We start from the raw sequence: 72,089 nt of genomic DNA, 5'->3' as shown, positions 1-72,089 counted from the left end.
AGGAAACGGCCATGTATGAAATCTGTGACTGATGAATTAATAAATATTTTTGAATTTGTCAAAATATGTTAATATATGAACTTTATTTATATATTTGAAAATGTATTATATACATAATTAATGTGAATGCTTTATGTCTTAGCATGTGTGTGTGTGATAACTACAAACTTACCTTAGTGTCTATGTGTCAATAAATGGAGTAACAATAACAAAGAAATCTGATTATCTAATGTAAATGAGAGGTAACTTAGAGTACCAAAAAGGAAGTTATTCATTTATTATCATATATTTATATAGAGCCACCATATTATGCAGGAATATAGAATTACTCTCATCAATTCCCCCATTACAGCTTACAGTCTAAATTCCCTACCACATACTTACACACTACAGTACATTGTTGTAAACAACCAATTAACCTACTTGTCCATGTATGAATTTTTCCCACCCGGAGATCCCTGAGGAGAGGGCAATTGCAGGCGTGGAGGATGGCGGGTGCTGCGAACCACGTCATTTTGGCCCCACAACATTTTGACGCAATGACACGATTCTCTGCGAAACGCGTCTTTGTGCTGGATGCAGGAGAAGGACCCGCTCTACCAGGAGTTCAGGAGACCTACCTGGAACTTGGGAGTCTCCCGGACACTCCGGAAGAGAAGGCAAGTATGGAGGAAACCAGGGCACGTGGGAGAAACCCATGCAAACATGTGGAGAACATACAAACAGAGGAGACAGTCTGTTGAGATTACAAGTGGAAAAATAGACCTTCTGCAGGTCTGCCTAAGCTGCATTCGCATAAACGCTATTACTGTACCCTGCCAATGTAAAAAAAAATGCCCATTCCCTTCCCAGTCCCACCTGTCCAGGCAGAGTTGGGTGTAAGGGCTAGACTCGTGCAAGTCTCCATAAGTGTATATGTGTGCGCCCACTTACTGGGCATGGGCAGCAGGGGCGCAGGAAAGGGAGGTTCTGGTTCTCCAGAAACCTCTCCCCTCCACGAATGAACGGGCGCTAAACATTGCCCCTACATAGCAGCACTGTACTGTACAGCAGCCGCAGTATTGTACTACAATACAGCACTGCCGTGGACGCTTCTTTGACAGCGCTGCGGCTGCTGTACAATTCAGCATCGCCGAAATGGAGCTGCTGCGCATGTGCGCCCGCATGCGCAGCAGCTCTATATATATATATTTAATTTTTTATGGGGGGGGCCCTTAAAAATCCTGCGTTTGCCCCTGGGCAGAGCGAGTTCACGCAGGATTCACTATGCCAACTGCCGTACATCGCACTCTGCATCAGGCCCTAGAACTTCCGTAAGCATATTATGATGGGAAATTGTAGCGCACCAGAGTCCATTTGGACAGTATTGTCCGTCAGGTATTTAAAACCGCTTACTCTCAAGCTGAGAATCCTTGAAAATGATTTTAAAATGTTGGTATCTATGTCATAATAACTGCTGAGATTATACTAACATTGCTGAGAGCTTAGCAACCTGTTTATGAAATCATAGGGTTCCTTCTTTTGATTCTACTTAATCTAGTCTGTCATTTCACATATTTAAATTTCATTTTAAATTTAAGTGTGGAAAGTCTTTAAGAATAATCCATTGAAATCATTAAAATCCTCAAAATATGCTCTTATTAACAGACACTTTATATTTTCCTATCGGTGAAAAGTTTGTTTTCTGTGGTGTAAACAGAAAAAAAAAAAAATATATAGGTAGGACTGGTCAACATTTTTTGCAAAATAGAAATAAAAGAAATTGGCCTAAGAAATAATAATGTTATTACCACATATAAAAGAAAAAACAAAATTACACTGGAACAAAATAAAAACAATAATCCACCTGAATTAAAGTTCTTTCCTATTCTACATTGTCGATACCTCTTTTGACTTTAATGACACGCTTTTCGCCATGGACGTCAGTGGTACAGTTTTCCCCAACGAACGTGATGGATATCACTTAGTCTAAGCAGGCAATTATTTCCTGGAAGAAAGAGGTAGAAATAGTAACAGCTAGCATCATATGGATGCTTTTTAAATAGTCCAAAAACAGTACAGGTAAGGAAGTGAGGCTCAGTGGTTAGCACGTCACAGCACTGGGGTCATGGGTTCAATTCCCAATCATGATCTTATCTGTGTGGAGTTTGCATGTTCTCCACGTGTTTGCGTGGGTTTCCTCCGGGTGCTCCGGTTTCCTCCCACACTCCAAAAACATACTGGTAAGTTAATTGGCTGCTATTAAATTGACCATAGTCTTTCTCAGTGGGGTATATTTACTAAACTGCGGGTTTGAAAAAGTGGAGATGTTGTCTGTAGCAACCAATCAGATTCTAGCTGTCATTTTGTAGAATGTACTAAACAAATAACTAGAATCTGATTGGTTGCTATAGGCAACATCTCCACTTTTTCAAACCCGCAGTTTAGTAAATATACCCCAGTGTGTATGTTAGAGAATTTAGACTGTAAGCTCCAATGGGGCAGGGACTGATGTGGGAAATCCAATACGATCGAACGTAGATGGACAAATTGATAAAGTGATCAGATTAGGAGTAACCGGTATATCCATAAGGAGCAGACTGAACTTAATTGAAATGTGTATATTATAATCATATTATTAAGATGTAACAATCCCCTAACTGCCCGACATTGTGTATGCACAGAGAAAGTTTCTGCTCTCTCACCTTTACCTTCATTACCTTTGTCACTTAACTGCAATAATATGTAAGAGATACTATCTGATTGTAAATTTACTTGAAGAATTTATTTGTTGTGAGTTTTCAATAAAAACCTGTTTAACGAAAAACAAACGTGAACCCTACTTCTAGCAGAAACAAAACATATGAAATCATGCATGCAAACTCTGCACCTACAGATATAAAGCAGCAAAAAAGTTGCTCAGTGCATAATCGAAGCAAAACTGAAATGTCTGCAACTCAAAATCTGCCCACGACACCTGAAATTGCAGCTTGTGATTGTATTTGCTTCCTTTTGGTTTGAGCAATAGTTCCTGTTAGGGTTTGCCTGTCTAATATGATGCAATGTAATTCTTGTTTTTCCTAAGAACAATTTTTGGACTGTTGCATTGTTAGTTCCTATCAGCACATCTCTTTCTGTGGCCGTTCACCCTAAATTTTACTTTCCCGCATTTCCTCCGGACTTATTTCCTTCATTCCATTCTCCAATTACACCGTAAACCCATTCCCCCTCTAGGAGAGACCTTTACATGCACTCCTCCTAATCCTGTTTTCCTCCTTCTACTCTTTCTATCCACAGTCTCCTCCTCTTTCCTACTTCTGCCTCTCAGATGAATTTTGTCTCTGTTACAGGATCTGCATCCTGCCCCTAACTCCTGACCCGTTGGACAGAGGCAAAAATAAAACAGAGGCAACTGAGAGGGTAAAAAGGACAGGTGAGAAGCCCAACATATGGCAGACATAAGCAGTAGCTGACTTAAACTTCATATAACTGTTCATTTTAAATGCTAGACCTTCACTATAGCCACTTACTAATCCTTTCATACTCCACATATCTGTCTTCTTATTCTGACTATTGTACAGAACCGTCTTATGAAGATCAAAACTGTTAACCGTTGCAGTGTGTAATGTGAGTAGCCATTTCTGCTGACTGATGCACATGGGTGTAACGTGCTTAACCCATTAAAGACCAGGGGGTAAATGTATCAAGCTGAGAGTTTTCCGGCATGTTTGAAAAACCAATCAGATTCTATCTGTCATTTATTTAGTACATTCTACAAAATGACAGCTAGAATCTGATTGGTTGCTATAGGCAACATCTCCACTTTTCGAACCCGCCGGAAAACTCTCAGCTTGATACATTTACCCCCAGGGGGGTAGATTTACTAAAACTTCCTAAAAGTAAAAGTGGAGGTGTTGCTCATAGCAACCAGTCCGATTCTAGCTATCATTTTCTAGAAAGTACTAGATAAATAATAGCTAGAATTTGATTGGTTGCTATAGGCAGCATCTCCACTTTTCATTTTAGGAAGCTTTAGTAAATCTACTCCTCAGGTGTTATTTTTACACTTTCATAATGATTAATAACCACATCAGACCATGTGTTTGTTTTCTTGGGGGAGGGCAGGGAGTCTATGGGGTATATTTACTAAACTGCGGGTTTGCAAAAGTGGAGATGTTGCCTATAGCAACCAATCAGATTCTAGTTATCATTTATTTAGTACATTCTACAAAATGACGGCTAGAATCTGATCGGTTGCTATAGGCAACATCTCCACTTTTTGAAACCCGCAGTTTAGTAAATATACCCCTAGGGCTCTCTTTTATTATTATATTGAAACTAATATATTTGTGTTTCATAAGCATTTCAAAAGGAAAATGGTCAGAAATAAGTTTAAAAAAAATTGTTTTTCCTCAAGATTCTGCACTTATTGCAAAATGTAATCACTTGTCCTCCCAAATTTAGAGATTATGGGCCAGATTCATTAAGGCATGCAAAACAAATACATTTGTTGAAACATAAAGTCCAAGCAGAATGCATAGAAAATATAGTAATCAACTATTGTCAACTGTTAATAATATAATCAAGAGAAATACATTGAAGAAAAAAAACTTTTTTTTTTAGTTTTTTTTCACTAAATACATTTATCAAAAAGTTCTCAATGATTACTGTATATAAAATGACTGTTTACAGTTGCACCTAATTGCAAACACATGTTGTGGCATGCACACAAGTCCATCATCACTATCAGTCGGCACTTACACCTGTCCTGTGACTGATGCAAATGATACCACTGAAAAACACGTACCTTTGAGATGCCCAAAGCTTGAATCAACCTTGGCACGACCTTACTGTCCATTGATTACTTTTTATCCTTCAAATAAAAGATCATCATCTTTAACAATTATTTATATAGCGCCAGCAGATTCCGTAGCGCTTTACAATTGGGATAAATGGCTGATACCTATATTCTTTGTGTGCTGTCATCTGGACCCAATCCGATGGGCCCATGGGTTCACTCATTTTGGCTTACCACTGAACGGCAAGGTCTATACAATTTGGCAAGCCATGTGTTTGACCAAACTGCACACAAATTAATTCATTCAGCTTCCAGACAAAAGCTTCTGAGATTTTCAGAGACATCATGCAGAGCTGACAACCCATCACTTGTTTATAAAAACAACAACAAGCCCTCTAAAAGTCAGGTTTGATAGGTAATTATTTACGATGAGATCTGGTTTCATGTCATATCAGACATTCACTCCTAGTCAGCAGCACATGATGATTGACTGCTGACAGTTAACGCATTGCCTCAGTTGGACGGCTCCTGCATCTGACCTGTCAGTGCTAATCTCTGAAATGTCAAAAGTGCTGAAGTTCAAACTTCTGCTGCCAGTCAAGGCTGGAGAATCAGCTGTTACAGAAGCACTTGCAGAGTGGGTCATGTGAGTTTCTCCTGAGACTCTAACATCAGACTACTTCCATTCTGCTTGTTGAATGATTGAAGTTTAAGATTAAGGACCTTGTTCAAGTCTGGACATATGTGTGGTTGTGTAGTGTATCTTGAATGATCACTCTCCACATGTCCAGAAACCAAACTTACGAACAGAACTCATACACTGATCAGCCACAACATTAATTTGACACCAGCCTAATATTGAGTAGGTTTCCCTCGTGTCGCCAGAACAGCTCTGACCCGCCGAGGCATGGACTCCACAAGACCTCTGAAGGTGTCCTGTGGTATCTGGCACCAAGAAGTTAGCAGCAGATCCTTCAAGTCCTGTAAGTTGCGAGGTGGGGCCTCCATGGCTTGGACTTGTTTTTCCAGCACATCCCACAGATGCTCGATCAGACTGAGATCTGTGGAATTTGGAGGCAACATCTTGGTCTCTGTCATGTTCCTCAATCCATTCCTAAACAATTTTTACAGTGAGTGCTGGCCACCAGTTGGCCAGGGTCGGCCCCGATGACTAACCTCTGGGCGGCTGCTTGCGGTGCCCCTAATCCGCCTCTGCATGTAGTAAACATAATGCAAATGGTAATAAAAAATATTTCAGTCTATATGTGTGTCTATGCTTCCGAAAAGTAAAAGTATTTCCACCCCTATTCTAATTGTAACATATCTTAAGAACAAGATGTGATTTACAGGCAGAACTACGCAAGAGTTCCGTTCTCCTTTTAAACATGAAAAATTATGCCCAATTTGCATTGTAACTTGAATCAGTCCCGAAAGGTGTAATTTTAGTGGAACTTGACTTTTGTCATCACTAGATTTTAGTGAAGATATCATGGGTATAAGATAAAAGGAAAATTAATGAAGCAGCAGAGCCAGGGGAAGGTGTCAGGTCTAAATCTGTTACATGTATAATAATGTTGAAAATCTCTCTCCATTGCTGGTTCAAATGTGGACACTTCCAAAAATATGAATAATATCTTGTTGCAGTTACACCTACAATATTTAGACTGCCACATTTTATAGAGTCCAGTTGGTGTTAAAAATAATGTATTTATTAATTTAATAAACATATGGAAAATGTCATGCAAGTTCACCAAAATATGTTTGCACTCTTCTTGCGTAAATATAGTTTGTGAATCGATTTCCCACTGGTACTCAGCCAGGTACAGATTGTATGTATGTCCTCAGGCTCCTCAGGAGAGTACCTTGACTCTTGGTTCCTGTCTTGAACCCCCCCTGTTAATCAGGCTACACTATACTGGTTTGAAAAAATAATGATTCATTTGGCTCAAGTTGTCCCAGAGATCTTCAGCATGCGCAATTAAGCCCAAAGTCCTGAAGTACTTATCTTACAACATACTGGAGCTGAAAACTAGGATTCTGTGGATCTTATGGAACTGGTTCTTGAGTTCTGTGGATCTTATGGAACTGGTTCTTGAGTTCTGTGGATTTTATGGAACTTGCTCTTGAGTTCTGTGGATTTTATGGAACTTGCTCTTGAGTTCTGTGGATTTTATGGAACTTGCTCTTGAGTTCTGTGGATTTTATGGAACTGGCTCTTGAGTTCTGTGGATTTTATGGAACTGGCTCTTGAAATCTGTGAATTTTATGGAACTGACTCTTAATATTTTCATATAATAACAGGTTCATATAATCATGATGGTGTGTACCTGTCAGGGCTGGATTAACCATAGGGCTAACTGGGCTACAGCCCAGGGGCCTATGGCATCCAGGGGGCCCTTGAAAGTGCTCAACAGCAGTATTGATCGGTCGGGGGTGGGGGCGCCCCCAGCCCGATCAGTGCTGCTGAGCACTTTCACTGTGGTCCTTCCCCAACGCGCTGTATTCTCCTTACTGAGGAGATCTCGTGAGTCTCACTCTCACGAGATCTCCTCAGTAAAGAGTGTACAGCGGGCCAGAGAAGGAGGTAAGTGCCGGGGGGGGTTTGCGGGCAGCTCGGTTCACGAAGGGGGGGCGGGGGGCGGGCAGCTCGGATCACGGGGGAGGGGTCCCTCACGGGGGAATGGAGGCCCCCTTAGCCCAGGGGCCTCCATTCCCTTAATCCGGCACTGGTACCTGTCTGATATGGGCATTGATATATGTAATTCATACCTGCAGGCTCTGTTTGTGTTGAGGGACGAGGCCAGTTTAAGGTGTGTAATGACCTCAGTTGGCGGTTTCGAGTAGGAGGGTTTGTGGGTTTTGATGAGGCACACATGATAGAAAATGCTCACAATGTGTACTGAGCAGAAGTGAATATTGGGACCTCCAGGATCTGACTTTAAGCAGACCTGATGGACTCTCCCCCATGTGGGGGCATCCCACCCCATTTTTGTTGGTCACTTGAATGTAACATCAGGTGATAGGGGACTTGAGCACAGCATCAATAACTTGGGTAGCTATCCATTGCTTGTCACCCCCTTCCCTATATCGGTTTAGTCAATAAAGGATCTGACCATTTCTCTCTACATTCTGTGTTGTCTATTTATTGGGGTGTTAGTCCTCATAGTTATTTGAGTCAAGAGGGTGGGGTGCATACATGGTCTACAACCATAAAACATGTTGCTTCTCATATGTTGGAAAAGGTAATAATAGCCCTTCATTTCCCCATTAAATGAGCGCTCATGGTTCTAAAATTCATGCCTAGGTGACAAGTCTAAGAAGGATGTATGCTGTACAGTGGAGAACATTCACTCACAGATGGAACAATGGATGGATTTGCTAATTGTTCTGTAAGTGCTGTTTCCTTCTGTACTGTGTGAGTGAGTGAGTGACTGAGTGAGTGACTGAGTGAGTGACTGAGTGAGTGTGTGTGTATATCATATTTTTGTATACTGACATTTCACTCGGTGCTGTGTGTTTATGTTTACACATTCAGTAGTCTTTACATATAGCTAGGTCCAGAAATATTTGGACAGTGACACAATTTTCAGAAGTTTTGCTCTGTGCACCTCCACCATGAATTTTAAATGAAACAATGGAGATGCAAATAAACTGCAGACTTTCAGCTTTAATTCAAGGGGTTGAACAAAAATATTGTATGAAATGTTTAGGAATTGCAACCACTTTTATACACAGTGCCCTATTTTCAGGGGCTCAAAAGTAATTGGACAAATCAACATAATCATAAATAAAATGTTCATTTTTAATTATTTGTCACAAACCCTTTGCAGGCACTGACTGCCTGAAGTCTGGAACCCATGAACAGAACATCAACAAATGCTGAGTTTCCTCCTTTGTTATGCTTTGCCAGGCCTTTACTGCACATGCCTTCAGATGTTGTTTGTTCGTTAGTCTTTCTGCCTTTAGTTTTGTCTTCAGCAAGTGAAATGCATGCTCGATCAGGTTGAGATCAGGTGATTAAATCGGCCATTGTAGAATATTACACTTCTTTGCCTTAAAACACTCCTGTGTTGCTATCGCAGTATGTTTTGGGTCATTGTCCATCTGCACTGTGAAGCGCCATCCAATCAACTTTGCTGGATTTGGCAGAATCTGAGTATATCCTTGATCATGTGACAGTATATCTGTCACATGATCAATGAAGACTAGTGACCTAGTGCCATTGGAAGCCATACATGCCCATGCCATGACACTACCTCACCATGGTTTACAGATGGTGTGGTATGTTTTGGATCATGAGCTATTCCAAGCCTTCTGTATACTTTTTTCTTCCCATCATTCTGGTACAGGTTGAGCTTAGTTTCATCTGTCCACAGAATGCTGTTCCAGAACTAGGCTTGCTTTTTTAGATGTTTTTTTGGCATGCATCTAATCTGGCCTTTCTATTCTTGAGGCTTATGAATGGTTTGCACCTTGTGGTGAACCCTCTGTATTTGCTCTTGTGAAGTCTTCTCTTTATGGTAGACTTGGATAATGATCAGCCTACTGGCTGGAGAGTGTTCTTCACTTGGCTTGATGTTGTGAAGGGGTCTTTCTTTACCATGGAAAGGACCATGCGATCATCTACCACTGTTGTCCATGGACGTCCAGGCCTTTTTGTATTGCCGAGGTCACCTGTGCGTTCTTCGTTTCTCAGAATGTACCAAACAGTTGATTTGGTCACTCCTAAGATTCCTGCTATATAACTGATGGATTTGTTTTTGTTTTTGAAGCCTAAGGATAGCCTGTTTCACTTGCATTCAGAGCTCATTTGACTACATGTTGTGGGCACTTAACAACAGCTTCCAAATGCCAATGACACACTTGGGGGTGGGTATTCAATTAGCCGTGATGTATCGTCGAACACCGTGGCTGCGCACATTTTCAGGTATGGTACCTCAAGATCGCGATGCGGGGAGCAATCCACAATGTTACATCGCAGCGGAGTGCCTTCGAGACCACTCCAGAAGCACACCGTGGCTAATTGAATATTCCCCTTCCAACTCCAGACCAGGCACCGAAACAGTTAAGAAAATCTATTACAAAGAGTACAGGGCAGACCTAATGACTTTTTTATGCAAGTCTGAGGAGATTATTATGTTTGTGTGCACACATTGCAGAGAACGCTGCTTCTAGTGCGTAGTAAATTACAGCTTCTTTGCCCTCTAGATTAAAGTATGTGAGGGGTGATGCCCACAACACTCCACCCTATACCACATACAGTATAACTCATTGTACGCCCTAGCACAGATGCTGTGTCACGGTTACCTGATGCCAGGTGTCAGTGGGATTTAGGTGAAAGGGGAGGGAATGTCAGACTGAACAGTGAAGGTGTGTCCTGGTAAGGGAGTAGCATAAATTACACAGGTAGCAGAGAAGAGGAAGGTCACTGCCAAACTACAGGTGACCTGGGGATGACGATGACAGCAGTACTGAAAGAAGTAATAGCTTTAGCGAGAGTGTGTTTGGGTGTGTTGGACTGCAGAAGTGATATCTGTACTTCCTTAAATTGATAGTGTGTGTGTCCGGTTGCTTAGAGGAAGTGTGCATTCTTGATGGGGTCTAGTCTGTATTATTTCTCTGTATTAGTGTGAATGAGCAGTATATGATGGGAGACTTGTACTGCCTGTGAAACTTATCAGAATGTCAGATCAGCGTTTTCCTTATGCAAGTTCCCTTGTTTTTGTATGTCTACTTATCTATGTGAAGCATTTGTTTGCGTGCAAGGGAGATGGGGGGGGGGTGAATGAGTGTACGTCTGCACAGGAATGACGCTGTTTGATGAAGAAAGCGTTGGTGTGAAAGTTCTATTTGGGATTTTAGCATCACACAATAATACAATTTAGGAGTCCTGAGTTCCAGTTTGTTCTCTGTTGGATGTGAGGACTTTTGTCACTAGGTTTGGAATATTCTCTAAGGGGTGAGTGCTGCTCTTGAACCTTTGTTGTTTGTTCAAAAATCTGTCTACATGAGGGACCAGGAAAACAGAACTGCTTGTAATGGGGGTGATAAGGGCGTTAATAAGGTGGTCTAGAGTTTAAGTTCTGGATGACTGGAGAAGGTTCTCTGTATGTTTGTTTTATATGTATAACTGGGCACCAGTGGAAAAATATAAATAAATATATATATATATATATATTTCTGTTTGTTATTAGATATGGGTGTAATAATGTATGCCTGCATATGTGTGCCATGCGAAATATGTTGTCTGTGCATAAAAGGTCAATTGTATATGATGGTGTTGTCAGCTAGTTGATCAAGATTTGTGTCATTTGAGAGTGGTTGAGTATTTGTGATAATGTGTTTTTCTAAAATGTAAGTAAGAGGTATAAACATAAAAGCCAGCAGCAACGGTGATACTCTTGAGAATTTATATATATATATATGGACATCTTTGATAATATCCCAGAATTACCTCTATTGTTGTGGTCTCTGAATACAGTTCCTGTCCTTTTCATTCATTCTGTATGTCAGGATAAGCATTAAAAATACATAACTGTATTATGGTCACGTCCAGTGGTCATTTCATGTTTATCAGCTACAAGGGGGTGGGGGGGTTATACAGTACCTGAGGTCTGATCTCCTTTTAGGGTCCGTAAAGTGTCAGATTATGGTGGGAACTTCCTATTGGTCAGCTAGGTCACAGCCCTTTTAGGCTGTTTTTACTTTTTTACTTTGCTTTTACAGCCCTGGTTAGCTACTATGTCTGATATTTGTACATACTGTTCCATATACAACACATGCAGGTTTGCCATATTGCACAACAAAAGTCCAGGACTTGCACTGAGCATATACAGCCAATCAGGGTAAAGCATTCATGCATTATGTGTTTATGGATCATCCATACCATAAGTTCTCCTCATCTATAGCAATATAACCCACAAACCAAGCTGCTATTCATGTTATAGTTGGTCCTAGTATTTCACCATTTATAAATGGGGTTTATTTTTGCTATGTTTAGACACTCTACAGAGCTGCACCTATTCTAAGAAGATTTACCTTCTTTATAGTGCAGCACCCTGTAATTATCATGTAGCAACAGATTGCTCCATGGTGATGTCATCTATAATCAGTTATGAAATTTATGTTATTAAATGTATGTTTTCACAGGTACACACTACACAAATAACCCGACTTTCTGTGCAGGTTACGTCATAATAAGCTTCCTGTGTGAAAAGACAGAATGGAAACCCCTGACGGACCATGGTCATGGGGCGTACTTGCTGCTGTTATGATCATCCAAGGATTGTCTTTAGGATTTCCATCTTCCTTAGGAGTGTTTTATACAGACCTCCAGATCTCTTTCCAGGCATCCAACACAGAGATCTCCTGGTTTCCATCCATTATCATGGCTGTACTGCATGCTGGCGGTTAGTATACTTTCTCTCTGTTGTCAAAAATAGCCATAATATTTTATTTACCTGTCAAAATCAGCCCTCCATGTGCTGTAGCCTCACATCTGCGGAAGAACCTCAATACAGAAATAATTTCAAGAATTCATGTTTCAACACCACATAACTTCTTTTTTTTTTACCAATTCTGAACAATTAAGGAACATGGTGAAGGTAATTTATGAAATGCTCCATAAAACGCGTTGGTTTTGCATTGGTGCACCTCTATAATTTCCCCAGATCATTTCAAGGTGCACGCCTATTTCCAGCGCCTTTATCTCATTACACTACAATTTTGCTTTACCAGCTGAAATCTTGCTTCTGCCACTGCTCTGCATTCAGACTACTCTCTACGTTGCTAGGACCGACTTCAAAACTGCCATCTCCTCCCCTTTGCCTGTGCAAATGCGTTGCATCTTGCGCCGTAAATAGTGTGCACTATGAAATCTAGGTGCACTTGAGCAAACAATGGTGTGCGCTGGGTCCAAAAGTCCTTTTGCGCTTCATAAATAATTAGCACTGTAAGCACAGTTCGATAAATCTCACACTAAATGTATTACCTTCCCCCTGGATAAGACAAGGGGCTAGATTCACTAAACTGCGGGTTTGAAAAAGTAGATGTTGCCTATAGCAACCAATCAGATTCTAGTTGTGATTTATTTAGTGCATTCTACAAAATGACAGCTAGAATCTGATTGGTTGCCATAGGCAATATCGCCACTTTGTCAAACCCGCAGTTTAGTAAATATACCCCAAGGTCTTAAAAACATACTATTTCCCATTTGCATGCCATAGCCACACAATATGAGGCTGAGTTGGAGGCATATAAAAATTGCTCAAATCAAACGCATGTAAAAATTGCATGTTTGCGCCCATGAGTTGCATGCGTAATATGATGAGGTGTCCAGTTCTGTGCTACTAACATAGAGGCCGGTTTATGTCAGGTGTACATCAGATATACTTATACCCCTTATATAAGCACAAGAAAAGATTTTCTAACATTGGTTTGTGAAAAACGCATTCACTGTTAGGTTTGAATTAAATGAAAACCCCTCTATAATGCAGCAGGTATCATTCTCCATCTCGTGTCCAAATGAAAAGTAGCAAAAAAATGAATTCTAAATTACAGCCACAAAATCATATAATATAGGTTGATCAAGGAAGAAAGCACCTATCAGCTCAGAGGTGAATCCGCAATCAGCCAATCAGAAGCGTCTAGCTAGTGCTGGCAACCGTTCTCATTATCGGTGTGTGGTCTCAGGCATCTGACGCTCAGACTCCCAGCCTCTTAAAGGGCCTCTTATCCAAACATAGCACTGCTACCGGTAACAGTCATTTGTTTCAGGAGCGTACCAGGAAAAAAGTTATTTAAGATACATCTGCAAAATAATGTTCCTATAAATGCCAGACCCGCCTTTAAGCTAGGTAAAGGGCAAACACTAGTATGAAGCAGACGTGTCACCTACCTTCCACACAGGACAATGGACATTTAAGGAGTGTGCATCCTTCTAGGACCCAAAATATTTCCACTAACACTGTTTATAACTTTATTTACCCTTCAGATAATCTATATTAGATATGTTACTATATGCTCAGATTAGTTTTGAATGTTTTCAACGTTACCACTTACCGTTCACTGTTTAATATTATATGGACTGCTTTTTATTGTCATTTACATATCTTTGTGTATCATCATCATCAACATTTATTTATATAGCGCCAGCAAATTCCATAGCGCTTTACAATTGTGTGTGGCCGCCTGCCTTATGTTATGTTTAAATGTGAGCAGCAAGCTGTGTTTAATAATTTGATTTAAAGTCAGCCAATTTACGTGTCTATGAACACATGAAAAAAAATTATATGTTTAATTAACATATCTGGGTGGCCAACTTTGGCCAATTACACTGTTGAGAGATATGTACCCATACAGGGGCAGGCTGGGCTGGGGAGCAGGGAGGGCATCTGCCCACTATGGGCTGGTCCCATAGTGGGCTACCTTGGCTGGGTCACCGATCACCCGCATTATTTTCCTTTAAAATCTTGGTTGTGTCTTGCACCCTGGGCTAAAATTTACCAGCCCTTCCCTGTACCCATATCTTCAGGGATCCCTCAGATAGATTCAAGGGGTATATCAGCCTGTAGAATTCTTTTTTAAGGGTCATTTATTGAAGTTTTGTGCAGTTACCATCTGTCTCAGGGACAGTAGGTTGGAAAAATAGAGAAACTAAGGTTCTTGCATTACGAAATAATACAATGAATGACACAATCTTCACCCAGCCTTCTTGAAACATTGGCTTAGACTGGCTTTATTGCAAGGGTGGCGTTATAAAAGGGTGTCATATACACTCATGCATTTTAATACATTTGAAGAGAACATTCTGGTGGCATAGTGGTCCAGAGAGGAAGGAGAAGATGTATTAAATTAAGATAAGGATTTGCAGAGATAAGATGGGTACATGATAAGCATTTACTGTCATAAGGGGGTACTTAAGAAAATCTTGCAAAAAACCTGTGCAGATGTGTCCGCTTACCTATATTTATTTATTATGTAACTCGGTGGTTCCCAAACTGTGCACCCAGGCTCCCTGGGGTGCCTCGGCGATCTCACAGGGGTGCCTCAGCCAGGGCCAGTGGTAAGCAAGGCGGGGAAATACTTGGTAATTATTTTGGCTTAGGGGTGTCTTGAAAAAATTATGGTGACCCTAAGGGTGCCTTGAGCTGAAAAAGTTTTGGATCTACTGATGTAACTTAATTAATATTTTATTGATATTTGCCTTCCACACAGGTCCATTATGCAGCATTATGGTAGAGAGGTTCGGCTGCAGAGTAACGGCAATGGTTGGTGGTCTCCTCTGTGGAATCGGTTTGGTAACCAGCTCCTTCTCTAAGACCATAGTTCACCTGTACCTGAGTGCTGGACTTATTGGAGGTGAGTGGGTGCTTATTCACTATACTTTCCTGCAGGAACACCTCAAATAACTAAAATCTACAGGCCTGGCTTGGTTTAATTATGACCTCTAAGAGGTAACCTTAAAATTATGTCTGGAATGTTATACTAGAGAAGAATCTGCATTAATAAGTGAGATAGTACATACTCAAAGTCTCCACGTGTCAGTGATTAAAACCTCACCACACACAACAATACCTGCTGGTTTTATATCATATGCCACCTCCTCGTTATTATTCTTCATATCTCTCAATTTGATAAAAATATGTTTTGAAAAAAATCATTATTCCAGTTTTCTGCTGTTGAAAAGTTTAAATGTCTTTCAATCGGGCAGCTTCTCTTCACCACTAAGGGTTAATTGTTTTGCATAATGCAGCAGAATTGTTACAACAAAGTAACAAAGTACTAAACTAAACAGTAAGCAGGGCTGCCAAATTCTGTTGCAGTGTATACATAACAGAGAGGGATGTGACTGAGAGCCTAGAATTGTTTCAAAAACGCGTGATACATGTCCGCAGAAATGTTTCCAGCTCACAAGTAGATGGTCTAGAAACAGCATCCGTTGGGTTATCCAGCTAAAATGAAAGGAAAAATTATGTTCAGCCGGTATAGTCAGGATACAGGTGGCAGTGGAGCACAGGCTAGAGTGGAGCACACAAATACTCGATAGCTTATTTGTACACTGAAATTAAAAGTTGATATTTGTGTGCTACATGAAAAAACAGTCAGTATTTAATTTATGTGCAAAACAGAATACTAATTTGCACCCCTTGCATTGTAACATGGTTTTGTCCAGGAGACTGAAATAAGAAGTTTCTTAAGTTAAGATCCTTAATGAATCAGGCCCATGAATTTTAAAATAAAATTGAGTGATGTTACTTTTTAGCTGACAATGCATCGTTCCCTGTCTAACATAACTTTCTTACACTCAGGTTTAGGACTCTGCTTCTGCTTCCAGTCTGCGGTCACAGTGCTTGGCTACTATTTCATCAAGCGCCGGACTTTGGCCAATTCTCTGGCCTCCACGGGGGCCTCCATAGGCATGGCTCTCTGGCCACTGGCATCCCAGCACCTGCTGGAGGTAATGGGATGGAGAGGGTCCTTTATGATCTTCGGGGGAGTGCTGCTCAACGCTTGTGTATGTGGTGCTATGATGAGACCAGTAAAAATGCCAACAGCGGCTCCTGATAAAAATGGGACCGCTTCCAAACTCAATGGGACTACTGGTGGTGTTGCGGAGATGGAACGAGGTACAGGCCTACAGAGATACATGGCTTTCGACTTACTGCTTCGACATAGGCGATATCAGATTTTCACAATAGGTGTCGCTTGGATGGTTCTAGGCTTTGTCTTGCCACTTTTCTACTTGGTACCATATGCTACCAGCAGTGGGATAGAGGAGGCAAAAGCTGCACTGTTGCTCTCTCTCATTGGCTTCATCAACATCTTTGCCCGTCCGGTGGCCGGACTTGTGTCACAGCAGCCGATATTCTCCGGACGATTAATTTACCTGTTCAGTGGAGCAGTCATTGTGAATGGACTCAGCAATCTTGTGTGTGCAGCCTCTGTGTCCTTCCCGGCACTTCTGTCTTATTGTGCCCTCTACGGCATCTCCATGAGTGTAATTGGATCGCTTGTATTTCAAGTATTGATGGATATAGTGGGAATGAAGAGATTCCCTGGAGCTTTTGGACTTTTTACCATCCTTGAAAGTGTTACCATCTTGGTGGGACCACCTTTGGCAGGTAGGTGATGATGGAACGTGACATATTATTATATTATAGCTCTGTCCTGTCTCTTTGCTTATGAGTCATACTAATGGAAAGGCAACTTGTCCAGGCCATCCGTCCAAAGTATGGAAGAGCGCTAACAGATGGCTGGAGCTTCATTTGGCCCAGTAATTAGCAGCAGTGTGGATTCATTGTCTATGGCAGTGTTGGCTACTCTGTGACACTCCAGGTGCTGTGAAACTACAAGTCCCAGCATGCTTTGCCCATATATAGCAGCTTATTGATGGAAGGGTATGTAGTTTCACAACACCTGGAGTGTCACAGGTTAGCCAACACTGGTCTATGGCATCTATGTGGCTGAATATTGGCTAATTACTCACTCATGAGAGCAGTCATATAACAGATTATCCCACAGGGCTTTAGGAGAGAAATAATTATAACCATGATTGTTCTGTAGGAGTTGCTATCTATGCTCCCTTCTTCATAACAGCCTATTGAGGTAAAATGACAATCTTATGTTGGTGGTTATACGGTATTACGGGCCACTTACTCTCCAAAAGTTGCAAGTTCTACCCCGGTCATGCTTCCTAGGCTGGGTACACACTATCATCATCATCATCATCATCATCATCATCATTTATTTATAAAGTGCTACTAATTCCACAGCGCTGTACAGAGAAATCATTCACATCAGTCCCTGCCCCATTGGAGCTTACAGTCTAAATTCTCTAATATAGACACACACACACACACAGAGACACTAGGGTTAATTTTGATAGCAGCCAATTAACCTACCAGTATGTTTTTGGAGTGTGGGAGGAAACCAGAGCACCCGGAGGAAACCCATGCAGACACAGGGAGAACATACAAACTCCACACAGATAAGGCCATGGTCGGGAATGGAACTCATGACTCCGGTGCTGTGAGGCAGAAGTGCTAACCACTGAGCCACTGTGCTGCCCCTATACAAAGTTTCTCCCAGTTCGTTATCATTAACGATTTTACCAAAGATTAGAAAAAAAAGCCCTGATCAGCAGCCGATTCCTGAAGTTTTACAAGATTTACCCTCAGATCTGTGCTCTTCATCTGTCACAACCGTTGGCTGAAAAGATTGGGACTCTGCCCACTCCATAGAGATCTATGGACATTGCAGGTCCTGAGTGCAGACACACTGCAGAATTGGAACAACATATTGGGGCGAATGGTCGTTAATTGTGTGATTGGCCCGATAATCAGCTGAAAACACTGTAGTGTGTACCCAGCCTTATTTTGCTACTAGTGCAATGTCTGCTGCCTGCACCTACAAATTATGCAGTGCATTACAGAGAATATTTAATCTTTCACATCGCCCCAGTGGAGTTTACAATCTATATTCCCCATCACATGGACACACACTTACACACACACACACGTATACACACACACACACACACACACACACAGATTAATAATTGACAATTCAACCTACCTACTAGTATGTATTTGGGCTGTGCAAGTAAACCAGAGCATCTGTAAGGAACCCTGGTGCCCTGGTCAGAGTCAAACTCATGGCCCCAACTTTGTGAGACAGCAGTGCTAACCACTGTGCCACCCAAGTATCATAAGCTCTGGACCTAACTCCCTTTAAAAACTTGTGTTCTGTCGATCCAAACCCTTCCCCGTGCCTTGTATACTGTACTACTCTGTTAATGGGTTTGTATGTTTCCGCAGGTTTACTGGTAGACATCACTGGTCAATATAGTTTGGTGTTCTACTTCAGCAGCATTGCCGTGGCCTCATCGGGACTTTTCATGTGTTTGGCCTCCTGTATAGTTGACAAAAAAGAAGAAAAGACTGGAAAAAAATTCAAAAACACAGAGGAAGCAACAGACAGCCGTGAACACCAAAATATTATTTATACCCCTGCAAAACAGGAGGATTTTGTAATATAAGTGACCTTCTGTAATATAAGTGAATATAAGTAATCCTAACTAATAAGGAACAATTCGAACAATATGAAGTTAGAACTTTCTGTGAGGATCAGGCATTGGTCAGTGTCTTCCTAGTGTTTCAGCACAATACCTCAGTTCACAGGTCTGAGGTAAGCTTTGTCTGGAAGAAAATGTTTGTTATCTCAGGGAAATGACATATGTCAACATTAGACTGTTGAAGGACAATGGTAAGGACAAATTGGTAAGTGAAGTTATCATTGGTGGATGGTTTTCACCAAGTGGCTAAAATATTAATTTCTATGCGCAATTATCTTTGGTGGGTGAAGTCCATGAAGTGACTGTAGCTGGAGGTATAGAAAGAGTATAAACTCTAAAACTTGTAGAAAATAAGTATTGCTCCACCCAAGAAAGTAGAACCAAGACCTGGGGCTAGATTTACTAAACTGCAGGCTTGAAAAAGTGGAGATGTTGCCTATAGCAACCAATCAGATTCTAGTTACCATTTATGTTGTACATTCTACAAAATTACAGCTAGAATCTGATTGGTTGCTATAGGCAACATCTCCACTTTTTTAAACATCCAGTTTAATAAATAGTGGTGTTTTGGGATGTTACAAATTTTCCACTGTAAAAAAAAATGCAGCACTTTCAATATGTACACTAGTGTTAAACCAGTTTGATCTATAGATACCTAGAGATTCTTTAATGCTGAAAATAGTGATGGCACTTTATTAATGAAAAAATATTTATAGCTAAAAATCCACTATCGACCATAATCGGTCACAATAAACAATAGAAGTAGCACATTCACCTAGGTCTGTGTCTTGTACACTCTAAGAAGTGGCGCACGCAGGGGGGGTTTCTGGTTCTCCAGAAACCCCTCCCCTCCGCGAACCAACGGTACTGTGCAGCAGCCGCGACGCTGTCAAAGAAGCGTCCGCGGCAGTGCTGTATTGTACTATAGAATTCTGCAGAATTCAGACTCGCCGAAATGGAGCTGCTGCGCAATATTTATTTTTTTTCCGGGGGGGCGGAAACCCCCCCTTCTAAATCCTGCGTTCGCCCCTGCTAAGCTCTGGATTAATCCGATCAGGTCTGAAGTTTTGGACTAAGCTTGAACGATTAAGTATTATAAAACTACCATGACATTTTCTTATAAAACACTAAATGAACTCTATTGTTGTGTAACACAAAGGATACCAAATACTTTTTTTTGTTTGTGAACATGTAAAGACTGTTATCATCAACTCAGGGAATAGAAAGAAGAAATCATACACCTGCCAAAACAATACTTAATGAAATGCAGACAAATATCATTAGTACCGGGAACGTAATGTACAAACGAATGTAACCACAAAAGCAAGGATAGAAAAACAATTATTATTACTGCAAGAGAAATAGCCTCAGATAAATACCTTAGATAAATAAAATCCATCTGATGCACATTGGGTTAGTTGCCTACTCTTCCGGAATGTCCTGGAGTCTCCCGAATTTCAAGGAGTCCTCCCGCTAGAACAGGCTCCTCCCCCCTCTCTGCAGCAAAAAGCTGCGAATTGTATCAGGGGCGGGGTTACGGTGACACAGCGCCCCCTCCCACACTCAACCTAAATTGGCAAGTATGAGATTGGGTGACTGATACACAGGATTTGCCAAAAATCATGAGAAAAAAAACTCCTTTTAATCGAATGTTATTATAACAGAAAACCTGGACATCTCTCGGAAATTAAAACAAGTTTCAAGACAGCAGATCAAACTGTTTTCTTTCTTTCCCTACTGGGAGATGCTTTTAAATAAGTACACGGCAAAGTTAAGGTTAAGTATTAGAGTACAGTTTCCATGAAAACATTTACTTAGTGTGACACGCTAGATGGTACAATATTTATATAGTTGATATGGTTATTATTGTGAAAAATATATATATATATATATATATATATATATATATTGTGGTGTAAAAGTGAATACTTACTTTGGTCAATATTTTAAAAACATTAGACAATTATTGAACCGCACAACCTTAATTAGTCATCAATAAAATATATATTTTCATATTATCATGAGGTAATCTCTGGTCACTTTGTACGGTGTTGATGTAATTGTAGAAGTCTTACGTGATTTGATCTTTTCTTTATCTAACTATAATAATTAGTAATATTATATATATATATATATATATATATATATATATATATATAGTCATGGCCAAAAAAATTTGAGAGTGACCCAGTTATTGGTTTTCACAAAGTTTGCTGCAGTGTTTTTAGACCTTTTTGACAGATGTTGCTATGGTATACAGAAGCAAAATTAGAAGCCTTTCATAAGTGTCAAAGGCTTTTATTGACAATTACTTTAAGTTTATACAAAGAGTCAATATTTGCAGTGTTGCAGTGTTGACCCTTCTTTTCGAAAACCTCTGTAATTCGCCCTGGCATGCTGTCAATCAACTTCTGGGCCACATACTGACTGATGGCCGCCCATTCTTGCCTAATCAAGACAAAAGTGATAACTAAGTAGCTCGGGGATCAAAACATTAACATTTTGGGTCCATGGCCAGGAAACTCCCCAGAATTAATCCCATTAAGAACTTGTGGTCAATCCTCAAGAGGCGGGTGGACAAACAAAAACCCACAAATTCTGACAAACTCCAAGCATTGATTAGCCAAGAATGGGCGGCCATCAGAAGTTGATTGACAGCATGCCAGGGTCTGAGGTCTTCAAAAAGAAGGGTCAACATTGCAAATATTGACTCTTTGCATAAACTTAATGTAATTGTCAATAAAAGCCTTTGACACTTATGATATGCTTGTAATTATACTTCAGTATGCCATAGCAACATCTGACAGGGTCTAAGCACACTGAAGCATCAAATTTTGTGAAAACCAATACTTGTGTCATTCTCAAAACTTTTGCCCATGACTGCATTTGCATATATATATATATATATATATATATATATATATATATATGGAAACACGCCCAGCATTTGTTTATATTAGACCGATATATTTTACTGTATGCATAGAGTATACTTAAAATGTAAATATTTGCCTATGGCAAAAAGTAAATACTGTGCTCATCAGCCATATGACCAGTCTTATAACCCTATGTCACCATATATCCTCATTATGCACTGTACTGCTTTGTATGCTGCCTTAATGTTGCATATAATACCATAAGGCGGCGGTTCCCAAAGTGTGCGCCACCCTCCTCTGTCCCCTCTGCCGCGCGCCAGCCATAGGAAAAACAAAACAACACAAAAACTTACCAATCCGCACGGCGCCGGGACCCAGCATCCACCTCTCTCACGCAGCTGTCACTGAATGACACACAAGCTGCGTGAGAGAGGTGGATGCTGGGTCCCGGCGCAGCGCGGATTGGTAAATTATTCTTTTTTCCTATGGCTGGCGCACGGCAGAGGGGACAGAGGAGGGGGGACCAGCGTGAGAGAGGGGACAGAGGAGGGACCAACGTGAGAGAGGGGGGGGGAACCAGCGTGTCAGAGGGGGCAGAGAAGGGGGGACCAGCGTGTCAGAGGGGACAGAGGAGGGGGGACCAGCATGTCAGAGGGGATAAAGGAGGGGGGGTGGGGGCAGTGTGAGAGAGGGCAGAGGAGGGGGGCAGCGTGAGAGAGAGCAGAGTGTCTAGATGCAGAGGGGGCAGAGTGTCTGGATGCAGAGGGGGCAAAGTGTCTGGATTCAGAGGGGGCAGAGTGTCTGGATGCAGAGGGGACAGAGTGTCTGGATTCAGAGGGGGCAGAGTGTCTGGATGTAGAGGGGGCATTTTTGAATACAACTAAATAAGTATTTCTGTCCTGACCTAAAAACTTATTACAATTTTTTGACACAACTACTTCTAAAACAGGACTGCTCAGTAATTATTTTGGAGGGGTGCCTTGAAAAATTTTTGGAGACTCTTAGGGTGCCACGAACTGCAAAAGTTTGGGAACCACTGCCATAAGCTAATAAGTCTTCACAATGCTTCTTATGCCACCATACAGCTTTATACGTCCTATAATACCAGCCCACTGCTACACAGCAAGAGCAAGAGTTGCCATTGACTACAGTCTTTCTATTCCTTCTGATTGGCTAGAGATCATTGGGAAGAATTAGGCTGTGAGCAGTGACAGCACTACTGCTTAGCAGCAGTGTAATTATCTCCCGGAGAGAGAGCTTGCTGCGATGAAGCCTTCACCACCATGGGACTGTTGCCAAGCTGGGGACTATCCTAAGAAACCGTAGACAGCAGCACGTGGGCTGTAAAGGGATTAAGGTCCCTGGTGTGTGCATTTAAAGATTATAATCGGCTTTATCTGAACATTATATGTGTTTGAATAATCTCACAATTGATTTTTCCAGATTAATCCAAATAAATTCCAATAAACAAAGCAAATGTACTCTAACCTATAGCAACCAATCAGCTATTGTCTCTATAAGGTTATAGAACACTCTGAACAATTGGGTCTGCTGTGTGCACCATATACTTACTGCCGTTATCTGTTGTGTGCTATACATTGTCCTTTAAGGTCATCATTTTTGTTTTGCCAAGTTTCACAGTAGGATCACACGGTGGGAAAAAAAGCTGTCCATGCTTGTTTATGGAAACATTTCAATATATTCTGTAAATACATATTTGTGGGCTAGATCCCAGTTGTTAGATTTTAGAATATGGAACACTGTCATACAGTGAAGAAAAAGAACACCTGGATATCAGGATTTATTTGTATGAATAACTGGTGTATTCCCTGCGAAAGATTGAAACGCCAGTATTTCATGACAAATTCTGTGGTCCATTACAACAATATACTGTAACATGCTGTAGTATCTACAGTATATTGTACATTTCGATGTAGCACCATCAATGTATGTATATGTGTATATATATATATATCTATATATATATATATATATATATAAATATATATATATATATATAATGACTAATAAATAAAATTGTAATAGAATTCTACTGCACTTTAAATGCTCATCTTCAATTAAAGGGTTACATTGACTGTAATGTAATAAAAACTATTGCATTGACAGATCTTCAAAACCTTGGACTGGCTAGGAATGAGGGACAGTTGGTGTCTATGGTTTTACAAATGGTTGTATTAGCTGTTTCATTGTGTCCTCAAAGTGGTAGAAGGTTTATAGTGCACCCTGCATCCCAAAGTGTACCAAAAAATGGAAAATCTTACGTGCCTTTTACCCTATAGAATTGGTATGCTGAATACTGATTGGATGCTGCCTCCAGACAATCCCACAACTTGTAGGTCTTAATAGATGAGATATAAAGGCTGCAGAATAGTCAGGATAGAAAGAAATTGGGACAATCATGTTTGTGTCTAGCAATAAGATATGTATGGGAATATGCATGTAATCCTAACCACTTAAGTCTCATTATATGCACTGTGATCTCAAGAACTGTCCGTCACTCTGACGTTCCTGACAATGGGTAGATTGAAGGTTCTGCAGGACACAATATATTTGTTGTCAAAGCAGAATTCATCCCTTATGTAATAACATACGTCAGGATATTTCACAATGTGTTCTCTGCCAATGAATGAAGAAATAAATATTTATTTATACTGCAGAGTCTTTATTTTGTCCTTTGCCTTGCTGTGTATTGTTTAAACTTGTATTGGGTCTTTTGTTTGTTGCTTATGCAACTATCCCACAGTGTTCTCTTACACAAAGTCTCCTACATAAATACCGTCTCGTGTTCCTAGGAGCTAACAGGAAAGCTAATATTTGGTATTTGTTACCAGTGCTGAGGATTGAGATTATGCAGAAATTTATACAAGTTGCCTCGTCTGTGTTTTGGAATCATTGACATGTTGGCTTTAAGCATCTCCTGGTCCACAGGTTTTATCTGTAAAAATATTGTTATAAAGTCTCTATAATTGAGGAGAGTTTATACTGAATACAATGTAAGACGGTGTTATCATCATCATCAGCTATTTATATAGCGCCACTAATTCCGCAGCGCTGTACATAGAGCTCACTCACAGAGTAGGGTCAATTTGATAGCAGCCAATTAACCTACCAGTATGTTTTTGGAGTGTGGGAGGAAACCGGAGCACCCAAAGGAAACCCACGCAAACACAGGGAAAACATGCATGGTCAGGAATCGAACTCATGGCCCCAGTGCTGTGAGGCAGAAGTGCTAACCACTACACCACTGTGCTGCATGGAATAAAAACAATATATGCACCCCTGGTTAGAAATAATCCTGGGGTGCATAGTTTCAAATAATCAAAGACAAACACGGTATTCGAACATATCATATGAAAAATAAAAATATAGATATATTGGGATATATATCAGCATAAAGACATGCTTAATCACAGTAGCAGCAATTTTCACTATGAAAACCATCCAAGAATAACAGCACGGGGAGAATGTCACATATAAAAGTATCCTATGTACAAGTGATCAAAAAGATTCTCCAACCGGATATTGCTGCTATATTACCAGCAATGTGCCAAGCAATCCACCACTATCTCTGGCATCTAGGCCAAATGTTAATGATGCCTATATGACTCTTATCCAGAAACCAGGCAAAGGTCCTAAGATAAAAAGAAAATTATTGTTGCACATAAGTCAAGATCTTAAGCAGAACCCGTGACCCACCGCTGGAGCTGAGATATGCAATAGAAGTAGCATGGGATCGATCAGAGGGTCGTTGGCACTTAAAAAAATTGTAGGGGCTGGGGGGATGTTCTGTGTTTCTTGGTTTTATTTATGTGTTGTACTTTATGTCACAGTTTTTGGCAATTAAATTTGTTAATGTATTTTATTAACCGTGTTAAATAATTTTATGATACTTCCATATTGGCCAACGTATTACTAGGGGATAAGGTGGAGATGACCAGAGGAATGCAGCATGTCGCCACTGCTTTATAGCCTAGAATTGGACCCCATGCTCCTGTTTTCTGGACCTTGTTGGAGAGTATCTGATTTGGAAACAAGTTAGTTATAATCTCTGCATTTGCCATTGGTATCCCTCTACACATCTCCAGGACAAGGTCGTCACCTCTTTCTTTAATGACGAGGATTGAGTTTGGTTCCATCTCAGAATTTACTGTCAGCTTTCAAAAGTCTATTGCAGTGTTCCTGAAAAAGGCCCGCAGGCTCCTCCCCTGGGCCAACACCATCCCACTCATATGTGTGGGCAATGACATCACTTACTCAGACATCCAATCACCTGGTACCTGTACTGATACTCGTCAGTGGCTGTCGTACTTCGGTGGAAGAGAGCTCTATGAAGGTTCTGGTTGATATAAAGTTGGTAGTGTGGCTACACCTCTTCCACTGCATCAGGGCTACATGAAGTGCCACCGACATTCTTCTCGACAACAGTGGATCCCACGTGGGCTTAACTTTTACTACCAGTGCTTGGTACACCACTGTAGTCAAATGAGGCTCAACTCAGGACCAGGACTGATGTAGGAACACTAAAATGTTTACTTAATGACAGGGGTTGTACCAAAGAGGAACAAGGTTGGACTTTGATGTGACGTTAACACTTTTACGCAGGGCGGCTCTTCAGAATGTCCCTCCTCCTCCTCACACACATAGGTGCACATCTAGTTTGCATAGAGCTCTCCTGAGAGCGGACTGTGGGCATGCACTTCGATATATGCTAGGGAGAGTATACAGGTGCACCAACGTGTGTCATAAATGAGGTGCAGTGACTTTCCCACTAAATAATATATGTATTTTTTGGTAATAATTTCTACATATGCATATGAATATAGCACTGAGCATAGGATGTGTAACCCTGGAACAAAATAATAGTGCATTGATCTTCATCTCCTTCCATACTGTATATTTCGGTGTCCTCAAGCTGGTTTGGGCCGGTGGTGAAGGGTTAATTCTATTTGTTGCCATGTACAACATGCCACTGTGGTTGTTGGAAATGAGTGGCAAAAACCAGTTTGTTTAGGTAATGATGCAGAAACAGTGACACCCAGGGGACATTCGGTTCCCAATGACACAAGCAAGGGCAGTCTGTCAAAACAGCTCCTGCAGCTGGCGTCAATATGCTGTACAGCCCACGCACCCACTCCTTCTGTCTCTGGTGACGGAGCTCCAGGAACAACCCTGTCAGATCACTGAAACAGACCAGGGATATACACCCATTAATGAGGAAATGCAAACTCCACTAGTTGGGCGTTGTGTGTCAATGTACTGCCACATCCATCATACAGATGCACTGTGTTGTCAACCCATTCTGAGATGTCTACCACCGACCAGCTCAAACAACTTGTCAAATGTTGAAAAATGATTCTAGTTTGTACTGTAGCTTCAAATTTAAAGGGAAACTACCATTATTTTTTAAGATTGTGCAAAATTAATTATAAATTTTGTGCATTATTTTAGTACAAAAATGTAGTTAGTTTTAACTACTTTACCTCTTACGACGTGTAACCCTGGAACATGTGTATCCCTGGAACATGTATTCATGCATAGTTATCAACATTTGGAAATAATATCTATGGTTGTTTTGCAGCGTCATGCACACAATGCAGTCCAGATGCACATGGAACAGATGCAATACATATTGAAACATAACTGTTATAACATAATTGATTGCATTTTAAACACGCCGCTTCAATGACTATTTAGTTATAAATCATCTAGGATAAGGACAGAACTAGTCACAATTGTGTTCAGCACAAATAAAGCAAGAGGATTCTCGTGGCACTAAATGATTAATAAATTGGTGAACAATTGAGTTTGGGAGTATTTATGTAAGTGAAGGACTTTTTCATGGTGTCTGTGTTTTTTTTAATACTATTGTTAAGAGGCACTACAAGCACCAGCAGGAACAGAATGCCAGGGGATGCTGACGTTTGTCATTCAGCTTGTGGCTTGCTGGGACCACAGAACAACATCCAAAAATGCTATTTTTTCCTTATTAAAAAACTAATACCTAGCACTCACTGCTCATGGGTGTTTTCCTAGAGATGGGGCCAGCTTTTTTTTTTTGTGACACAATTCCCCAAGGGGAATCAGCTTCAAATTGAACAGGCTGGCTCTGTGTCACATTATGACAGGGAGTCCCCAATTCTGTGTCTTTTAAAAGAATTAGCCAGTATTTCTTCACACTTTTTTCCAGTTCCTTAGATTGTTCATTCAATTGTGTAATTAAAAAGGACCGTGTTTGGTTACTTTCTTTGGTTTGTATGTTAGTAAATCCTTTCTCTTAAATACAATACTTTCAAGATCTTTCTGAACTGTGTCTTCATCAATGAGTTTTTCTATCAATTTAAATTTCAGTTCCCAGGCTTGTTTCTTGAATTCCTCCTTTTTTTATCAATTCCGTTTTAATCCTTCCCCAGGAATGTTCTCGATCCAATGTTGGTGATGATTGCTTTTCACAGACATTTAATTATTGCAATCAGCAGGTTTTGGATATGTTCTGGTCTGCCATTTATTATCCTCCACTTAAATTACCAAATCCAAGAATTCCACCTGCTTGGTGCTTGTGTGGGTAGTAAATTCAAGCAATATTTAGTTGTTATTTATATATGTTATGAACTCTGATAGGGAATCTAATGTCCCTAATCAGATAATGAGAACATCGTATATATCTCGACCAGGAAATTATGTTCTTCTAAAATAGGTTATTCATCCAGATATTTTCTGCTTCCCATTCCTCCACAAACAGGTTTGCATAGCTAGGAGCGAATTTAGTCCCCATAGCTATACCACGAACCTGTCTGTAGTAATGGCCATTGCACCAAAATTAATTAAGGTTCTAAATGAGCCTGATTCCTCGTATTGGAAAGTCAATCTTAAGTTCTTGAAGGTTTGACTGTTCAGTCAACATGTGGTTTACATGTTGACATCCTAAATCATGGTCAATACAGGTGTACAGTGAAGTAACATCACATCTGGCTAGTGCATAACTGTCCTTTCATTTGATGTTATTGATCAACTTCAACAGTTGAGTAGTGTCCCTTAAATAGCTCCTTTGTTTCATCATGGGAGTTTGAAGAAATGTGTCTATATATTCTGACACATCTGGGCGACCTTGTGGCTTCTCGACCATCTTGTGGACTTTCGGAGGAAATAGAACAGTGGAATTCTAGATTCTTTAACTGTCAGATATTTGAACTCTTTGTTGGTAAGGATTTTTTTGTCAAAGCCTCTTCCAGCAATTCTTTCAAAGCTCCTTCATAGTCTCTCGTCAGATCCATTTCAAGTATCTTATATGTCTATTCATCCATTAGCAATCTTTCGGTCTAACTGTCCAAAATCACTATGCTTCCTCCTTTGTCATCCGGCTTAATCACAATCCCTTTATTTTCTGTCATTATGTTTCATGTTCTGATTTTGTTAAATTTTGTGACTCATTAAAATTTCTTTAAAGTCTGTTTTCTTGTAAACATTTGCAGGTGTATAAATGTTTTACATTTATTTAAGCTGTTATATGGAGCAGATTTTAGCCCTTTATTCAACAAATGGACCCGAGGTTGTGTAAGATTCAATTTGCTAGGATTGAAAATGCCGTTGTCACAAAACTAGGCTAAACTAATAGAGATCTTTGCAGTCCGTGAGGTTTGACTCCACCCACGTCGGAGGCACGGAATCTAAAACGATGAAGGAATTCACCAGGGACATGCAAGGAGGTTTGGGCTTTGCTGCTTCACCCCGCAGGTCGCAGCGGGTATTAGGTGAGACCAACAGAAGAGGATGAACTGTCAACAAGGAGAGTTCTGAAATAAAGGAACACCGGATACAAGGGACAGCTGTATAGAAGAGGCTGCTTGATACCAGGATAAGCTGAGAAACAGATAAGTTGGATACCAGGATCAATAGAAGAGAAACGGATACAGGATACCAGGATTGGTTCTGAAGCATATGACGCTGGATACCAGGATCAATAGAAGAGATACGGATACAGGATACCAGGATAGCAGAAAAGCAGGGAGCCAAATATTGCAGCAGCTAAACAGGCTACAGAACATGAAGATCTGGCACCATCTAAAATGCCCAGGTGCCTAGTTTGGGGAATGAGGGGGAGTAAAATCCAATCAGCTTATGGCTGAATACAGAAGATTATAAAAAGACGTGTCTGCGCATGAGCAGAACCGAATCCAATATGGCCGCCATCTGAAAGAATGTGGCGCATCAGTACCTGGGGAACCGGAGGGGGAGGCCAGGTAAGCACACCGGACCCCGGTAGGCAAGCCGGAGAGTCCAGTGACTGATAGTCTTTCAGTGTGATTTCTTTTTTCCTATTTTTGTTTTTTGTTCTCTTTCCAACCCTAACTCCCTGCTTGAACCCGTATTCTTTATCCTTTTGTTTTCCCCTTTAAAAATCAAATGGGGATCTTCTTTCCTACCGCAGTCCAAATGGAAATATCAATTAAGTAATGCAAATGGACAGCAGCAACTTCATATAATATACCAACCGCACTAATTAAGTACTATAAGGTGGAGGGGTCAAACCACAATCAGTCAGTTAGAAGGAGCTAGATAGGGCTACTGATTGTCATCATCATCATCATTGTGTCATGTTACATCAGTCCTCTAGAGATACACCTCCTAACAGAAATATACGTGTCAGCTTCCAGGTGTACTTTAGTCGCAAATAGAGGAGCATGCTCTTACTGTGCTCAGCCTACGCGCGCTCGTTCTTCCTCTCCAGTCGTAACTGTAAGATACATTACAATCTGAATACAGACATATGCGTTCACATTTTTTAAGACATATTGCACATTGCAAAAATGCATATTTTACGCAACTGAAACAGACGGTCATCTGAGCACTTTTTTGCACAAAGAAAGATGAACTTGATCCTGGAGTCCTGTGACGTTCTACTTACAGTAAATAATCAGATATATATTATACACACACATATATAAACACATTTTAGAGCAATCAGGAAATTCATACTTTGTTTAGTTGATGATGGAGTCTCAGATACAACAGTGTAAATATATGTTCTGAAAATTAACATCATTTTGTAGTTCCAGAGAAGAAAAATAAATACTCATTGTGCAATTCCGTTAACAGCCAGCTAGCATGAGGAAGTTAGATACTCTTCAGACAGGTAATGCACTGTGTAAACAACTAGGTGAAAGCAAATCCCAAACGGACTACATATTTGGCTGGAACATGGAAGGGTTGGGTACATACTAAACTCGTACTCGGTCCTTACTTGGCAGACTAAATGGACCAACAAGTTCTTCTTTGCTGTCAAACACACCAGACCTGATTTATTAGAAAAGTAAAGCAAAAAAAAAAACTTTGCACCTTTGCAAAACCATGATGCATTGGAGGGGGAGTTAAATTTAAATTGTACTGGCTGATTTATAGTTGGGGTACAGTATGTTCTAGGTCCACTTTAAATTTCAGTACACAAATAAAGCTATCAAGTATTTGTGTGCTACATGAAAAAGCAGCCAGTGTTTAACGTCAGGATTCAAAATAAAAACCACAGAGAGAATGTAGTGAAATTAAGTGGTTTTTATTAACACCGGTTACACAGGTTTCAGGTTGCAGTACGGTAGGGTATGGCAGAAATAGCTAAAGAACACAGTGGATAACAGATGCAGAATGTGGTGGTCCGCAGGACTTTACCACAAAGTAGTGGAGATGGCACACAAGGTGCAATGGTCTGCGGAGCAAGGCACTGAAGATTCAGAGAACAGGTAGCAATAATATGCATAGGATAGTGGAGTAGACCCAGTGGCTGAGATGATCTGCGGACAGATGTGCTGGGAACTTCAGACAACGTGTAGCAATAATCTGCAGAGCGTTACCACAGGATGGTGGAGTAGACACAGTGGCTGAGATGATCTGGGGATAGATGTGCTGGAAATTCAGAGAACAGGTAGCAATAATGTGCAGAGCATTACCACAGGATACTGGAGTAGATAGGCCCGGCGCTCCCATTAGGCAAGTTTAGGCAGTTGCCTAGGGCGCAGGGCTCTGGAGGGCGCCACAGAATAAAAATTACTTTAAAACTGTGCGGCGACTGCTGACCATACCTTCCACGGCCGCCGCACAGCTTCCGATAAATCCACAGGGAGGGGGAAGGGGCTATGGATCACCACCGCCGCCTCTCTGCTCCTTCTCCTCCCCTCCACTCACTGACTGTCGGGCGTGACATCATCATCACGGCCCGACAGTGTAAGTGAGTGGAGGGGAGGAGACGCAGCAGAGAGGAGCAGCTTTATGGCGGTAAGTAAAGGTGGGGAGGGGGGGGGGCGCGGATTGTGAAAGTGTGCCTGGGGGGGGCGTGGATTGTGAAATTGTGCCTGGGGGGCGCGGGTTGTGAAAGTGTGCCTTGGGGGGTGCGGATTGTGAAAGTGTGCCTGGGGGGGTTACGGATTGTGAAAGTGTGCCTGGGGGGGGCGCGGATTGTGAAAGTGTGCCTGGGGGGGGGTGCGGATTGTGAAAGTGTGCCTGGGGGGGTGCGGATTGTGAAAGTGTGCCTGGGGGGGGTTGCGGATTGTGAAAGTGTGCCTGGGGGGGGCGCGGATTGTGAAAGTGTGCCTGGGGGGGGGGTGCGGATTGTGAAAGTGTGCCTGGGGGGGTGCGGATTGTGAAAGTGTGCCTGGGGGGGGGGTGCGGATTGTGAAAGTGTGCCTGGGGGGGGCGCAGATTGTGAAAGTGTGCCTGGGGGGGGCGCAGATGTGAAACTGTGCCTGGGGGGGACGGGACGCGGATGTGAAACTGTGCCTAGGGTGCCACGGACCCTAGCACCGGCCCTGGGAGTAGACACAGTGGCTGAGATGATCTGCGGATAGTCGTGCTGGAAGCTCAGAAAACAGGAGCCAGGGAACAGGAGAAGCAACGTAGGTTAATGCAACATATGATCTGGCAAAGGTTGCTTGGGACAGGCAGGATTATATAGGCTGGAAGCAGGTGTTTAAGCTTCCAGCAATAACCAGGCAGGTAAGAGCAGTCTAAGTACCACAGTGGCGCCTTTGGTGGACAGTGGTACTACAGGCAGAATACAAATATACAAAGGTCCAACAAAGTAGCTGCAGACAGGAGCTGCAGGATGCAGGTCGTGACATTTAACTTATGTTCTAAATAATAAATTAATTTGTCCAGGAGAAAACACTCCTCTTTTCGTCTTACTTTCCTTAATGAATCAGGCCCAACGTGTTTACATTCCAGAAATTGGAATCTGAGAACCATTGATATCATGAGTTCCATATTCCATGCTGGTGATAAGCATGTATCCCATGCCACCAAAGCATGTTATAAGATAGACACTCTGGCATGTGGTACTGACTCCACTGGCATTCTGGCAGCTTTGCATGTCCCTAAGCCTCACACAGAACACAAAAAAGCCTTTTAAAACGACAAAGCTATATTCATAGATACATTGGGCCATAAGAATGTTGGAGAAGAACTTTACAACCCTCACAAGTCCCCAAACTAAAGGATCATAATTTTCCTCATTAGAACTTAGGGTAGTAGGTCAGTTAGGTTGCAGAAAAACTAACACAAATTGAAAAAGCAGAGAAAGATATATGGGGGAAAAACACACATTTAGAACACACAACATACCTCTCTTTAGACTTTTAAGATATTAAATATTAAAGACATATACTTAATCTGTACTCCTTGGATGAGCTTAAAGTCTGAGGGCCTGATTCATTGAGGAAAGTAAGGCAAAAAAAGGAGTAAGTTTTCTCATGGACAAACCATGTTACAGTGCAATGGGTGAAAAGTAGTGTATTATATTGCACATAAGTTAAATACTGGCTGTTTTTTTAATGCAGTACACGAATACTTGATAGCTTTATATTTAAACTGAAATATTAATTTGATCTAGGACAGACCCTACCTCAACTACAAATCTGCCATCACATTTAAAATTTACCTCCCCTCCAATCCAACATGGTTTTGCCCACGTGCAAAGTTACTCTTTTTTTTTTTTGCCTTTCTTTCATTAACGAATCAGCCCCTGAGTCAGCTATGTACCCACTCACAATATTAAACATTGAATAATGAATTATGTTGATGTAATAAATATATTATTAGTTCTTTAATTGTGGGACATTTCCTCTTTTGTGTATAGTGAAAGTCTGAAAATAAAGCCTGTTGGGGAACTTAAGATAAGCTACATCCTGCAATATCCAATGCCTAGAATATATATAGGGAGATTATCTGCAACAGAATTGTCTTTATTTTTAATTACTTGCTACTGGCAATATGTCCCAGATCTATTTTTTACCATATATTTGTTACATGGGGTGTTCCAATAGAACAATAGTAATATAAGATTCCAAACATTAGTGATATAGATTAAAATAGTGCCAAAAAAAAAAAGAAGAATCCCCCCCGTTAGTACCTGATTGCCTTTTGTTTGTTCCTTGTTTTAATATTATTATTATTATTTTATTTTTATAGTATTATATATCACTTATCATTCCTGAATTGCTTATAAATCAGAATAGATTCAATTAGTGGGATATGTGTTGATCTCTATTACAATAGGTATTATATTTACATTTTTTTATCTTGTCGCTTAAATTATTATTCTTATAGGGTCAATCAATTGGGACACACTATCACACTGTCGAAGTCAGCAAATTGGATAAAGTCATTTAAATTAATATCGAGCAAACTTGGTTGTCTTTGTCTGAAAATATGCGTAGAGCACGCAACTGCGTGGAAGGGCGTATCTAGCCGCAACACGTGGCAATAATAGTTTTTACACTTTTACACACATTTACAGGAACACACATTTGTAATTAGCACACATTAATTGTAGTTGCAACACATAGTTATTTATGTCAAAATATAGCAGTATTTATGTTTAAGATTATAAGTTATATGCATGTTAGTGAAACTCAAGGTTCAGGTTGCAGGAACTGTGTCATGTTTAGTATCATTTTAATCCCCTATTAATCAGCAGCTGTCCGGTTCATTCGCCGAAGAGATCGCACATTGCATACTCTAGTTATTGATGTTAGGGAATAAATGATTAAAGTGATACCAACTGTAAAATGCTAACAGACTAGTTGAAACTGGATTCTTGGCGGGAAAGTCGGAGCACATCCCCTGGAGAGATGACCCCCACCTTTTGATATTATGGTTTGAACTGGCCTATGACCTGCAGTACACTGGACCTTCCTGTAGCCTGGACCAATAGAAGCAAGCCACACCATTTTTACTGTATTTCTGACTGCATATAAGCAGGAGCTCTGAGCTTAGTGACCAGTCTTCTTTGACCACAGGCTTCAGACCTGAATGACTGTTCACTGGATCCAGGGCGCCTGCGATAAGTAACGGCTGTACTTAATTATTTTGCTTGTGTTGGAAACACAAATCGAGATTTGACAATCGTTATTGGATAGCGACAAAAAGTGCATAACAACTCTGTTATTACATAACCCTGTGACACGTTGCTATCTTTTATCTCAGTCTATGGTGACTTTTATTGTCTATCGTAATTGGCCACAGATATGTATTATTTAGCCATACAGCGATTTGATCTGGTTGAATCCTAGTTAGAGAGATATTGGTTCTTTTTCTTTGTGATCAGCAGTGTTATTTTGGACTGTTAATACGCATCATATAAAGTCACAACAGCGACTAAACAATAGGATTAACCAAATGTTTACTATATTACTATATATTTTGTATGATTCTTTTAGATGTCACAGATTGCCATTTAGGAATCATCTTAAAGTCATTGAGCGCTCTCCGCTTTGGATATTACATTATCTGCTATTTCTATCTATTGGCATATTGTAGCACATTGTCACTATCATATCCAGGTGATCTATATGTTATGCACCATCCGCTATATACCTGGGCAGGTAAGATGCCCTTCATGATTTATTTCTTGATTAACTTTAAACATATAAATAGTGCTTACAGTTTGGCACTAGCTAGATAGACCAATATTTATTTTGTATTTGTTCACCAGAGCTTTCGAATACACATATCCTGTTTAATAATTGTTAGACTCTCGCTAACACTGGTTGAACAAATAAAGTCCTGTGCTTGAAACTACAGGACATTATGAATATCAGCTTTCTCCATTGTCATGCTCTGTTCTTAAATGCTGAAAGGAATTATATCCACATATATCATACTACCTTAAGTGGTTTGTTAATAAAAAGACAATCCCTTCATAGAGACTTGCGTGTACAACTATTATAACTAGTGCTTTTAATTGTTGTTGTTTTATACCCAGCGCTTATTGCTATTGTACTTGATATAAGTGTCCTGTTCTCTTATTGAATAATACACTGCTGTCAATAGCTGAGTAAAGATAATCTAAGAGTCCTGTATTTGTAAATGACCCAGGAGTCTTATGATCATAAACTCAGAATACTCCTGCTGTCAGCTGCTTGTACATTGTTGTCTAAACCTGCTGGTGCCCCAATATATGTTGTGTTCCTACTCACTATTTAATTGCAACATTCCCTTTTTAATATAACTGAGTTTGCTCCCTATTGTCCACTAGTGAGCTCTACAGACAGCCAGGAGCCGGACCCAGCAGGGGTCACATGAGGGAAGACACCTGGGGAGGTAGGGGAGGGGGCTGGATTTTGTAAGCAGCCCATCAATCGAGACCTTTTGCAACGCCCCTGGACAGGCAAATCACAAGCTGGGATTAGCAAGAGGCTACCCTGGGAGCTGGACATGTGTCACTAACTTTTGGCCAAGAGGCAATGCTCTGCCAGAAATGTGCTGTGGAACATATCTCACTGGATTTATTTGAACTGGTTTCCTCATTTGTTGGACCTGCTATCATTATGGGGCCGTGCTGTATTTAATCCTGTTCTGCAGAATAAGTCATCCTTCTAATACCGTGTCCGCGCGATTTGGAAACCACGTATCTTCACAACGCGTAACTCTGTAATGATGATCGTCCTAATAGTCCAAAGTTCATAAAACACTTACCAATGTGCAGGTGGCTGCCCGTTTCCAATAACACCAGATGGAAATTCTGGAATAATTCTGAAAATAAATGGAAAAGAATAGGGCGCCAAAATAGTGTAATATTGTTAAAATAATAACAATTTTTATAGTTAATTAGTGCGCGCCAAAAAAGGGATAAAAGCTGATGAACCATAGTCCATATAGGTCCCAATCTCATAACACCCTAAGAGATAGGATGATTAAAATGTGTAAAACAAGAAAGGGAGTAAGAATAGAGACCTTCGTGCCACCCCCATGCACCGAACCCAAAGGTAAATATGCGCACCAGAAATAAAAACTTTATAGCTTATCTGTAGTAGTTCTGCAGTCTTCATATATTCAATGTCACTCTTTGCCCTTTTGAAGTCCACATTCAGATGCCTTGATACATCTGGCGGTGTGCTTCTCTATGTCCCAGGTAAGGTGACTGATATGGTGTTGTTGTGAAAATAATAGTTCAGTAATGGTTTGAGGAACATGACAAACAACTCAAGGTGTTGATTTGGCCTCCAAATTCCCCAGATCTCAATCTAATGAAGCATCTGTGGGATGTGCTGGAAAAACAAGTCAGAGCTATGGAGGTCAGAGACGTTTTGGTGGCACGAGAGGGACCTACACAATATTAGACAGTGATTTTAATATTGTAGCTGATTGGTGTATATATATATAGCTCTTCCAGAAGTAAATAAATTGAGAGAATCAGGAATTTAAAAATATCTAAAATTAACAATTAACATTACGACATAGATAGATATATATATCCAATATATAAATGCTTAGTGGCGTCTGTGTGTGAAAAAAAAAACCAAGTTGCAGCGCCACCTGCTGGGCAGAGTTATACACTGACCTACTAAATTCTTAGTGTGTGTGGGAAAAAAAATCAAAAAGGGCTGAAATTTGGTAGGGCTCAAACTCATTTTCGTGAGGTAATTTTACCTCATGAACACACATGTGTAGAGGCGTGCGTTAGTGTGTGTGTGTGGAAAAAACTATTTTCTCAGAAAGGGCTCATCCAATTGACCTGAAATTTGGTATACTGACATTATTTGACAAAAAAATTAGAATAGTCAAGTCAGTTAACTTCCATCATCCCCCTTTCCCCCCGTGGGAGGGGTAGTAAAGGCTAAATTTACGAGTTGAGGGGTCAAACTCATTTTCGGGAGGTAATTTTACCTCATGAACACACATTAAAAAGGGCGCTTGCGTCAGGAACTAACGCTCTTCCCCTGAGGATGCCTGGGCTAGGTCCAAATGCATGACAAGAACCTTTTTAAGACCTTAAGTAGCTTGATTTGACTAGAATGCATGAGTATCATGCACGGGTTAACTTGTATATATATATATATATATATATATATATATATATATATGCCATAGTGTTATTTGTTCATTTTAGATATTTTTGTATTCCTGATTCTTTATTCTCATTTTATTTACTTCTGGAAGAGCTATATCCTCCCATCACTGTATGATCATTTTTTGTTTTGTACATCTCATTTTTATTTGAAGTAAGGATTAATAGGTTCTATTATTTATATTTCATTCTAAGATGGAACATGTAAAATTTAATTACATTCCATTTTATTTACACTACATTAGTCTATCATCAAATGGATATTATCATATGTGTGATACCGCTATTTACTATACCACTTTTGATCTCAAAACAGTCTAATGTACTTTACTTTATTATTATAATTATTTCAGTTTATTTTCTGTTATTCTTTACAGTACAGGGAGTATATTTACTAAACTACGGGTTTGAAAAAGTGGAGATGTTGCCTATAGAAACCAATCAGATTGTTAGTTATCATTTATTTAGTACATTCTACAAAATGATAACTAGAATCTGATTGGTTGCTACAGACAACATCTTCACCTTTTCTGCAGTTTAGTAAATATACCCCCAGGACTCTGTTCACCAGCCACCTCACCACTTCCAGAAACAACGCTAATTCTACCCCCGGAACAGCCAAAATCTCCAATACAAAGTAAGTCTCCTGTTTTCATTGTGTCTTAAACCAATCTTGTTACTAAGGTGTTCAATATTTTTTTCCTATGTTATCTTAAATCACTTTTCCAGATGAAAAGTTCAAAAATAATTAGTCTACTATTCAGTATTTAGGCTTAAGAATACTGTTCGTCGCAGAAAAACTCCATAGTTGACACATTCATTTAGGCCTACTAGTGTTACACTATTCATTAGAAATATACATTTGCTTTATCTTATAAAAAGTCCTGAGGTCAAGTCACCTTCCTCTTATACCTAGATCGACCTTCTCCAGACCAAATGCCACTTAGCCTGTCGAACTTCCTCCTATTTGCAAGTCTGATATCCCCTAGGTGTTCTAAAATTTCTTACAAGGACATTGCAGAAAACATACCACCTCTTTGTTATCACAACTTAAAATATTCTTTAATTTGTCACTCTGCATTGTAGCACCCTATCATTTCCATTGGCATGTAATATGACGACATAGTTTACACCTCCCACACGGGATCCTAAAATTTTCAGTCCCATATTGGTGGTCAAGTTACTGTGTACCAGTTGGTCTTTGATATTTTTGGAGCTATTTCAGCTGATGGACACTTTAGGTCCTAATGTTGTTTAAGATCTTCATCAGTAAGCAGTATAGACCAATGTTTCTGCAGAATTGTCCTAATCTTTTCCCAATCTTGGCAGTAATTTCCTATGACTCTTAGTTCATTGTTCCTTTTCTTTTTCCATTTTGAAAAAATCAAGGTATGTCTGTATTGGCATTTAATTTCTCTATGTGACGTTTTTATTTATTAATCTATTGCTGTAACCTCTCTCACAGGCGGTCAGACAATTTATTGCTCTATTTGTAAAGGTAATCATATCCGAACAGTTTGTTTTGAGTCTTAAAGATTCCCCTTTAGGGATGCTTTTAATGACTGGTGGAAAATGGGAACTTTCGTGATGGCGTAAGCTATTTGCAGCGGTGTGTTTGCAAAACAGATCAGTTTCTATCCATCCATGACCATTTATCTTGATCCATAAATCCAAAAAATGAACTTGGTGGTTTTGAATTTCACTTGTTATCTTCAGATTATTGTCAGTGTGATTTAGTTTATCAATTAACTGTTCTAGAATGTGTTCCAAGAAATAAGGATATCGTTTATGAATCGCATCCACAAAAATCACGACTAGAATAGAATTCATTTTCTTCAGTGAAGACTCTTTCTCACCACCCCAGGTATTTGTTGGCGTATGTGGGGGCACACGCTTTCCCCATTGCCGTGCCTCTAATCTGGAAGTAGAAGCTATATATCAAAAGTGAAGACATTTTTTATTAAATTCTAAGAATTCCAATAGGAAATTATTAAATTGAATGTTTTGATCCAATGCCAGAATATATCTATCTGCTGAAATTCCTGTAGTGTTGAATGCTTGTTTAAGGCGATTCAACATCGCATATAGCTAACCATGCGTTTGTATCAAGTGTGCCGTAATGTAATTTCCTCAGTATCCTGTATATATGAGGGTAGACTAACCACATATCATTTTGTTGTATTGGCAAGTATATTTGTCCGTAGGATTAAACAACAGTTGTTTGTAACAGTTCTTATCTTTCAATAGCCTGAAGGCTTCATTTATATATCTGTCTATTGGCTCTCTGGCTCTTGTGGAGCTATGTCTCAACATTTTCCTGCCAGCCCATGCTGGGACTTGTGGTCCCACAACAACTGGAGAGGTACAGGTTGTCTAAGCTTTCATTACATTATTCTAATGGATTCACTTTGCATGCAAGTCTTCTGTGTTTAGTGAAACTATTCATGACATGCAAACTAGCAATACCTATATACAATCTGACGTTGCAGAAAATACTTGCTGAACACTATCTATAACAAACAAATGCAACACCTTACTATAATGTCCAGCCCTTCTTTAAGCTTATTTACATAACTCACTCTGGAGTAGGAATCTTAAAAATGTATGTTTAAAATAGGTTTTAAGTTATTATATTGTTACTGATGCAATGACAAGAAAATAAAAACTTAGCCACACTAATTTCTTTCAATAAATCAGCAAATGTATAGGCAACTGTATAGCGCAATGATCTACTGTCTGCCATTTTAAATGTTACCACCAGATGGCGGTGTTCAACCATAAAGGGAAAAACAAAAGGCCGATCCTGTGCAGTTTTTAAAAGAGAACCTGCCATATTTGGTTATATTAGTAGTTGAATTAGTGTCTAGTGTACTATGTAAGTGTACAAAACAAACAGCTATGTGCAAATCTCTGGACTTTATTGCGATAGATGGCCTGAGAGCACGAGAACTGTGGACAAGAAGACAAATCTCTACCTCTACCTGGTAGACCTCAGAGATATTGTCTCTCACTACTAATCTGTGTAAATGCAGGATGTTGATTTTTTTTAAGCCTACTGCTACTAAGCTAAAATCATATTTAAAGGCTTCGGGCGATGTTATTTTTTTTTTTCAGGATGTTAAATGGAAAGTGGGTTTTCTTCCTCCAATTTCTTTTCAATCATTATATACCGTCATAGTTCATCAGTATTCTTTGAATGCTACAGATTTTTTTCTACATGAATTCACTTATCTGCCAAATGAACAAGTAGAATTTATCGTATCGTGTGCAGAATTTGTTCTTACACGCAATTATTTAAATTGTATATTCAGCACACGGGAGAAAACACTGGCACCAAGTGTAGTTGACCTTTATTGGATGTTTGGGAGCTAATTTGTATATATGTCAACAATCCCTTTGTTGAATTCATTCACGTTTGTCACTGATATTTGGTTTATATGGAACAATAAACTTGGAACATTTTTAAGATAAATTTAAGATACATCAAAATCGATTTATGTCTCCAATCTAGATAACATTTCTGTTCATGATTTTCATAATTTAAATATTGTTATTGATAAAGCTCTGTACTAAAACAGTTTTAAGGACACAAATACTAATACTTATCTTAATACAAATAGCCAATATAAATCAGAATGGCTTCTAATCAGTCTTCTTAAATGACTCTAACGTGCAATTATTTTAAATATCGTGATCAATACAATTTAGTTATATGGAACTGCCATGGGCAGTAACATTGCCCCAGCTTTTGTAAATATTATTATGTTTATGAACAGACGTATATTATACCAAAGTTTGGACAACATATACTGTATTACAGGCAGTAGATAATGTGTTTTTGATTTGGTCTGACTCAAGAGAGTGTCTTATGGAGGCGATTAATTTTCTTAACTTTATAGACTCTTCTGTCAGAGACTAGATTTAGACACAAGAAAACCCACTGATCGTAATACTGTGATATTTTATAACAGTCTTTATCCTTTGCCCTTAAAAGATACTTTTCCACTCTCACAATTTATTAGTCTTGAGGAATAACTCTGACTTAAGCTGGGTACAGACCTATGCAATCTTACTTCAGATGCAATTTCTGTAACTATTTCTCCAACGATTGAAAGTCCTGATGAGCATGCTGATTCATGCGTACACACCTACACAATTTACCTTCAGATCTCTCATAACCATCTGCTGAAAAGATCGTACACACTCTACAGATATCTGCCTACACTGCTGGTTGTGAGTGCGCACACATTTCCGCATTTGCCCGACCTTGTTCCATCGTTGATCATGATTTCTAGGAAGTTCAGAAGACCAAATCAACAGATGCAATGTGTTTTGGTATGATAATACATGATCGTGGGAGCAATATCTGAACAAACAGTTGTGAATCGTGTGATCTGCACGATATTGAATCGATGTGTACCCAGCTTTAGAGATGGCTAAATTCCAACTTTGTGAAATGAGCCTGATATATCAAGAGAGGGGCTATGATATCGATATTATTCTTGTTTATCTAAAGCACGATTGATCCATCAAGGAATATATAAGAAACATGATAAAATCACAATGGACTCACAAGTTGTTATCTTCTCAATTTTTTTTTTTTGCTCATCCAGCCCACTCTAATTTCTTGATTGTTTACTGTAATACTACAAATGTATACCTATTAATAAACATGGCCACAATGGAGAATTTATTACAGCTCCTGTCTAGAAGGCAAAACCAAATATTGCTGCACACAATATGAAACATATAATTTTCCACCGTTGTAACTAGTCAGACTTTTAAAAATCCTGATGCTGAAAGGTGTGGCTTTTCTGTGCCCAAGATTTAACAAAAACGCAACCTTTCTGAAACATCTTTTTTAAACATTCTTACAACCAAAAAATACTAATGTGACTGACTGAATATTCTCTGTTAATTGCTGTTATATATAGGCACTATATACATGTTAATAAATCATTTTTACCACAAGAGTAAAAACATACTGACCACCTTTACTAGTAAGTACACATGATAATATGGCCCAGTGTGTAGACAGGTACAGGCTACACTTGATTATCAAATTATGATTATGGCTGTATATGTAAATATGCACATTTTCTTGGATTAAAAGCAATTGGAGTCATGTATGTCAAATAATATTGAACCAGATACACTTTTTAAAGCACCTTGTTTTTAGGTTTAGTGGTTCTTTAAAAATAGAATGGAAATGTTGATAAAAGAAAAACAAACCATGCATTGTTGCTAGAAAAAATACCTTAATTGAGATGACCTATACCTGGGAAAAAATGAAAGGTTAAAGTCTAAATTTTACTCGTAATTAATATTAAATTATGAATTAGTCATGCTGGATTGATGGGGTTGCTGATTTTTCCAGCCATGTGGGTGTGGATAATAGCAACACAACAGGACAAAGGCTGTGACTGATGATTGCTCACCATGCTGTGTATGCTATGTCAGCTACAGCAATTGTATCCTGTTTTAGATATTTATTCAGTTACTCAGTCAATCCAACCATTATAGTAACAGTGACTCAAGATCCATAGCAAGAAAAAAAATAAGCTAAATGAGTCTGGATGAGGTGCATCAAGCGACTTCCGCCAGGAGTGTGACGTCACTTCCGCCGGCCACAGGTTCTGCTGTTAAACCCGTTGTACGGACAGTTTGGTCGATCAGAGCGATGAGCGGTCGTCAGTGCGCAAGCGCAGATCGGTTCCAGTACCTGCAGACGCTGGTGACAGAGTTCCAGGACACGGACAGTGCAGGTTGTGCTGCTATCTCTGTGTCTGAGTGATCAGCCCTTATGGCCAGCACTGTGCACAATGTCAGCATGTATGCAGATATTATCTCATTGTATCCATCACTCACATTATAATTATACAGGATGGAAGATGAAAGAATTGTCAAAAATGCACACCTCTCTATTATGTGCACGTGTTTCTAGTTGCCAGCCTACTGTATGTCATGGTGCACACATCTGCATGGTCCTTGGGACTCTATGCTACCCCACCCACACATCTGCATGGTCCTTGGGACTCTATGCTACCCTACCCACCTTTATCTCTCCTTGTAACTCCCCCCCTTCCTCTCCCCCGTGTATTTAATGAGGGTCATCACAATCTGTCCAAATTAGCACTACCTTTTATGCAAACCGTTTATGGGGGCTCACTCATTCTGATTTTCTTTTTCAGAAGCCAAAGAACAGGTCCTGGCAAACCTAGCAAACTTTTCCTATGACCCCAAGAACTTCTCCGATCTCCGACAGTTGCAGGTCATAGATTTGTTTTTGGACATGTTGACTGAAGACAATGAAACGCTGGTGGAGTTTGGAATAGGTACGCATATTATTAGATGGTTTAAGTGTTCTGCTGTCATGTTGGTGAAACAAAAAGAATCTTTAACAGTCAACAATACCACAACACCTAGCTGGAGCACTATGTACGTCCTCATAGAAAAAGCATGTACCCCGCCTACACATACACCTATAAACATGCATTTTCCAATATGTCTTCACCAATCCGTTAATCCTTCACCGTTGCCCGACCATCCTTACCATGCTGGCTCCATTTGGCATGTGCTCCTCCACCACATTAATTACACTGTATTGCTCTGGTGCCCACTTCTTCTTTAACTTGCTGTCACCCTGTACACATATTCCCTGTGGGTCTCCTTCTCCAGTCACTTCTTGTTTATCACTTGGCTAGATGGCTGTCCAGTCACGGTTACCTTGTGTCTGCATGCGTGGCCAACTAGTTAGTGAGCAGTCGGCAGCATGTTAATACTGCTAATTAATCTCCCTCGCCAGCATTCCCGCTTGCTGATTATCCATGCGGATAGCGCAGTGTGCTGCCATGGATCTCTTTTCAGTGTGAGGCTGTTAGTAAGGTATCTATGAAATACGCGGCTGCCATTGATGCCCTTGCTCCATGGGCGTATACCAATACAGGGGCAAATGCAGGATTTGCAGAGGGGGGATTCCACACCACGCCGCCAGTGGGCGTGACCAGCATGCATGGGGGCGTAGCTATAATTTTAGAGAGTGTTTGGCTGCTCTCCAACTCTTCCTATCCATAGGCAATGCTGTGTGGACTACTGTTAGGTGCATGCAGCTTTCTCTTTTCAAGCAAAGCCGTGTGAAGCGGGGGCAGGGTCCAGCCACCTCAATTATACAGTGCCCCAGGCTTGGAGGGGGGTTTCCAGGCACTAGGACACCCCCCCTCCTCGGTTTGCCTATGCGATAGAGTTCAGTTCACTATCTTCTCCTTACACCACATCTCTTATTCCCACCCCAGCTATCCTTCCTACACTGTCTTCTGCCCACACAATAGTTTCTTCTCTGGTCTTTTCCCTTTTCCTCTGTCAGTACACGTCTACTCTTCATCTTCTTCCCATGGCCCTTTTCCATCTGCTAATTATCCCTCACACTAGCCATTATATTTTCCTGTTCAATAAATGGGGCGGACTTGTTAGTCTATTACTCTAATGTTAAAAATATCGGGCCTGATTCATTAACACAGGCAAAACGAGCGTAAATTGCGTTTTGTCTTTTAAAACGCACGTAAATTGGGCATACGCACGTCCATACTCAACTTGCAGCGGATCTAAGGATACGGCTGGTGATGAATACAGGTCTAGGTGCGCTTTGCTCTAAGAGACAATACACTGCAGGACACGTACAATACATATGTGGAATATAAAGTTCCAAATGAATGCACAGAAATAAAAGCAAAATATTCAATTAATGTCACCTGTTAATAATATAATCATTAATGACAAAACATTGGAAAAAAAATAAAAAACATTTTTCACCCTCCTCCCCCACCATAAAATACATTATAATTAGGATATTCTGTCTACTGTACATAAAATGCATTTTAACAGTTGCTTCTAAATGCAAAAACATGTTCTACTCTACATACACGGCCGTCATTACTACTAATCAGCACTTACATCAGACCCCTATAGCTGGTGCAAATGATACGTCAGAAATCACGTATCTTTGAGATGCCCAAAGCTTGAATCGGACATTTATGCGTGCGCTCGAGCTTGGAACACCCTTAACTGTACGTTGACTACGTGCATACGCCCCTTCCCCGCTCTGTTCTGGCCCTGAAATCATAGGCTGCAGTAAGGATCCTTTGCGCTTGAAGATTAATTGGACGTTGCTGCATTCACTGGTGGAACGTCCAGTTCTGGCCATGCGCAAAGCGTCTTTGCACAAAATACGGCAAAAAACGCCTATTACGTTATTTAATGAATCAGACCCATTATGTGTAACAGTATAACTTCAGGGCTAAATATCTCTGTGTGTAACAAGTCAAAATTTAATCTTCATTGGCTCAAAAAATATATACATGAAAACTGATTAAAACCTCAAGCAATATGAGGTGACATAATCACCAAATCAAATAGAGTAATTGACCTGGTCATGAAATCTTCAAATCATGGCCTGATTGTGATAGTTAAAGAAATGGATTGTACCACCCACCATTTGTTAGGTAGGTTTAGGGATAATTTATTTGTATAGTTAAAAAAACACCCAGTTGGGGGATATAAGGAAAGGCTGGGAGCAATGGAGATGGAAGAGAGACATAAAGAGTAAAGGCTCATTTATCATCATCATTTATTTATATAGCGCAACTAATTCCGCAGTGCTGTACAGAGAACTCACTCACATCAGTCCCTGCTCTAAGGAAGCTTACAGTCTAAATTACACATGGCTTCTGAAATAGACACTTGAAACCATGACAAAAACTAGTTTTGCAATAAATGGCTAGAATTTTATAAGGATAGGTTTAAGTGCTGTTGATTCAAAAATGTTTATTCGTGGCGGTAGCTCAAATTTGACCATTCTCCTTACAGTATCTCCTTGTCTCTTTCTTCCAAGGTGGTCTTTGTAATCTGTGTTTGGATAAAGTCAACAAGAGTCACATATTGTCTTCAGGGGGCCTAAGGCTTGTCATCAACTGTCTATCCAGCCGGTGTGAAGAGACCGTCTTGTCTGCTGTTACCACGCTCATGTACCTGAGTACGCCTGCTTCCATTGCTGAAATCACCGCCCCCCCTGTGGTAGAATGCATGCTCCGGTTCTCCCTCTCCGCCAACCGCAGACTTAGCAATCTAGCCAATGTCTTTCTACAGGATTACTGCACTGAACAGCAAGTGCAGGAAGCAAGGACTCTAAATCAGCACACAGTATTGGGGATTCCCCTCCCCACAGACACCTCGTAGATCTCATATAGACATTCACTGTGGCAATTTACAACTAGCCATTGTATATTGCCCTTTTTATATATGTTGGAGGCCAATGCCATTCATCTTCTGAACTGGCATCATTCTTTTGTTATCTGTTTGTGCTTGTGAACCAGTTTCCATTAAAATCCTATTCTAGAACAGCAATATCTAACCTTTGGTTATACCGGTAGTAGTCTGTAACCATCAGTATGCTCAGTCAACCATTGCTAATTGCTTGGAACCTCCGTTAATTGTGGCATGTGATTGGTCCCCTTTCCCCTTAAAAGGAGAGCTCAGCATATCCAGGCTTCATCAATGGAGTTCCCTAGAAGAAATACCAAATTCTGAAACTGGTGAGTTAGTGCACCCGTCCAGCCTTCTACTCTATATATTATTGTGCACTCCTGGCACCATATGTGAGACAGACTTTATTTCCCTGCAAGAGTGGTTCCGTGAGCCACAATTTACCCAGCCTTTCCCCTATCAGTCTACCCAGTAACAGTCTGGCAACTAGCTTTCTTTGCCAGCAATGCTACAACTAATATCAGGACTCCGAGCATGCAGATTTGAGTCTCGCTTTAATATCTCAGACTTGTGTAACCTGTACCTATAAATAGACTTCACAGATATCTGACTGGTAAGAGGTTTATCATTATAGAGACTCTGCTGCCACCTCAAGACTAGATGTAACTGTGCCACATTTTGCTGCGTGATTGGCTGCTCTAGTGATAGGTACTCTGTGCTTACTGTTATCTCGTTGTTGCGTCATTATAAGCCCCCTTGACTTGGCATGGCGTAATAACAGCCAATATGTACGCCTAACCACATTTGGAGGGATTTGGCTAGTGGCAGCTTCATGTTCCATATTGCAGTACTAATACATGTGCTTAGCTAACCTTCAACAAGACAACCAACTTAATCTTAATGGGGAAAGACAAGGGAAATCAAGAGCAGTCTCCCCCCTCACCCAAAATGAAGAATTATTTGAAAGTTTCAGACCCCTCAACAGTGAGGTTCGCCCAATATGCCTTCCCACTCATGCTTATCAGAGAATAAAGCTACACACAACACCAGTGTAGGACCTACATACCATAAGGTACCCTTGACATTGGGATGCAGGCTTAAATATTTTGATCAAAATATGAACCAATACCTCATGTTTTGTTTTTTTCCTTTTGCTAGATATACCCATGTATGCAGTGTTAAGGACAAGCACCAACAACAATTGTCTTATTGTATACATTTAGGGCATTTATATTGCCATGCAGCTGGTACCATTTATAATATGGGATTAATTAGCGCAGGCTTATTTCTGCTCTGGTTTTATTTCAAAATATTGCCTTATGTTGTCTTGGCAGCTGTCTATCAAGCCTTTTTGTGTTTGTCTTACAAGCCAGCCATTGGTGGATGTAGACCCCTAGGGCACTGCATCTGATTTTTAACTGCATTTTGCTGGTATTTTCAGGTCAGTGTAGGACCTGCATATAATGAGGTACCCTTGATGCTGGGATGCAGGATAAATGTTTTGATCAAAATATGAACCAATACATTTTTATTGCAATATGAGCGGCTATTGCCCGGAAATGGAAGAATCCAGCCCCCTAAATTAGACTACAAAATCCAGTTAAACTTTCTCATGATAACTATGTGAGTGCCATATTCGACCTCTGCATCACCCATTATTAAGTGGTCCCAATGGCATGAATGTGTTATGGATGGTGAGAGTTCTACGCTGAGTGATACCTGGTATGACTCTGATCTAGCCTTTAGCCTAAATAAACTGCCATAATCCTCTGAGATTATATGATTGTCACTGACATCGCCATTCACAGACTAGCAGAAAAGATGTAATATTGCATTTGCACATGTATAAAGTTTAACTTGTCCCCCCCTTTCTTACCCTTATTGTTATTACTTCCCCATCTCCCTGTTTTTTTTCAGTACCCTATTGTTCAAAATTCTATTCAATAAAAAATTATTGATGATAAAATATAAACCGATCGCTCATGATTTCTTTTTGATAGCTACACTCAGATATGCAGTGTTAAGGACAAACGCTGACAACAACTGTGTTTTTGTTTTGTATTCAAATAGGGCATTTATATTTCTGGGCAGCTGGTACCATGTATAATATGGGATTAACCAGGTGCAGGCTTATTTCTTCTCTGGTTTTACACACAACATCCATGATTCTTCTCCATCATTTGACCAGTTAGGAGGGTTGAGTGAAATCATGCAATATTTCGAAACCTCTTCCCACTAAGCAAGATCTACAGATGTCAAAACAGGAATTACAGGAGACCGGCAGAATGGAAGTTTCCTCTCAAATCTTTAGTTTAGCAGGGAGACTCCCATTCCTAGAGGAGCACTGTCCTTGGGGCTCATATCAATGTTCTCCCCAAAGAGGGCAAGGATCCTATGCTATGTACAAGTTACAGGCCGACTTCCCTACTCAACAGTGATCTTAAATGATTTGCCAAAATAATTGTCAATTGCCTAAAGCGTCTTTTACCAGCATAATGATCAGATGGGCTTCGGCCAGAGGTGTGAAGCTCGTGGAAACACCTCCAAAATGATTGATGTAATTCATCTCATGTCTAGAGATGAAAGACCATCCTTTTTCAGTCCTTAATCTGATGTCTGAATTTAAGAGTTTCAGTGACCTCTCATATTTTAAAATGAGCATTCTAATGCCTCCTGTACTGGTCGATAGCTTGCAACATTCATTTCCCTTTACCTGAATCATATCTACTTGACTAGGGACTTATCTCAATTGTTTCGTTCCAACTATCTACCCTTGTTATTAAAAATAAACCCAGACCTGAATGCCAGGCAAAACCAATTTTTTTCATGGTCAACATAAAGATGAATGTACTGCCCAAAATATTATTTTGAGGTTCCTTGATTCTGATTAGGAACTTTGGGGGGAGAAAGCGACCCATGTTTTCAAAGGATATTCTATTCAGGAGGAAATCTCAAGGTCTACAACTGCCCTCCTCTCGTGCTATTCCAAGCAGTCATACTTTCTTTTATTTTAGACTGATTAAGGCTAAACTCAAACAGTTGGCGAAAATTAAGGAGAACACAATGGCAGTGTCCTCTTGGGTAATTCCATGGCTTACACATTTACTCTCCAGTACACATCAAGCAATTGTCCCCACCATTCATTGCTAGAGGAACCTGAGGAAGCTAAAACACATCTCTGCTGGTTTCCCAGTTACCCCTCTGACCCTCAACCCATATTTTCCATCTCGGAGCATTATGTATTTCCGAAACACAGGATATTGATTAGAAACCCATTCACTTGCCTACTCAAGGTTAGCAGGGACTGTGAATCTGACCTAGAGATTTTCTTTAAATGGGAAACAGTGGACTAACATTTTTCAAGCAGTACACAGCAGTTCCAATAGTGTTTCTGTCCTGGAAATCCAATTTAAAGTTTTCTCCCGATTGTACTGCTGCCCAAGCCACCTATTCAAAAAGTATTCCAAAGGTGTTTGTCAGCATGTGGTTTGGGTGGTTGATTTTTAAAGATTCTGACTCACCATGAAGGACTTGAGGTTCTTCTTATACTTAACAAGATAATCATGTGAAATCTTCTCCATCACACTTGATGCCTAACTTCTATGTTAACATTTCCGGCTCTTCAGATGAACCTACTCTTGGAAGTTGTTTTGTAACTACAGATCATCTTCACTGCTTGAAAGAAATTAATAATCCATTCTTCTGAAGCTAATTTTGTATCTATGAAGATACTCAGTGCTGATACTTGTACATTGAATGTTGTTATAGCTCGACCTGTGCTAAATCCTTCCTGAAGGAAGTTAAGGATAGGTGAAATAATTGTTGCAGTTAGATTGAATTTAGACTCGCACCATACGATAAACTTATTCCAAATTCTATAACAAGTGATGAAGTTGTTTCTTGTTCCTTGTAAAAGTGTGTTGATCAATGGCTCTGCGACTCTTTTCTCTCTGAGCAGCTGCTGCTCAACCTCCAATGCCATTAAAGGTAGTCCATCCAGATTTGTATGAAGAATTGAGGGATGCAGAAGCTATGATGCAGGAGATCTGGCCGAAGTGCTAGAGGCCATGGTTGTTCATGGAGGATCTTGCAGGCTACCAAAACCCACGGATGACATTTCTCTTTTTTTGAGCTTTCTTGGAATGAAAGAGTAATGCGCGGAAAGTGAAATGCTGATGGAACTGCCAAAGCATTTATGCCCTCTCTCCCTGGGGCTGTGTGTCAAAAACCTGGGTACCTTAGTATTCTTGTTTGTTGCCACATTGTCCCCTTGAGGAATATGTATTACAAGTTAACCCGTGCATGATACTCATGCATTCTAGTTAAATCAAGCTACTTAAGGTGTTAAAAAGGTTCTTGTCATGCATTTGGGGCTAGGCCAGGCCTCCTCAGGGGAAGAGCGTTACTTTTCCGACGTAAGCTCCCTTTTTTAACGTGGTTTTGTCCACATGTCACCACCTCATCATTCTTCTCCATCACCTCATCCTTCATCTTTATCGCCACATCCTCAATCTCCATCATCTTACTGTTCTAAAACCTCTCGATACACAACGTTTCTGCTAAACACCTTATCGCTGTGCTCAATCAGTCTTCCTTGAAGGGCAGTATTCATAACCTGCACTTTCACATCACTGCTTCTCCGTACTCGTGAAAATGCGACATACAATTGTCCATGACCAAACACAGGCTCTGGTAAATAAATACCCACACGGTCAAGAGTTTGAGCCCTCAACTGGTAAATTTAGCCTTTACTACCCCTCCCACGGGGGGAAGGGGGGATGATGGACGTTAACTGACTTCACTATTATAATTTTTTTGTCAAATAATGTCAGTATACCAAATTTCAGGTCAATTGGATGAGCCCTTTCTGAGATAATAGTTTTTTCCACACACACACACACACACACACACACACACACACACACACACACACACACACACACACACACACACACACACACTAACACACGCCGCTAGGCTTATATATATTAGATTATTAGCTGAAACACTTTCTATGCAGAGACTACTTCCCTGGATGAATTTGTTTTTGGCTGAGGTAATCAGATATTATGTTCTGTGTACATACAATGCTGATAGACACATCTTTTCTGCCCAGACATGATTTTTTGATACTTGGCATTCGTGGTCCTGCTTCTGGTACCTCCTTGGCGTTTTATTAAGCTCACAATTGTCCTGTTGTATGAAAATATTCTGAGCTGCTTCAATTTTAATTGAGGATGAAAGTATTTCATACTGCACTCATTAAAAGACATTTACATGAATTCTTTCTTCTTTTGTGACCATGGTTCTTGTGCCATCTGTGGTAGAAGATGAGCTCCCCAGCCTGTGATACTGTAGTCCTTCTTAAGTATCATCCACTCTGGCTCAAAAAGTGACCCTCCTGTTGCCATTAACTTCGGAATTCGCCACCAGCTGAGATTCTTCTAGGTAGTTCTTGATGGTATGACTTGTGATCTCACTGGGTTAGTAGTAGTTCCAGCTGGAGACTCCGCACGTGCCATCTTGCCCCGAAGTTTATTCCCATGGTGGAGGAAAACATTCCCAATAATCAAACTCCCTCTTCCTCATCATTGTTTGGGGATGGTAAGTGATGTGTCAGGGACTGGCTCTTGATCCACCTTTCTTCTGACAGAGTAGAAGAAAGGTGTGTTTATCTGAACCCCCAGAAACTTTATTTGTTGTGATGGAATGAAATGACTCTTTGTCCTGTTCACAATCCATCCATGTTCTTGCAAAAAAGGCTATCACTTGAGCTGTCCTGTTGTTAACAGTGTGCTTCTACCGCACCTCGCGAATGCCGTCCAAATAGAGCCATATCATGACACCTTGCTTTATTTCCACCACCACCAGAGCAATTAGCACTTTGGTAAAAGTTCTCCGAGATGCTGCCAGGTCAAACGGCAGGCAGATGAACTGAAAGTGGAAATCTTGAAGGTCTATGGACACGAGATAATCACCTTCGATAATGGGCGTGAGGATAGAATCACAGATTCCATGTGAAAGTGACTGACATGGACAAACTGGTTGAGTCTCTTTAAGCCTGAACAGTACAAAAGGCCCCTGTTGAGTTTTTGACAAGGAAGTGTCTGGAATAAAACCATGTTTCCTCTTTACTTGCAGGTAGAAGAGAAGTTTGCAGACTATTGTGTAAAGCTTCCAACTCTGCTGGGGTTTATGGAGTCCTGGATTGAACAATGAAGTTCCCTCTGAGATAATTGTATCTTGTATCAATTTCTTACAATGTCCAAAACCCATTGATCTGTGAGAGGGTGCTCCCCGTCTTTGTGCATAGTGTGATTCTTACCACAACTGGTGCTAAGGGGGGATAGTCAATAGTCATTATGGAGCCCTCTGATTTATCCTCCCATCTTTAAGTCTGAATGCTGGAAAGGACTTTTTGGATGCAGTAGGAATATTCTATCTAGTGTACCGCCTTCCTTACCTAGAACTCCTCACATTTTTGAAGTATTGACGAGATGAAGAGGGGAAGAATTTTGAGTTTCGATCCTGTGGCAAGCAGTTAGATTTACCCCCATTTGTCTTCTGTATCACAGTGTCTAATTTGTCTCCAAAGAGCAGGGACCCTTCTCATAGGACTCTCCTACCCACCGCTGCTGATGCCATCAACCTTACTGAAGAAGCAATGATGTCCAAAGTTACCGATTATCAAAATTCTATGCCTCTCTGCTGTGGGGGTGGATCTAGATATTTTTTTACCTGGAGCGATTTTGGAGGGGGGGGGGGTTTAAGTCCCTGCCCCGTTTTTGAAAACTCTTGCTGCCGACGTCTGCACACTATGTGCAGGTCCGTTCGGCAGAGACAGGCAGGAGCAGGGAGAGTGTGCTGCCTGGCTGCTCTGATAGTGCACAATCAGAGCAGCCGGGCAGCACACTCTCCCTGCTGTCTCTGCCGAACGGACCTGCACATAGTGTGCAGACGCCCCCCCTCCTAGATCCGCCACTGCTCTGTTGTAATGATTCCTAGTGAATTCAGGACACGGCAATAGCAGTAGAAAAACAAAGTGTCTTTATTTGGACAAAATATGTGAACACGAATTCAGTTCATGGAATATGCAGAGTTCAGGTAGCAGAATAGACAGGTATACTCCAATACACAATCATGAACAGGTGTGGTGAAGAGCAGGAATAGTCCACAGAAGCAACAGGTTCAAAGCAATGACAAATATAGTTTAAATGCAGGAACAAGTATATTGAGTTACCCAATTGCCAGGAGGCACGAGGTTCCAGACTAAGGAGGCAGGGATCAGGATTACAGATAGCCAGAGGCACATGGCAGTCCAGGGAAGCAGACTAGCTGAGTCCAGTGACCAGGGAGAGGCCAGGCCAACAAGAGTTCAAGCAGAATCCAGTAGCCAGGCAGAGGTCAGGATCACAAGCATAATCCAGTAATCAGGCAGAGGTTAGGGTAACAGGTAAACAAGCAGGGTCCGGTAATCAGGCAGTGGGTCACCCATGGGAGATCAGACAGCAGTAAAGCAAAACTGGAACAGGAATAAACAAGAGACAAGCAGCAGCCAGGTATAAACGATGAACTGCACAGAACACAGATTGAGGCAGGTATATGCAGCTGTGAGACAGGTGCTGGTACTAATCTGGTGAGATTAACTTCTACAGGAGAGGTGCAAAGTTCAGGTGCAGAACAGCAGTACCTCTGGTGGAATTGAGGCGCCGCAACCACATATAAAATACAGACAGAGTCCAAACATCTGCATAACCTATTGAAATTTCAACTTGTATTGCCTGCTCACTTTCTCTTTGACATCATCTTTATTTATGGTGCCACATAATCCACAGCACAAGCAACAAAAAATTAAACTGAAAAAAATAAAGATAAGGGGACAAGAGAAACAATAGAATCAGTGAAAATCAATTCGAGACTATAGAGAAAGAAACATTACAAAGAGGATGAGCAGTTAGGAGGTAGGGAGGGACAAACCTGTGAGAATTAACATTGGACATCTGAATAAAGTATCTGTACTCAGTCTGAGCCCTCTGGGTACTGAGGTATGACTTCAACATGGTTGCAGATGAAATATGAAGCCATCCACAGGATCCCTTAGATGACCACCATCTTCAAGAGGAATAGTAATTCTGGATGACATACACATAGGTGTACTTTAGGAACCAGGCTCCACTTCTGTGCCTCTTCATCACTGGATACATACATTCTAATCTCTTGAGTTACTGGCACTTTTCAAGCGGTGCCCATTCCTTATGGCTAAGTTCTTTAATAACTTGATGTACCAGGAAAACTTTTTACTGCAATCATCAAAAAAGAGATTGTGGCTGGATCACGTAAAATTAACTTTTTGTAGATGGGGCCGGGTCCGTTTTGAAATGTTCTCTGGCACTGGGAGGGTTAATAACCAGCATCAGAGGGATTAAACCCCAGCGCTAAGGGATGTAAAAATGTATTAAAGGGAATGTTTATTCATTTAAATGTATATATGTAATGTATGGCACCGGTTAGTAATCCTTGTGCAGCGCTGTAATGGTTAAATCCTGGGGGTAACTGTATCAAGCTGCAATTTTTTAGCCGAATTAACATCACCACAAACCGCGAGAGAACCAGCAATTTCAATTGCAAAATCACCATATGTATTATTAACCAGCGATTTTGACTTTCCAAAATCCAATCTCTGGCGATTTTAAAACACCTCTTTCCCATGTTATAGTAAAACTCGCTGGAGATTCAACACAAACTCACCCAAGATTGATCAGAAATGAAAGCATGTAATGTAAGCTATCTGGTCAATGTTGATATAACAGAAGTCACAATAGACGTTTAAACGTAGAGGCAAAAATGATTATGCATCTTCTTAATGGGGGACAATTTATTTTAAGAATAAATTAGCAGACCAAATGTATTCTAGATTAAATGTTTTTTTTTATTAGTTGCTTACTATTTCATCACCTGTGGGGCAATATTTCTATTTTTATGTCCATCCTGTCTAGATTCTTGATCTGTTGTGGAATTTGTTTCTTTACTCATCCCTATAGACTTGTTTATGTGCTTGAACAAAATTTCCACATTTAGATTAAACATCCTATGTATTTAATACCTCCAGATTCATTACGAGCAGTCTTCTAAAATTCCCTTAAGAATCCCATTTTGATGCAACGTATCCATACTATGTGCATGCGACCTTGCTTTGCATAGCACACAAATTTTGCATGCAAGTGCTATTGTGTTTGTGTAACCATCACAGCACCCATACATTACATATTTTATTACAACACAAATAATGTTATAACCATCCACTAAATGTTCCCTTAACTGCATTGCAGATATGGGAAAATAATGGTCTTCAAAAGTCAGGAACCAGCAAACTTGCTGTAACGGGTAGAAATAAGCTAGTTTTAGGTCAAGTCTTAGCCCTATGACCTCATGTAGTTGGCAGCAGAGTGGGAGGGATTTTTCTTATGGTATTTAAATTTTGATAAAGAAAAAGGGGGTGTACTTGAGCAAAAGATAACACATCAGCTGTCAAACAGATAACACTGCTATATATTTCAATATAAACTCCAAATAGTGTTGTACCATAACAAATGAGTTGCAAACACTTCAGAACTTAAGGGACTTGGCCAACAGTTTACTTCAATGCAAGCAAATGGAAACAGGTTGTTCTATGAACAGCTCACCTGTGGCTGAATTCAATTTCCTCAACCCCATTTAGAAGTGATAATGAAAAATGCAATCGTTTTACATCTATGGCTGTAGAAGTGTAGCATACCACCATAGACCAGACCAGCATTCTGATAGATGCCAACTATCCCCTAAAGGGATCTTGTGAGCAATATGATTAGTAGATATTATGTGTCCACAGCTGGAATGTATTCTGTTAAATCATTAATAAATGATGCCTCATTGGCAATAGGCATACTAGTGATCAAACTGGACCTCATGCCAATATTGGTATACATGAGGCACACTGCACAGGTGTCCCACAGCTCCATCCAAGTATTATTATTCTCCTTTATTTGTTCGGCCTTTTACCCCTAAAACTAATTCAAAAAGGAGCCAGATCAGTTTATAACCGAGTATGAGGTCTTGGTTATTGATGCTTGTGTCAATAGATCTTATGGCAGTTCGGTGCACAGATTCATTCACAAGTAGAATGATTGTCAGTCCATAGCTGCAGGGTCTGTTTTAAACAGATCTCCAATGCCATAGACCTTTGACTAGTTCGTGAAAGGAAAGTCTTTACCTGTATATAAGTCCAGGGTTCAAGTTACACATGGGTTAGCAGCAAGGTACATTTGAGCCTTGAATGTTCATGCTTATTGAAAAGGAGGAACCAAGACAGTTTTAGGGAAAGGGGCACACACATGACTGGAAACTAGTGTTACCATGCAGGTGGCTCAATCATGGCAGATCATACTTAATCCACTCAAAGTATCCTATAACATCTTACCCACTCCTTTATCCTGCATCTGGACACAAGGGAAGGCAAGATGACCCAACTAGTCTGAGAATTATGGATGAACCAGTCACCCTTGTGAGCATTCCCATCATATAGTAAGATTATAAATTGACCTAAAGTGGTGTTATAAACTTTTAGACTACATCTGCCACTTTTGACTGCTGAAGGCCCCAAGGTTAGCAAATTCTAGCATCACAGTGCATTAATTCACAGGGATGAGATAGCCAGTAGTCCAGGAGGCATGAGCCATTTTAAAACAAAGCATTTCTGCATGTACATATACCAGACTTCATGCCATGCTGTAATCCAAGATAACCAGACTCCAGTGTTTATCATTCTAGTGCAGTCTAACAAGCATGTTGTCTGTACCATTATAAAGACCTAATAAAACTATATTCTTCTGAACACTTGCCATCAAGTCTTATTTGGTTTCACACATGCAACTTTGTGTTCCTTACACATGATCATCATTATCTATTTAATGAGAGCAATTCGGCAGCGCTGTACAGAAAACTCATTCACATCAGTCCCTGCCCCTTTGGAGCTTACAGTCTAAATCCCCCAACTTACACAAACAAGAGAGCCTAAGGGCAATTTAGTAGCAGCCAATTAACCTACCAGTATGTTTTTGGAGTATGGGAGGAAAACAGAGCACCCAGGGGGAACCCACGCAAACACATGTAGACCATACCAAACTCCACACAGATAAGGCCATTGTTGGGAATTGAACTCATGACCCCTGTGCTGTGAGGCAGAAGTGCTAACCACTAACCAGAACCATCTACTGGAGTCCAGCAAGCCCAAAGTTTGCTTTATACTGAATGCTGTCCAGCATGTTGCTGGTTCCATCCTCTAGAGTAGAATCTGTAACATCACTGGGCAAAGGTTTATGATATGGGCCTAGCAAGTCACTAGTTCATAGTAGGTACAGACTGCACTGCAAATATAACCAATATGATAGGGTTTAACATTTTCATGGTGTCAAGACAGATAAAACATGGTAACTTACATTTACATTAGAGTGATCTTAAATGACAGAAAGTCATAAGTGAAATCCAAAAATACACTTAAACATTCTTTATTATGTGAAATAAAAACAAACATTGCTACTAGAAAAAGCTAGTATCTACCAGCTTTACAAAAAAAACCACGAGACAAAGTGCTTTGAAACAAAGAAACATGATGTACAGTCAGATGTAAGAAAGCCAGGAGTAGTGGAGCGATTGGTCTAGCCCAGGATCAGACTGGATTTCCCCCCTGGAGGGTTTCGTCTGCTGGGTACTGGGGGAGCGGGTTCAGGGTCGTCAGTCAGAGAGGCTTTTCCAGACTCCACTGTTTCTATAGAGAGAACAAAACATTAGCATTACATGTAATCTAAAACTAACAATAGCAAGTGTTCATATAGGAACATGGCAGGAATTTGTTCAACAGGGACATTAATGGGACACTCACCAGGTATATCTGCTTCAACCTAAAAAAAAATAAAAAAAAATTTGGGTTTAAAGAGTATTTCAAGAGTGTCATTTTTAGAAAACATTCAGACTAATATAGGTCACATTCACACTTGAAAGTGTTTGCACTGTAGTGGGAGTACTGTTCTGTGTAACTGGTAACTTTCCCACATGTATAATATGTAGGCATGGCACTTCTCTCCTAGTTTTGACTAAGGCAGCAATATAAATAGTATTTTAAACCCACTTACTAGTGTCCCTTAAATGTTACTCTACTTCAAGCACTGCTAATTGTCTTGACAGTCTCCTCTACAGATCCCTCTTCCAGCCTAAAGAGCAGCTGTGTGCCACACCATGTGTGCACAAGTAATGTGCTACTAAGTCAGCCATGCACAGCCCATTCCAACTGTACCCCAACACAGTACCTCCGACCAGGTTATGCTTTGAGGATTTCTATTTGTAGGAATATGCAAGCCAAAGTGACTTGCTGGGGGTTCAATGACTAGTGTTGGGAAGCACCACACTTGTGTATATAGGGGTGGGAAAAACCAATTTAAACTCACTAGCACTACACGGCACAGGTGTAGATTTGTGGAGTACACCCATCAAATTAAGCACATGAGCAGCAGTGGCACAGAATAGAGAGTACCACTTATATGGTCTTGGCATGGAGAGTGGAGTATGACGAGAGGTAAAGCACAAATCCTAGAGAACAGCTGAGGGTAGGTTCCGTCACCAGCACAGACATCTCAAAGCCCAATTGTTCAGGAAGAGTTGGCTTGACTAATACAATACAATAAATACATAGGTGCAAAGTACACCTAGGTTTGTTGCTGCTTTCAGTGTTACTCCCATTTAAAGCCTCCACTCCTAATGCGTAAAAACGTGGCAGCTTAATGAGATTTGCCTTCTGCAATAAAGGTTTAAATGCATTGTCAATAGGTTTATACATTCCAAGAGAAAGGAAGTTATGCAGTTATATCAAGGGCATCGGAAGTGACAAACAGAAGGAATGTGACTTAATCAGGACAATGAAGTCATGAGTCAAATTCAGTGAAGCCTTTCTACTGCCATCAAAGAAAAGGATGTTATGTCAAATTATTGTATAACTTATTAGGATTTTTCCAAGTCATGACATTGCAAGTGCTAATATTGTCTTTACTTGCTAGTAAAGACACATTGCTTATCAGTCTACATGTTGGGCTGTTTGCCATTGAAAGACTGCAGTCAAAGCTACTGCATCATTACTAGAATTGGCCAACTAGCTGCCTTTTAAAGGCACCTTTCATAGTGCATGTAATTCAACACTACCCATTGTTATTAGAGGTAACCATCTGTAGTTTTAATGCTTGTTGCCATTGTACAATGTAGCAGTGGGCCTTCAGTCATGGAGCACTTACAAACCAAGCACAGACAATAAGCAGCACGTGGGGCAATGCAGAGGGAGGATGAGTTAAAATCTGCACTACACCGAAGTTATGCAATGCATTGACTTGAATACCATTAATTTAACCAGAGTGTATGATGTTTATCATAATGGTCCCTTCATAGCAGGATATAGACTAATAGTCTCAGCCACAAAAGTAATTTCTACAGAGTCAACAGATACCAACCATGTGATCTACTGCATCAATGTACTCCCCCTGTGTACACGTTCTGTGTGCCAAAGCATCTTCTGAGTCTCCACAAGCTGCACTTTCTGGAATGCCTGGAACACAGAAGACACTATTCATATCTTACAGAATGTCATACAGCCATCACAGTTACAATTCTGGTTGGGGGGCTTCCTACCTACTAGAGGAGGTAACCATTCCTGGAAGTCAGAAAAGCTTTGAATGTACTACTCATCCCAAGTTATGCAAGTAAGGGATGGACAGTTTAGCATTCAGTAGCCAGTGGGAACTTTTAAGGAGCCAGGAATTTGTGTACGAAAATAGAAGACAAATAAGTCAGTGTTTGGGGCAAGCAGTAATGTACTTGCTTTAGGCAACTGTCTCCTGTTTGTTCAGTACTGGTGTAAGCATTATGCAAGTTTGTAGCACAGGCCATAAATATTTTCAGCCTCTCCAGCTGCAAGATAGTATTGTAGCATTATATATTATATGGCAGTAAGGCAGTGTTGGCTAACCTGTGACACTCCAGGTGTTGTGAAACTACAAGTCCCAGCATGCTTTGCCAATATATAGCAGCTTATTGCTGGAAGGGTATGCTGGGACTTGTAGTTTCACAACACCTGGAGTGTCACAGGTTAGCCAACACTGCACTAAGACTGACATGGCTTCTTCTGAAAGGGAAGTGGTTTGCCTATTTACAAATACAATATAATGTATAGCCTTTATCTGAAAGCAACCATTTGCACAGCAAGTCAGAACAGCCTGTCACTACATTTTACACTGCCATAAACTTTAGCTTGAGTCCTGACAGTTTGGATTGGACAATACATTTGGTTTCTAGGACAACCTAGAACATAGCAGGTTAATATTCAGGCGACAGGTTCTTCAACATATATGCTAGTATTTTTGGAAAGTGTACAGATATTAGTAATTGAATGTTTACAGAGAAATAGACAGCTTTACCTGTTTCAACAACACAAGGTGCAGGCACTGGTTCTTTGTCTGGTATGCCAAATATGTTGGAAGCCATTTTGTGTCGTCTCGCAGGTTGTTGAGGTTGCTGATCACCAACTCCGAAAGAGAAGCTGGAGCCTCCGCCTGGTGGTCTCAGAATTCTAGAGAAAGAAATACTTAGTAAGGTTGGCTAGTGTAGAGTGATGTGTGGCCCCTTTCCCAATCAGGTGACTGAACTCTATTAGTTGGTTCCTTGCCATTCTAGAATAAACTAGAAAAAAATTAACACAAAATCCCAGATGCTAAGGGTATACAAGGCTGCATTCCCCAACGACACTTCAGTGGCTGAAGTGAAGATTCTTATATGCTCATAGATAGTTTTATTCAATAGGAATATGTTATTTACATCACAATGTTTGTCAGGGAAGGTGGTGCCTTCAAGTGCAGAAACATCACTTACTCTATTCTGCATGAGATGTGACCCTGATACAATCACATTTTTCCCCTGACATCATAAATGATAGCTTTTATGAGCACAAGAGTTTTCACTTTCGCTACTGGAATATTGATATGTTAGTGTACATCATGACAAGAGCACCACTGCCTGTAAAACCAGGCTGGAAACTGGGGCTATAAACCTCTTATCTGTTGGACTGTGCTCCCAAGCATACAAACAGTCAGTTTTAAGTTATGCTCTATGGACCCAGAGCACACAAGACATATGCTTCATGCTGGCAGTCAACACAATATACTACAACACTGCAGCCTCAGGAAGGGGTTGGAAACATACATCCTACATGCTGTTACCCAACACCTTACTGAAGAGATTTGGTACTAGTGGCAAATCTCATTCTCTGTCAGATGTCACATGTGGAAGCTCCTGTTTAGGTCCTTCCTGGTTCTCTTTCTAAATCACACTTCAAGGCTCTTATCCACTACATGTCCAGTCATTGACCAAGTGGCTTCTTAATGTAAGTATAAAGAGTAGAGAAGCATCCACTGAGTCATGAGAACTAGATTATGCCCTGATCTAAACAGATTTCAAAGGCTGTAATTTCACAAGAACAGAAATTACTCATTTCTTCAAATAGGCCAACACCACACCATGTTTAGATACATTAACTAATAGTTTCTTGCATGAGTAACAGACTTGTTTTATTTGAGAAATGTTGGCCTGTTTCATCTTACAACAGCTTGGTTCATTAATGTTTGAAGGCATTTGTTTATACACAGCTTAAGGTTCCACCACTATCTAATGAGTGGATGACTGACTTGAAAGAAAAACAGACTTTATAATGACCATTTAGGTGAACATTTGGTGGTGTTTAGGATCATTGTCATGTTGCAGGATTTAGGTTTCAGACAGGCCTTTGTTCAGGTGCACACATTGTTTCTTAATTAGTAGAGACGACAATGAGCTCCGATTGCAAAACTCTCAGGTCCTGTGGTTGGAAAACATCTCCAAGTCACCCATCCACTGAAGTGCTTTACAGACAAGGTTTTAGCCTAAACACATTGTCCATTATGACCAAAAAAATTGCACTGTCTCCTATGTCCAGAATATTGTTGCAGAAGTCTTTTATTCAGATGCAAACCCAAGCTGTCCAGTGACTTCTCCTGGTCACCCTTCCATGAACTCTGTACTTTATTATTAATGTTAGTCAGGAACTTTAAGTTTGCCATGTTGACAAGTGTCCATAGATTTTGGCTTCTTTGCATTTTCTTGGGAGTATCATACAGTCATCTCTTGGTCAGTCTTAGGAATGGTCTTAGAATGTCTCATATGGAGGACATTTTTGAGAAATATTCCCTTCAGATTGTTTGGCAATCTAGACTAAGAATCAATTAGATTTCTTAGTATATTGTGAACACAAACCTTAATGCTCCAAACAGAACCAAAGATTCTGCTCTTTTATAGATGAGCAATTTTTGATCAATTAATGAAATGCATTTGATTAGCAGCACCAGGATTGTGACCTTTATATAGAGAAGCAGTAAGGCCTCACAGTAGCATTAATTACATTCCTTTTATTAGAGTTCAATGCATGTAAGCTAGTTCATTGTTTAATGACACCAAGCCACTTGCATTACTAGTGTTAATATCCCCCCCCCCCCCCCCCCCCCCCCCCCCCCATGAATGGGTCTCTCCATTCACTCAGGCTCACAGCACACTGGAGAAGCCTACCTGGTCCTCATTAGTAATGCATGTCCAATGTGTTCACATTTGTTATTGTAGAAGTGTTGGAATAAAACCCAAGCCTACTTTTCACATTGCTTCATGTTGGTTTATTTTGTTAAACAACCTTAAATTAAAGTCTGTAATGGCTTGTCACATGATTGACTCCATCAAGTTTTAGGCCTGAGGAAGATATATGATGACAAAGACTTTAGTACTTTTCACATAGCAGCACTGCACACCTTAATCAAGGATAAGGTCCAACTGTATTTTGCTTTGCAGCTGCTACTCAGCTTTTTCATTAACTAGTCACAAATCCTTCAGTCCCTACATCTACATAGTGTCCAGGCCAAACTAGCATTTTTTTTTTTTTAAATTGCTTTGCATCAAGTTGTGCTGCTCAGTGTTCATCCTCAGCTTTGTTTCATCAGCAGATACACAGCTTACTTACTAAGGCTAAGTACACAGTGGCCCGGTGGTGGATTTTCATGCAATCGTTTGGTCAGATATTGTGCGAGTATATACTGACATGATTATCTAAAGTCGTCCCAAAATGCCGATCACTGTTTTGTTGGTCGTACCGTTTAATATTTTCTGACCAATCATGTAGTGTACGCACTCATGCTCATGATCTCCATAGTCACAGACACGAACGAAATTTGTTAGGACATGTGGATAGCTATAACAAGGCAGTTTTAATCAGTGTGACAGTAGTGAATGAATACTGTGCTGTCATTCTCTGAAGACTAGATGAAGAGTACAGATCTGAAGGTAAATTGTGACTGTACACATGAATCAGACTTTGTCAGTTACAATCGTTTAAGATAACGTGTCTGTCAGAAAATTCTTCAGTGTACCTAGCCTATGCCATCTACAAGGACATGAAGATTGAAATGCAAATCAGCCTTCATTTCCATATTAGTGAATGCAAATAGCTTATCAAGCAGCCCACAAGTCAAAACACAATTCCATTCATATTTACTGAACAGTAATCAGGACAGTACCACCCCACTTACAAGTTAATGCCCTTATCTGAACCAGAATTATCCTAATATTTTCAGTCACACCTATAAAATGCCAGCCAACTGTCAGTTTATTTTAACAAGGGAAGTGCTGCACAGCAGTACTTAAGTATCTTACAAATCCAAGCACTTTATATATTCAGACTATTGGCAAACACTAATTCCTCCATTAACCTCATCTTACTGGTTGAGAGACTCAACAGTAAGGTGTTATGCCAGTGTCCCAGCTTATTACACTTAAAAATAAAATGATGTCACCACCTTCAGTGCTAAGTCAGATAACTACTTATTGCCATTATCAAACCCTGTCCATACAGAATTCTACAGTATGTGTGGCCTGCATTTAGCAGGGAAGGCCCTGTAGTAAAGTCTAGCCATGCTTGTATGATGCACACATTCTACTGACTAGCACATTTCCTTTGTTAAATCTGCCTTGGTACGCTCTGGGAATACAACAGCTGATGTGCCTCACCCAACATAAGGGAGACTAATATGGACTGCTCACTACCTAGTAATTCAACATGGGAGGAGGAATGAAGACCCCATCTCATACCAGAAGAAAATTCCTAGAGACAACCCCACCCAAACAGGAAAATGCAAGCAGACTAAAACAGAACTAGGAAAAGGCTAGTGACAATAGCACAGCAACACATTTAAAGCAAACCTAGCATAGAAGTCAATGCATTTTTTGTAAAGCTGCACTCACTTAATGTTAGCCTTTACCAATCTCCTCCCTAGCCTATCCAGAACCCCACCCACCTCCCCCAATTCCTACCCCAGTCAAAAGCTAGGCAGGGTGATTGTGGCTTGTGATTGGTACGCACAAGGAATAGATTGCACCTGACATGACTTAAGAGGTGGATGGGCAAGAGGACCAAAGAATGATTTGGTTAGGAAAATGTTACATTGCATAATTTTTTAGTTTTGCTTTCCTTAAATCAGATGATCAGTGATTTAAAGAGTCGGTATGGCTTAAACAGAATTAAGGATTTTGCCAATAGTGTAGCATGGTTTCTATAGCATAAGGTTTTAAAAACTGTTACACTAGTCACCAGTTACTCATGAGCCCTACACAACCATATATTCTGAAACTAACTTACAGACAGAATTGTAATTTAAAGGTTGTTATCTATAAAAGTGAAGAAATTTGTCCTGTACCCACAAATTGCAGGGTGGTGGAACTTCCAGAGAGGGAGCAGTGCTAATAAGCAGGAGTGTGGCATGATAATTTATCAATTGCTAGAGAGCTGCCACTTGCCCTGTGCCAGAACAAACATGGTGATGAAGGGCAAGGAACTATATGTAAAAAAATTAATGCTGCAGTTAAAAGTTGAATGGCACATTGACATGATGCTGCCATATTCTTGCACTGTTTTCTGCACAACAGTTTGACAGTGTAAAGTTGCAAATTCATTACAGCGCATTATGGCATTTGGGACATTCTGTTCAAATTGTTTGCTTCACACAAGTCAAATACTACATTGATGTTAATGTATCACCCACTGACTTAAACCACAAATGCAAGTGCTTGCTGATCACATACATTCCCATTAGACAGCGTCACTGGCATATGAATTGGTCAAGTGCCATTGGGTACCCACCCCAAGTTCTGGAACAAGAGCAGTAATTATACAAGAGGCGATGATCAGGAGATCCTGAGAGGCAACAGCTGAAACTATTTGGGCTATTAACTCAGATGAGTCTGGCTAGTGGAGTGGATAGTTATTTTGTCAAGAGCAGACCACCACAAATTAAGCTTAGCACTTTAAATGTGCACAATAGCACTGAACCAGTTAACTTCACTGCTGCCTTTATATAGCCCATAGAAGAGATTGTTACAAGAATATTCCTACTTAAACCGTGCAGTGTTCCCAAAACCAAACGTCATGGTTAACACCCATCTACACATTTCCTGGCCACACAAAGGAAAAGGGGAATATCAGTCTGTCACCCTAGCTCTACTTTAGCACATACAATATGTACCACACGTTATGTTTGGTCCCAATAATAAGGGTATTTCACTCATTTTTCCAATGCATCAGTCCCCCTGCTCATCAAGATTACTCCAAAGCAACACGGTCAAAGTTGCCAAATCATCGCAATATTTGCAGAGCCAACACTAGCTCCCAAATTTGCAAACAGTTAAATAAAACAAAAAGACAAAAATACTTGGCTTGTAACCTGTCAGCGTGGATAGAACAGCTGATGGAGCAGCTCATGCGCAACATCTAACAGATAATAAAGCAGCCAGTCACTGGCAGTGCGCAGCCAGGGTGTGTTATCCCTGCTCCCATTAACCACGATGCATCCAACTCAGGAGACAGCCCAAATAAACCAGATGCTACAGCTCAGCATAGGGAGACTGCTGCTCCCAGGCCATTGGAATACAGACAGCCGCATGCTGGAACTAGTAGTGCCACAACTGATGAATACATATATATATATATATATATATATATATATATATATATATATATATACTATGAGCGCTGATTCCATAGGAGCCTCCATAGGCTGACATCACACAGCAGGATGGAAGGACACTAGACAGAATAGAGAATCATTGTACAACCATATAAAGCGGTCACTAGGGAAACTAGTGTGAGCATTACCTGGAGCTACTACGGCCCTCGGGATCTAGGCCGGAAAACATGGATGTCGTTGTCATACCGCTCCCTACGCAGCAAGTATCCACCGGGGCTCAACGTTGCGGCTTATATACCACGGGCCACGCCCCTGTCGCTCGCCGATAGGCCGCTTCGAACCGTTAGGCACTATTCCATTGGAGGCTGGCCGCAGCGATTGGCAGAGAACGATGTCAGTCTGGAAAACAGCACCTGATGCCCGCGCCGCTGACGATGGAGAATGTCCCGCCCGCTGACAGTAAGCGGCCAATCAGAAGGGGGGAGACTTGGATACTGAGATTTTTTTCATAATTTTTTTTTTCACTCATTTTTTTTTTCTTCAGTTTCTCTTTGTGACTGAATGCAGCGTGCAGTGTGCAGTATGAGTGCATGGGGAGGGAGGATGAGCCTGCAGGAAGGATGAGGAGAGAAAATTAGGCAGCTTGGGTGGGGTGTGTGTCTGAGAATTTATGTGATGACAATGGTCATTCATGTCACTGTGTGTGTTTATATATATATATATATATATATATATATATATATATATATATATATATATACATACATACACATGCACACATAACATAATGGTTACATGGATAGATAAACACATCTATAATAGTGTTAAATGTATATATATATATATATACACGCAATCACACATATATAATGTTATATATCTATATATATATACGCATATATATGTATACATAAATAATATATGTGTGTATAACCATTGTGTATGGTAATGAATCCTATGTTGACCTCACACTTACAAATTAGGAGACATTTATGAAAACTGGTACTTCGGTAACTGAAAAATGTTTTTTTTATGCTAGAAAAAAATGTGTTGTAATTGGTATGGATTAAAGCACTTTAAAATTCCAAGTGTTTTAATCCGAATGCAATTGTGTGAGGAGCAGTATCAGTGACATCTGAACTATTTAGTGGCTTTAAAAAAGGGTGCTCTTTGACTCTGAGCAGCAACCCCCCCCAAAAAATAATAGATTTCTTGCATTTAAAATCCCAAGTGTTTCAATCTGAATGCAAATGTGTAAGGGACAGTATCAGTGATATCTTTACTACTAAGCGGCCATAAAACAGGGTGATCTTTGACAGCAGCGCCAATAGACATTTTAGACAAGTAGACGAAGGTGGGCTGCACCCAGAAGAAAAATATTGAGTCTTTATTACAACCTTGATAAAGACTCACTACAGGAGTTGAAACACGTTGGTTTTAAGGGTACAGGTAGACCGTGGAGAGCGCGAGTGTGACGGAGCAGGAAAGTGGACTTTCAGCTAAAAGAAACTTAACTGCATCACTAAAGTCGTTTCCCGGTACGAGTGCAATTTTATATGTTTTAATGTATTAATTAAAAGGTAATGCGCAAGATCGCTTCTTTCTCTTCTTTTGAGTGTGGAGGAAATAACATAGGAGGCAGGCGCAGAGTCTGGATAAGCATCTTTATGATCGCTACGGGCATGATATCAATTGGAATCTAGTAAGCATACATCCAAACGGGTGCTGAATATATATGAAGACACGGGTGTTGTACATCTCTACGTTAGACCTGAGCACGGGAATATTTAGAGACTTATAAATGTTTTTGGTGAAATGAATACTGTATAGATATACTACACTATGCTAAGTCTTATATTGTAGAAATTTCCCAGGATCATTGATATGGTCGTTTGAAAGAACGTTCTAAGTGCGGGAAGAAAGCGCCATATGTATGTAATATTTTTAGGTATACACGTTTTAACAAGTGGTGGTGGAACTTGATGTTATATGCAAGGCTGCATACCTAGTGGAGCGCTTATAAGACGATTGATTGTTATATATCTGGTCTTTCTCCCACCATTTTTCTTCTGGGTGCAGCCCGCCTTCATCTATCTACTTGTCTATATTGTCTGTTGCTACTGCTGTCCTTCTAAAGAGCTTTGATTACTGTCTCTTTACTTTCCATGACACATGCTGTCTGACTTTAAGGATATTGTGTTGGTGGTTTTTCTTCCCTCATTTCACTTCTGGGTCGGGCCCACCTTCGTCTATTTTCTTTTCTAAAATGACCATCCTTTCAACCAGTGCCCTTCCACTATGTTTCATAGGGATTGTACCATGCTTTACACACAAAACTTGATTGTTCAGGAGATGCTGTCCGTGGCCCGTAAAGTTTCTGAGCTCTTCGGCATTCAGCGACCGCACGTAGATCAAAACAAATAACCTGCCATGCCACCAACTGAAGCAAGAGGTAGTAACCGGGTGCTTCAGCAAATTTCTCAAGCCATTTCAGTTGTGGGGTGGGCCAACCATGGAATATTTTCTTTTCTATAATTACCATCCTAGTAGCCAGTTGTCACGGACTTACCTGATCCCCGCCGCTCCGTCCAGCCGCACTTCCGCATTCAGGACCATGTGACCGCACCCGGAGGCGGTCACATGACCACAACCCTAGAGGCGGGGATTTTGAATCCCCTTCAGTATAAAAACCTCACTCTGACACTCGCTGAGTGTCAGAGCAACACTTACCTGTTCCTGGCTCCTGCTCTTCGTGGATTGCAGTGTCTTCCAGTTTCCAGTGTCTTCCTGTGTGCTGATCTCTGCCTGTTTGACTTCCCTGGCTCTCCTATCCCTGTGTACCAACCCGGCTTGCTGACCATTCTCCTATTCTTGTGACCCGTGTACCGAACCTGGCTTGTTGACTCCGAGTTGCCTTCTGATTCTGCCTGACTCCGTTCCTGTGTACCGAACCGGCTTGTTGACTCCGCTACCACCGCTTCACTCCGCTGTACTACATCTTGAGGCGAACCTGGGGACCGCGACCTGCGACTCCTGGCAGCGAAGCCCGCTCCGCCTTGCGGCGGTTCTTGGTGAACACCGGGGAGATCGTTAGACTCCGCACCTCAGGTAAGCCAGTGCTAATCAAGATTAGTAATATAGTATCCAGAATCTGTTACACCAGTGCTCTACCTTTGTGTTTTAAAGGTGTCCCTTATTAAAATGCCGTCCTGTCTGCCACTACTCTAGTTCCAATCTGACTTTAGCAAGTCCACACAAAGAACTGCTTGTGTTGCTGAGCAATGAATGCTGCTAGTAAGGGAAGTGTTCTGCTCAAGGCAGCTGAGAGTTAAGTAGGATGATCAGTTAGACCCCGCTTCTCCCACGAGGATGGGTGCCTAGGTAATGAAAACAGAGCTGTGCTCCTCCCAAGCTGATATTGTGAGGTATACTGCCTTAGTTTAAACAGATGGTTGTAAGCCCATTGATAATTAAAGCTAGAATCCACAGTTTACTGAAGGGTTATGTTGTCCGTAGTACTGTTGTTTAGTCTCCCAAATTTTTGGAAGAGTCTCCCAGATGTGATCCCTTACCTCAGGATTTTGTAGCTCATGAGATGAGGAGATGAGTTGAATTCCACCCACTCACCTCTTCTTTGGTTATGCATAATAGCGGTAATACTCAGAGGACAGTTGTATGCAATCTAATTTGTGGAAAGAGACAGCTTTTTACCAGATTGTTGGGAGCAATATGATTGGTGATTGGCCAACACTATTCACTGATTAGAGCCTGGAGTGGTCTAGAAAGTATGACAACAATCGTGTTCCCACCAGCAATCTGGTCTCTGCCGTATGACAGTCACAACCAGAGATCTGGGGTCTGTATTGTAGACTCCTGGTTTGCATTGTAATGACACCATACATTTGGTGGTATACATTGTGTAGCCTAAAGTATGTATTGTAATGCCAGAAGATATTTTGAGGTCTGTATTGTATAGTGGACTGTGTCTTGTATAGTGGTCTCAAGAATACGCTGCACTGTATATCAGTAACTAGAATTATCTCCGTATTGTATAGTGGTCACTAGAATTTTCTGTTTTGTAAATGTTTATTAAAATATGCTTTGTATTAAATAAAGGCCAGAAGAGGCTATGTTATAGTTCATTATAATTCTTAAATACATTTTTTTGATATATTTCACTGGCTGTGTAAATTTACAATCACATTAAATAAACCACACCCATGCTTTCTAGCGTACACCAATGTTTTGTTGCTGCACAAGTCTCCTTTATTTTCATTGCCTCAGGTTGACGTTTCTGTTATTGAGTCAAGTTAGTTATTGTCACTAGCAACACTAAATTTTAAGTCCCCAGACACTCACAAACAATTGTTCTGTCCAATGAAATCTGAATGGCATCAGTTTGTGAATGGTGTCATTGGCCAGCAAGATTGCATGGATGGAGTCAATCAGATCTGATAACTGTATCTATCAAATCTAGTTTTTCAGTGACCAGGCTGATTTACAAGCCTGTACCATGTGTTGCTAGATTTGGCATTACTGTGCCATGGTTAGTATAGTTTAAAGACTATTAAAATACCCGTGTGTCTAGCAGGAAATTATCTTTAAGATATTATTTTCAAAACCCTGGACCGGTGCTGTAAGAGTGACT

General features: G+C 40.4%; 3 protein-coding genes across 9 annotated transcripts; 2 read left to right on the top strand and 1 right to left on the bottom strand.

Moving 5' to 3' along the window:
• Positions 1–3,261: 3,261 nt before the first annotated feature.
• Positions 3,262–20,727, top strand: SLC16A5 (solute carrier family 16 member 5). 7 transcript variants are annotated; one of them, XM_075177867.1, is made up of 6 exons: positions 3,262–3,412; positions 8,082–8,166; positions 11,963–12,186; positions 14,993–15,136; positions 16,087–16,899; positions 18,595–20,727. In XM_075177867.1, the coding sequence occupies exons 3-6, from the start codon at positions 12,000–12,002 to the stop codon at positions 18,813–18,815; spliced, it is 1,365 nt and encodes a 454-aa protein (XP_075033968.1). In that variant the 5' UTR covers positions 3,262–3,412; positions 8,082–8,166; positions 11,963–11,999; the 3' UTR covers positions 18,816–20,727. The 7 variants fall into 7 exon arrangements, with proteins under 7 accessions (XP_075033968.1, XP_075033969.1, XP_075033973.1 ...); XM_075177868.1 differs by having other exon boundaries at positions 11,927–12,186; XM_075177872.1 differs by lacking the exon at positions 8,082–8,166.
• Positions 20,728–43,696: 22,969 nt separating this feature from the next.
• Positions 43,697–49,287, top strand: ARMC7 (armadillo repeat containing 7). Its single transcript, XM_075177865.1, has 3 exons — positions 43,697–43,843; positions 44,270–44,413; positions 46,966–49,287. The coding sequence occupies exons 1-3, from the start codon at positions 43,759–43,761 to the stop codon at positions 47,307–47,309; spliced, it is 573 nt and encodes a 190-aa protein (XP_075033966.1). The 5' UTR covers positions 43,697–43,758; the 3' UTR covers positions 47,310–49,287.
• A 9,576-nt stretch (positions 49,288–58,863) lies between these two features.
• Positions 58,864–67,743, bottom strand: JPT1 (Jupiter microtubule associated homolog 1). Its single transcript, XM_075177864.1, has 5 exons — positions 67,630–67,743; positions 61,829–61,980; positions 60,866–60,960; positions 59,254–59,272; positions 58,864–59,139 (listed from the first exon to the last, which is right to left on the bottom strand). The coding sequence occupies exons 1-5, from the start codon at positions 67,683–67,685 to the stop codon at positions 59,030–59,032; spliced, it is 432 nt and encodes a 143-aa protein (XP_075033965.1). The 5' UTR covers positions 67,686–67,743; the 3' UTR covers positions 58,864–59,029.
• Positions 67,744–72,089: the final 4,346 nt, after the last annotated feature.

Source organism: Mixophyes fleayi, chromosome 6 (assembly GCF_038048845.1).
Source record: "Mixophyes fleayi isolate aMixFle1 chromosome 6, aMixFle1.hap1, whole genome shotgun sequence".
NCBI lineage: Eukaryota > Metazoa > Chordata > Amphibia > Anura > Limnodynastidae > Mixophyes > Mixophyes fleayi.
This window is presented reverse-complemented; position numbering and strand designations above follow the sequence as displayed.

Bases quoted from the DNA above. Each gene is read 5' to 3' on its own strand.
- ARMC7 (XM_075177865.1), top strand. From the start codon at position 43,759: ATGAGCGGTCGTCAGTGCGCAAGCGCAGATCGGTTCCAGTACCTGCAG. The intron at 43,844-44,269 runs GTTGTGCTGCTA...TTTCTTTTTCAG, and splicing joins CCAGGACACGGACAGTGCAG to AAGCCAAAGAACAGGTCCTG. The intron at 44,414-46,965 runs GTACGCATATTA...CTTTCTTCCAAG, and splicing joins GCTGGTGGAGTTTGGAATAG to GTGGTCTTTGTAATCTGTGT.
- JPT1 (XM_075177864.1), bottom strand. From the start codon at position 67,685: ATGACAACGACATCCATGTTTTCCGGCCTAGATCCCGAGGGCCGTAGT. The intron at 61,981-67,629 runs GTAATGCTCACA...TTCTTTCTCTAG, and splicing joins GAGGGCCGTAGTAGCTCCAG to AATTCTGAGACCACCAGGCG. The intron at 60,961-61,828 runs GTAAAGCTGTCT...TCTGTGTTCCAG, and splicing joins ACCTTGTGTTGTTGAAACAG to GCATTCCAGAAAGTGCAGCT.
- SLC16A5 (XM_075177872.1), top strand. From the start codon at position 12,000: ATGGAAACCCCTGACGGACCATGGTCATGGGGCGTACTTGCTGCTGTT. The intron at 15,137-16,086 runs GTGAGTGGGTGC...TCTTACACTCAG, and splicing joins GAGTGCTGGACTTATTGGAG to GTTTAGGACTCTGCTTCTGC. The intron at 16,900-18,594 runs GTAGGTGATGAT...ATGTTTCCGCAG, and splicing joins GGTGGGACCACCTTTGGCAG to GTTTACTGGTAGACATCACT.